General features: G+C 41.4%; 3 protein-coding genes across 3 annotated transcripts; 2 read left to right on the top strand and 1 right to left on the bottom strand.

The window, feature by feature from the left end:
• The first annotated feature begins 3129 nt into the window (after nt 1-3129).
• On the top strand, nt 3130-6603 carry LOC145876345 (stonustoxin subunit beta-like). The gene is made up of 3 exons (XM_082972135.1): nt 3130-3299; nt 4705-4751; nt 5360-6603. Exons 2-3 carry the CDS (start codon nt 4730-4732, stop codon nt 5881-5883), a joined length of 546 nt encoding a protein of 181 aa, XP_082828261.1. The 5' UTR covers nt 3130-3299; nt 4705-4729; the 3' UTR covers nt 5884-6603.
• Nucleotides 6604-40077: 33474 nt separating this feature from the next.
• LOC145876361 (uncharacterized) lies at nt 40078-48417 on the bottom strand. Its single transcript, XM_082972148.1, has 2 exons — nt 47815-48417; nt 40078-43099 (listed from the first exon to the last, which is right to left on the bottom strand). The coding sequence occupies exons 1-2, from the start codon at nt 48188-48190 to the stop codon at nt 42297-42299; spliced, it is 1179 nt and encodes a 392-aa protein (XP_082828274.1). The 5' UTR covers nt 48191-48417; the 3' UTR covers nt 40078-42296.
• A 4962-nt stretch (nt 48418-53379) lies between these two features.
• Nucleotides 53380-64381, top strand: LOC145876351 (uncharacterized). The gene is made up of 2 exons (XM_082972140.1): nt 53380-53904; nt 61560-64381. Exons 1-2 carry the CDS (start codon nt 53607-53609, stop codon nt 62360-62362), a joined length of 1101 nt encoding a protein of 366 aa, XP_082828266.1. The 5' UTR covers nt 53380-53606; the 3' UTR covers nt 62363-64381.
• Nucleotides 64382-72089: the final 7708 nt, after the last annotated feature.

Here is a 72089-nt window from a genome sequence, read left to right as displayed (position 1 = left end):
CTGCCCGTCCAGCATCACTACTCTGGACGGCTCTGACTTAGAATACGTGGACAACTACAAATACCTAGGTGTCTGGTTAGACTGTAAACTCTCCTTCCAGACTCACATTAAGCATCTCCAATCCAAAAGTAAATCTAGAATCGGATTCCTATATCGCAACATAGCATCCTTCACTCATGCTGCCAAACATACCCTCGTAAAACTGACCATCCTACCAATCCTCGACTTCGGCGATGTCATTTACAAAATAGCTTCCAATACCCTACTCAACAAGCTGGATGCAGTCTATCACAGTGCCATCCGTTTTGTCACCAAAGCCCCATATACTACCCACCACTGCGACCTGTACGCTCTCGTTGGCTGGCCCTCGCTTCATACTCGTCGCCAAACCCACTGGCTCCAGGTCATCTACAAGTCTCTGCTAGGTAAAACACCGCCTGGTCTCAGCTCACTGGTCACCATAGCAGCACCCACATGTAGCACGTGCTCCAGCAGGTATATCTCACTGGTCACCCCCAAAGCCAATTCCTCCTTTGGTCATCTTTCCTTCCAGTTCTCTGCTGCCAATGACTGGAACAAACTGCAAAAATCTCTGATGCTGGAGACTCATATCTCCCTCACTAGCTTTAAGCACCAGCTGTCAGAGCAGCACACAGATCACTGCACCTGTACATAGCCCATCTGTAAACAGCCCATCAAATCTACCTACCTCATCCCCATACTGTATTTATTTATTTATCTTGCTCCTTTGCACCCCAGTATTCAGTGTTTAATTGCTATATTGTAATTACTTCGCCACCATGGCCTATTTATTGCCTTAACTTACCTCATTTGCACTCACTGTATATAGACATTATGTTTTCTTTTGTTCTACTGTATTATTGACTGTATGTTTTGTTTATTCCATGTGTAACTCTGTGTTGTTGTATGTGTCAAATTGCTATGCTTTATCTTGGCCAGGTCGTAGTTGAAAATGAGAACTTGTTCTCAACTAGCCTACCTGGTTAAATAAAGGTGAAATAAAGGTGAAATAAATAAATAAAAATAAGTGAATTGGTCAGAAAACATATGACTTCTTCAAATAGAGGGACTAGATCCATAAAGTGCTTTCATTTCTAAACGGTGAAACAGATATGTATTAAAATAACCTCAAATAAAAGGTGACATTATATACTGTCACCTCATATGAAACATTTGATCTGAAATCCAAAATATTGGAGTATAGAGCCACATTTAAAATGTTATCTTCACTGTCAAAATAGATATGGTGTGGACTGTATACTCAATACAATCTAAATCTGATACCTCACTGTCTGTCTTTTGACTGATACTGCTTTTAAACTGGTCTGGTCAGTCTACTCAAATATTTGTACTATACATTTTCTCTCTACAAGTAATATTATGATCATTTATAATAATGAAACATCCATTTATGAATATATATGGCAGGTTTCAGGACACTGATATATCTGAATATGTTGAAAAAATATACTGCCACTATTTTCACCACCAAAGAATAGCAGTGTGATTTTAGTATGATTTGACTCTTTGCAGGCTGTCAGGCTGTCTAGTCACAGAGGAAGGCTGTGCTTCTCTGGTCTCAGCTCTGAGGTCAAACCCAACACATTATTTGTAAACGGGTAACAGCGTAAACAGAGAAAGCTAAACGTATCATTTTAATACAACCTGTCTGTTATTGTATTTCTTCTGTGTTGGCAGACTCACTGGCTGTAAACTCAGAAACACATCCTGTAAAGTGTTGGCCTCAGTTCTCAGTTCAAACCCCTCACACATGAGAGAGCTGGACCTGAGTAACAATGACCTGAAGGATTCAGGAGTGGAGCTGCTCTCTGCTGGACTGGAGGATCCCCACTGTAAACTGGAGACTCTGAGGTCAGTATTCCTGTAGTTGGTCAACAAGTGATAACTGTTCACCAGATCCACATGTGTTTACCAGACACACATAGTCCACACCATATGTGTTTGGACAGTGAAGCTTACAGTTTTCAAGTTGATTCTATACTCCAGCAATTTAGATCTGAGATAAAACATTTTATATTAGGTGACAGTACAGAATGTCACCTTTTATTTGAGGTTAATGGTGAGAGGTTAGCATGTTTTGTTGTAGCCTCTGTTATTGGTAATGGTGAGAGGTTAGCATGTTTTGTTGTATCCTCTGTTATTTGTAATGGTGAGAGGTTAGCATGTTTTGTTGTAGCCTCTGTTATTGGTAATGGTGAGAGATTAGCATGTTTTGTTGTAGCCTCTGATATTGGTAATGGTGAGAGGTTAGCATGTTTTGTTGTAGCCTCTGTTATTGGTAATGGTGAGAGGTTAGTATGTTTTGTTGTAGCCTCTGTAACTCTCTCACTCATTATTTTTCATTATTTTTCATGATCTTTCTCAATCATGGCAGTCACAGGCTTGATGTTGCCATTGCAGTCAAAGAATATGGGACCAAATACTAAACTTTTGACTACTTTAATACACTATAAGTGAATTGGTCTGAATACTTATGACTTCTTCAAAAAAGGGGACTAGATACATAAAGTGCTTTCATTTCTAAATGGTGAAACAGATATGTATGAAAATACCCTCAAATAAAATGTTACATTATATACTGTCACCTCATATGAAACATTTGATCTGAAATCCAAAATGTTGGAGTTTAGAGCCACATTTAAAATGTTATCTTCACTGTCAAAATAGATATGGTGTGGACTGTATACTCAATACAATCTAAATCTGATAAATCTATCTTCACAATAAATCTAAATCTAAATTCACAATAAAACAAAAAAAAATGTTAATAGAATTAAATAGGTGTTTCAGATAGTTAAATGGGATGGAATGTCTATTGAAATTGATATATAGTCTGTCTTTTGACTGATACTGCTTTTAAACTGGTCTGGTCAGTCTACTCAAATATTCATACTATACATGTTTTTATCTGCAGGCAAAACGTTGATAATTTGTCATTTCTAATAATGAAACATCCATTTACGAATAGATATGGAAGGTTTCAGGACACTGATGTATCTGAAAATGTAGAAACAAATATACTGCCACTATTTTCACCACCAAAGAATAGCAGTTTGATTTTAATATGATTTGACTCTTTGCAGGCTGTCAGGCTGTGGAGTCACAGAGGAAGGCTGTGCTTCTCTGGTCTCAGCTCTGAGGTCAAACCCCTCACACCTGCGAGAGCTGGACCTGAGCTACAATCACCCAGGAGACTCAGGAGTCAGACTGCTCTCTGCTGGACTGGAGGATCCACACTGCAGACTGGAGAAACTCAAGTATGTAGAGGGTTTATGTCAATGTTCATTCCAAAATGGCAGTCAGACGTCCTTTACCCTCCTCTTGTCGTGTCCCGTGTATATATATATATATATATATAGTTACATATTTTCTTCGCATATCTTTTTATATATTTTTTTCTAAAAACTCAATGTCAAAACACTCTGCAACCAATTAAAGAAAATATATAAAATATATATATTATTTACCTCAACTCTGAAATCCACAACAGAAGCCAGAGGTTAGCCAGAGGTTGGCCAGTTTACGTTGGAGTTGGCGGTCATCAGCTATCCCTTAGCTCGAAAAGCTATCGCCAGTTTTGTACAGCGCGACTCAGACCAGAGCATACCGAACTACAAAAATCTCTGAAACTGGAAACACTTATCTCCCTCACTAGCTTTAAGCACCATCTGTCAGAGCAGCTCACAGATCACTGCACCTGTACATAGCCAATCTATAATTTAGCCCAAACAACTACCTCTTCCCCTACTGTATTTATTTATTTTGTTCAATGTTCATATCAGACATGTTTGACTTATCAGGATAGTTAAGACAAACATTCTTTCCACCACATGGACAAAGTTATATGCTGACTGTGTGTGTCCAGTGTGTCCAGTGTGTCCAGTGTGTGTCCAGTGTGTGTTTGTGTGTGTCCAATGTGTGTTTGTGTGTGTCCAGTGTGTGTTTGTGTGTGTCCAGTGTGTGTGTGTGTGTTCAGTGTGTGTGTCCAGTGTGTTTGTGTGTGTGTCCAGTGTGTGTGTCCAGTGTGTTTGTGTGTGTGTCCAGTGTGTGTGGGTGTCTAGTGTGTGTCCTGTGTGTGTCCAGTGTCCACACACACACACACACACACACAGGAAACACTTGCTGTACACACTGGACACACACACACACTTGAGACACACACACTAGACACACACACACTGGACATACACTGGACACACACACATACTGGAGACACTTACTGGACACACACACACTGGACACACACACACTGGACACACACACACACAGTGGACACACACACACAGGACACACACACACACACACACGCAAACACACTGGACACACACACACAAACACACACACACACTGGACACACACACACAAACACGCTGGACACACACACACACACTGGACACACACACACACACTGGACACACACACACACACACACACTGGACACACACACACACACTGGACACACACGCACACAGTGGACACACACACACACACACACACACACACAACCATTCTTACCAACGCTTAAAGTGTGAATGTGTGTGTGTGTGTGTGTGTGTGTGTGTGTGTGTGTGTGTGTGTGTGTGTGTGTGTGTGTGTGTGTGTGTGTGTGTGAGTTCAGGTGTATCCCTCAATGACTGTCTGTTCTTCTGCTTACCGCTACAGTGTGGAACATGGTGGAGAGAACAGAATGAAACCTGGACTTAGAAAATGTGAGTGTTGACTGCTGTGAAGAATATGACTAAGAATAAGTCTTAATTCAAGTTAAGTCAAAGACCACCATCATTACTGACTTGGTCATATTAAATATCATCTGTAGTTCTACAGAAGCACAAATCAGGGACACCAACGTTTACAAAGAGTTGATATGACAATGTGTGTGTGTGTGTGTGTGTGTGTGTGTGTGTGTGTGTTCACTGTTTGTGTGTGTGTGTGTGGTGTGTTTGTCTTACATAAGAAATGTGTGTTTGTGTTCATGTATGCATACAGGTGTGTGTGTGTGTGTGTGTGTGTGTCTGTGTGTGTGTGTGTGTGTGTGTGTGTGTGTGTGTGTGTGTGTGTGTGTGTGTGTGTGTGTGTGTGTGTGTGTGTGTGTGTGTGTGTGTGTGTGTGTGTGTGTGTGTGTGTGTGTGTGTGTGAATAAGTGTGTTTTATATTACCATACAGTATAACATATGATCATTCAACAAGTCTCAAGTTACCTTAACTTCTCCTTTTGATACCTAGAAACATCTACATTAAATGAATTAGTGAAAAGTGAGTTAATATTCTAATGTGAATGATGATGATTTCTAATATTGTGTCTGGTTTCATCCATCAGATGTCTGTGATCTCACACTGGACCTAAACACAGTAGACAGACACCTCTCTCTGTCTGAGGAGAACAGAAAGGTGACATGTAGGGGAGAGGAGCAGCCGTATCCTGATCACCCAGAGAGATTTGACTACTGTAGACAGGTGCTGTGTAGAGAGAGTCTGACTGGGCGCTGTTACTGGGAGGTAGAGTGGAGTGGGAGATGGGCTGGTATAGGAGTGACATATAAAGGAATCAACAGGAGAGGATGGGGTGATGACTGTTGGCTTGGACACAATGACAAGTCCTGGAGTCTGTCCTGCTCTGACAACAGTTACATTGCCTGGCACAATAATAATCCCACTACCATAGACGTCCCCTCCTCCAGCTCCCACAGAGTAGGAGTGTATCTGGACTGGTCAGCCGGCACTCTGTCCTTCTATAGAGCCTCCTCTGACACACTGACCCACCTGATCACATTCACCTCCGCATTCATTGAGCCCCTCTATCCAGGGTTTTGGGTTGATTACGACTCCTCAGTGTCCCTGTAAATAATAACCTGACACACACACACACACACACACACACACACACACACTGGACACACACACACACACACTGGACAAACACACTTTCACATACACACAGGACAAACACACTTGACACACACACCAGACACAGACACACACTGGACACTCACTGTACACACACAGGACAAACACACTTGACACACACACCAGACACACACACACACAGGGCACACACACAGGACACACACACAGGACACACACACGCATACTCGTCTCCCTATATTTGTGAGGACCTTGACACAGGACCTTCAAATGAGGACCATCAAACAGACATTCCAGCACTATATATTTTACTGTTTGTGTTTGTACCACAGGAGGTTGGTGGGACCTTATTTAGGGAGGACAGGCTTGTAGTGGCTGGAGTGGAATAAGTGGAATGGTATCAAACACGTGGTTTCCATGTGTTCCATTTCATTCACTCTGTTCCAGACATTATTATGAGCCGTCCTCCCCTCAGCAGCCTCCTCTGGTATGTACTTTCCTGTTTTAGATGTATACTCTGTTTAAACATTTAAACTCTTACAATAACACTGTTAAAATACCAATGTGAACATTTCTTGTCTTTTATGTTGGAAAAATAAATTGTACAGTTATATGTGGACATACGCTCCATAGTTGTACAAGTATACATGGATATATTGTACTTTTCATAATAAAACATACATGAAACAAGAAAAAGCATGTTAATTGTGGAAACAATTTTGTTATTGATTTTACATTGCTTCTCCCTGTCTCATGTTGACGTTTGTCATGAATCTTGACCTGGAGGCAGAACTGTGGGATTTCCTCTAGATATGTCAGCTGCAAAGTCAGAATTGGCTGTGGAAAATAATGTTGTTTTATGGTCTTAATTTAAGGGAAGGATTAGCAGTGTGGTTGAGGTTAGGATTAAAATCGGATTGTATTACTTTGTACCTGTGCCAGTTAGGGAATACTTTGCTGAACTGCCTCCAGGGCAAGATTCATGACAATAAATGCCAGCCTGCCTCCAGGGCAAGATTCATACCAATAAATGCCAACCTGCCTCCAAGGCAAGATTCATGACAATAAATGCCAACCTGCCTCCAGGTCAAGATTCATGACAATAAATGCCAACCTGCCTCCCAGTCGTCCCCTCCTTATCTTTACAAGGCTGCAGAACATGCAAGCTAGTGATGTGGGGGTTCTCTCATAACCCTCAGTCCCCAGGTGGGTAGATGGCAGGTTGAATAAAGATAAGCTAGTGATGTGGGGGTTCTCTCATAACCCTCAGTCCCCAGGTGGGTAGATGGCAGGTTGAATAAAGAGAAGCTAGTGATGTGGGGGTTCTCTCATAACCCTCAGTCCCCAGGTGGGTAGATGGCAGGTTGAATAAAGAGAAGCTATGATGTGGGGGTTCTCTCATAACCCTCAGTCCTCAGGTGGGTAGATGGCAGGTTGAATAAAGAGAAGCTAGTGATGTGGGGGTTCTCTCATAACCCTCAGTCCCCAGGTGGGTAGATGGCAGGTTGAATAAAGAGAAGCTAGTGATGTGGGGGTTCTCTCATAACCCTCAGTCCCCAGGTGGGTAGATGGCAGGTTGAATAAAGAGAAGCTAGTGATGTGGGGGTTCTCTCATAACCCTCAGTCCCCAGGTGGGTAGATGGCAGGTTGAATAAATAGAAAACAATAGGCTACATAAAACAATCCATAAATGTATAATTATTATGTAATTTCCACAAAACATTAAGGACACCTTTCTTTCCATGACAAACTGACCAGGCATAACTCAATATTAGGAAGGTATCCTTAATATTTTGTCCACTCAGTGGCTCTGACCCTTTACGTAACAGTCAATCCTCTTTACCAGGAAACCTTCCTTAAATTTCCCCAAATGTTTCCACACTGCTGCTCTCTCACAGCTGCTCCAGGGCCTCTTGGGTTGAGGAGTCATTCTCTTCTGACCTGATCACAGCTGCTCCAGGGCCTCTTGGGTTGAGGAGTCATTCTCTTCTAACCTGATCACAGCTGCTCCAGGACCTCTTGGGTTGAGGAGTCATTCTCTTCTAACCTGATCACAGCTACTCCAGGGCCTCTTGGGTTGAGGAGTCATTCTCTTCTAACCTGATCACAGCTGCTCCAGGACCTCTTGGGTTGAGGAGTCATTCTCTTCTAACCTGATCACAGCTGCTCCAGGGCCTCTTGGGTTGAGGAGTCATTCTCTTCTAACCTGATCACAAACAAAGACAAGATTCAAACAAATAAACAAGATGATCCAACATAATCAGGGACAGGGGGTATAGGGAAGGTAGGGGAGAGGAGGGTATAGGGAAGGTAGAGGAGAGGAGGGGGTATAGGGAAGGTAGGGGAGAGGAGGGGGTATAGGGAAGGTAGGGGAGAGGAGGGGGTATAGGGAAGGTAGGGGAGAGGAGGGGGGTATAGGGAAGGTGGGGGAGAGGAGGGGGTATAGGGAAGGTAGGGGAGAGGAGGGGGTATAAGGAAGGTAGGGGAGAGGAGGGGGTATAGGGAAGGTAGGGGAGAGGAGGGGGTATAGGGAAGGTAGGGGAGAGGAGGGGGTATAGGGAAGGTAGGGGAGAGGAGGGGGTATAGGGAAGGTAGGGGAGAGGAGGGGGTATAGGGAAGATAGGGGAGAGGAGGGGGTATAGGGAAGATAGGGGAGAGGAGGGGGTATAGGGAAGGTAGGGGAGAGGAGGGGGTATAGGGAAGGTAGGGGAGAGGAGGAGGATATAGGGAAGGTTGGGGAGAGGAGGGGGTATAAGGAAGGTAGGGGAGAGGAGGGGGGTATAGGGAAGGTAGGGGAGAGGGGGGGCATAGGGAAGGTAGGGGAGAGGAGGTGGGCATAGGGAAGGTAGGGGAGAGGAGGGGGTATAGGGAAGGTAGGGGAGAGGAGGGGGGTATAGGGAAGGTAGGGGAGAGGAGGGGGGGTATAGGGAAGGTAGGGGAGAGGAGGGGGGGTATAGGGAAGGTAGGGGAGAGGAGGGGGTATAGGGAAGGTAGGGAGAGGAAGGGGGGTATAACGAAGGTAGGGGAAAGGAGGGGGTATAGGGAAGGTAGGGGAGAGGAGGGGGTATAGGGAAGGTAGGGGAGAGTAGGGGTATAGGGAAGGTAGGGGAGAGGAGGGGGTATAGGGAAGGTAGGTGAGAGGAGGGGGGTATAGGGAAGGTAGGGGAGAGGAGGGGGTATACTGAAGGTAGGGGAGAGGAGGGGGTATAGGGAAGGTAGGGGAGAGGAGGGGGTATAGGGAAGGTAGGGGAGAGGAGGGGGTATAGGGAAGGTAGGGGAGAGGAGGGGGGTATAGGGAAGGTAGGGGAGAGGAGGGGGGTATAGGGAAGGTAGGGGAGAGGAGGGGGTATAGGGAAGGTAGGGGAGAGGAGGGGGGTATAGGGAAGGTAGGGGAGAGCAGGGGGGTATAGGGAAGGTAGGGGTGAAGAGGGGGTATAGGGAAGGTAGGGGAGAGGAGGGGGTATAGGGAAGGTAGGGGAGAGGAGGGGGTATAGGGAAGTTAGGGGAGAGGAGGGGGGTATAGGGAAGGTAGGGGAGAGGAGGGGGTATAGGGAAGGTAGGGGAGAGGAGATGAAAAGGAAAGACTTCGTGTCAGGTAAGGAGCAGGTATGATCTAGGATCAGGTCCCCCCTCTCCATGTAATCTGATTCATTATGATCTAGGATCAGGTCCCCCCTCTCCATGTAATCTGATTCATTTAGATATAGGATCAGGTCCCCCCCTCTCCATGTTATGTGATTCATTATGATATAGGATCAGGTCCCCCTCTCCATGTAATCTGATTCATTATGATCTAGGATCCGGTCCCTCCTCTCCATGTAATCTGATTCATTATGATATAGGATCAGGTCCCCCCTCTCAATGTAATCTGATTCTGTATGATATAGGATCAGGTCCCCCCTCTCCATGTAATCTGATTCATTATAATCTAGGATCAGGTCCCCCCTCTCCATGTAATCTGATTCATTATGATCTAGGATCAGGTCCCCCCTCTCCATGTAATCTGATTCATTATGATCTAGGATCAGGTCCCCTCTCTCCATGTAATGTGATTCATTATGATCTAGTATCAGGTCCCCCTCTCCATGTAATCTGATTCATTATGATCTAGGATCAGGTCCCCCCTCTCCATGTAATCTGATTCATTATAATCTAGGATAAAGTCCCCCCTCTCCATGTAATCCAAATCATTATGATCTAGGATCAGGTCCCCCCTCTCCATGTAATCTGATTCATTATGATATAGGATCAGGTCCCCCCTCTCCATGTAATCTGATTCATTATGATATAGGATCAGGTCCCCCCTGTCCATATAATCTGAGTCATTATGATATAGGATCAGGTCCCCCCTCTCCATGTAATCTGATTCATTATGATCTAGGATCAGGTCCCCCCTCTCCATGTAATCTGATTCATTTAGATATAGGATCAGGTCCCCCCCTCTCCATGTTATGTGATTCATTATGATATAGGATCAGGTCCCCCTCTCCATGTAATCTGATTCATTATGATCTAGGATCCGGTCCCTCCTCTCCATGTAATCTGATTCATTATGATATAGGATCAGGTCCCCCCTCTCAATGTAATCTGATTCTGTATGATATAGGATCAGGTCCCCCCTCTCCATGTAATCTGATTCATTATAATCTAGGATCAGGTCCCCCCTCTCCATGTAATCTGATTCATTATGATCTAGGATCAGGTCCCCCCTCTCCATGTAATCTGATTCATTATGATCTAGGATCAGGTCCCCTCTCTCCATGTAATGTGATTCATTATGATCTAGTATCAGGTCCCCCTCTCCATGTAATCTGATTCATTATGATCTAGGATCAGGTCCCCCCTCTCCATGTAATCTGATTCATTATAATCTAGGATAAAGTCCCCCCTCTCCATGTAATCCAAATCATTATGATCTAGGATCAGGTCCCCCCTCTCCATGTAATCTGATTCATTATGATCTAGGATCAGGTCCCCCCTCTCCATGTAATCTGATTCATTATGATCTAGGATCAGGTCCCCCCTCTCCATGTAATCTGATTCATTATGATATAGGATCAGGTCCCCCCTGTCCATATAATCTGAGTCATTATGATATAGGATCAGGTCCCCCCTCTCCATGTAATCTGATTCATTATGATATAGGATCAGGTCCCCCTCTCCATGTAATCTTATTCATTATAATCTAGGATCAGGTTCCCCCCTCCATGTAATCTGATTCATTATGATCTAGGATCAGGTCCCCCCCTCTCCATGTAATCTGATTCATTATGATCTAGGATCAGGTCCCCCCTGTCCATGTAATCTGATTCATTATGATCTAGGATCAGGTCCCCCTCTCTCCATGTAATCTGATTCATTATGATCTAGGATCAGGTCCCCCCTCTCCATGTAACCTGATTCATTATGATCTAGGATCAGGTCCCCCTCTCCATGTAATCTGATTCATTATGATCTAGGATTAGGTCCCACCCTCACAAAGTAATCTGATTCATTATGATATAGGATCAGGTCCCCCCTCTCCATGTAAACTGATTCATTATGATCTAGGATCAGGTCCCCCCTCTCCATGTAATCTGATTCATTATGATCTAGGATCAGGTCCCCCCTCTCCATGTAATCTGATTCATTATGATATAGGATCAGGTCCGCCCCTCCATGTAATCTGATTCATTATGATCTAGGATCAGGTCCCCCCTCTCCATGTAATCTGATTCATTATGATCTAGGATCAGGTCCTCACTCTCCATGTAATCTGATTCATTATAATCTAGGATCTTTTTATTTATATAGGTAGATTGGATGGGCTTTTTACAGATCTACAATGTACAGCTGCAGCGATCGGTTAGCTGCTCAGATAGCTGATGTTTAAAGTTAGTGAGGGAGCAATAAGTCTCCGGCTTCAGCGATTTTTGCAATTCATTCCAATCATTGGCAGCAGAGAACTGGAAGGGAAGGAGGCCAAAGGAGGTGTTGGCTTTGGGGATGACCAGTGAGATGTATCTGCTGGAGAGCGTGCTACGGGTGGGTGTTGTTATTGTGACCAGTGAGCTGAGTTAAAACCTCTTACATCTAGACGTTCCGCTAGCGGAACACCTGCTCCAATATCCAATGATAGGCGTGGCGCGAATTACAAATTCCTCAAAAATACAAAAACTTAAATTTTTCAAACATATGACTATTTCACAGCATTTTAAAGACAAGACTCTCCTTTATCTAACCACACTGTCCGATTTCAAAAAGGCTTTACAGCGAAAGCAAAACATTAGATTATGTCAGCAGAGTGCCAAGCCAGAAATAATCAGACACCCATTTTTCAAGCTAGCATATAATGTCACAAAAACCCAGAAGACAGCTAAATGCAGCACTAACCTTTGATGATGTTCATCAGATGACACACCTAGGACATTATGTTATACAATACATGCATGTTTTGTTCAATCAAGTTCATATTTATATCAAAAAACAGCTTTTTACATTAGCATGTGACGTTCAGAACTAGCATACCCCCCGCAAACTTCCGGGGAATTTGCTAACAATTTACTAAATTACTCACGATAAACGTTCACAAAAAGCATAACAATTATTTTAAGAATTATAGATACAGAACTCCTCTATGCACTCGATATGTCCGATTTTAAAATAGCTTTTTGGTGAAAGCACATTTTGCAATATTCTAAGTACATAGCCCAACCATCACGGGCTAGCTATTTAGACACCCGGCAAGTTTAGCACTCACCAATATCAGATTTACTATTATAAAAGTTTGATTACCTTTTGTTGTCTTCGTCAGAATGCACTCCCAGGACTGCTACTTCAATAACAAATGTTGGTTTGGTCCAAAATAATTCATCGTTATATCCGAATAGCGGCGTTTTGTTCGTGCATCAAAGACGCTATCCGAATGGTAAATAAGGGTCGTGCGCATGGCGCAATTCGTGACAAAAAAAATCTAAATATTCCATTAGCGTACTTCGAAGCATGTCAACCGCTGTTTAAAATCCATTTTTATGCCATTTTTCTCGTAAAAAAGCGATAATATTCTGACTGGGAATGTCCATTTAGCTAAACAGAGGAAAGAAAACAAAGCTTTCGGTCGACGCGGGCACAAGCCTGAGTCTCACAGTACTGTAACCAGCCACTACCCAAACGCGCTACTTTGTTTCAGCCAGAGCCTGCAAAGCCACGATTCAGCGTTTTGCCGCCTTCTGAGAACCTATGGCAGCCGTAGGAAGTATCACGGGACAGCTAAGATCCTCACTCTTCAATAAACAGAGACAAGAAGAACGACACCTTGTCAGACAGGCCATTTCCTGCATGAAATCTTGTCAGGTTTTTGCCTGCCAAATGAGTTCTGTTATACTCACAGACACCATTCAAACAGTTTTAGAAACTTTAGGGTGTTTTCTATCCATGTGTAATAAGTATATGCATATTCTAGTTACTGGGTAGGAGTGGTAACCAGATTAAATCGGGTACGTTTTTTATCCAGCCGTGTCAATACTGCCCCCTATCCTAAACAGGTTAAACTACTCAGTCTGCCCCCCAGAGGGTGTAAGATTCTGGTTGAATGAAGCAGACGGAGAGCCAGCCTACAATTGGTCAGAATGTTTATTTACGAGAGCTCTGAATATCATACAATGTACACAGCCTTTTATACCTGACATTTGGTCACATCATATGTCATACCCCTTACAAATGCCCCTCCTCTTCTTTAACACTGTCAATGCTTATATACAAGTCTTCTCCATCTCATACATTGCTTATCATATCCTGCCCCATGTTACATAATCTACTGCAAGCCTAAAGGTTTCTCCCCTCCCTGGGTGGGGAGACCTTCTTCCAGTTATCAGTTTCACAGTGGTCACAAGTTGTCTGCTGTCTGGTTGCTTACATTACTAAATCATTAACCTCTATGGGCTAGGTGGGACGCTAGCGTGCCACCCGTGGTGCACTCCATCAACAGCAGGTGTATTTCAAGAGCGGCAAATTTGAATCCAAATAAATGTCAAAATTAAAATTTTTCAAAAATACAACTATTTTACACCATTTGAAAGATAAACATCTCCTTAATCTAACCACGTTTTACGATTTCAAAAAGGTTTTACGGCGAAAGCATAAATTTAGAGTATGTTAGGACAGTACATTTACAAGAGTTGTGTGTAATGTTTTGTCAAGTCAAAGACAGGGTCACCAAAACCATAAAACCAGCTAAAATGATGCACTAACCTTTTACAATCTCCATCAGATGACACTCCTAGGACATTATGTTAGACAATGCATGCATTTTTAGTTCTATCAAGTTCATATTTATATCCAAAAACAGCGTTTTACTATGGCATTGATGTTGAGGAAATCGTTTCCCTCCAATAACCGGCAGTCAAGTCAGCGTCACAAATTAAATCATTAAAATTAGAAAACATTGGTAAAATATTATATTGTCATTTAAAGAATTATAGATTTACATCTCTTGAACGCAATCAACTTGCCAGATTTAAAAATAACCTTACTGGGAAATCACACTTTGCAATAATCTGAGCACTGCGCCCAGAAAAATACGCGTTGCGATACAGACTAGACGTCATGTTGGGGAGATCTAAAATCGAAAATACTATGTAAATAATCCATTACCTTTGATTCTCTTCATCAGATGTCACTTCCAGGTATCACAGGTCCATAACGAATGTAGTTTTGTTCAAAAAAGCTCATCATTTATGTCCAAAAATCTCCGTCTTGTTAGCACATGATCTAAGCCAGCCGGACTTCTCGTCATGAACGAGGGGAAAAAATATATTTCCGTTCGTTCAAACATGTCAAACGTTGTACAGCATAAATCATTAGGGCCTTTTTTAACCAGAACATGAATAATATTCAAGGTGGACGAATGCATACTCTTTTATAACGTATTGGAACGAGGGTACCCAACATGAACTCGCGCGCCAGGTGTCTAATGGAACATCATCGTTCCATGGCTCTTGTTCGGTCAGATCTCCCTCCAGAAGACTCAAAACACTTTGTAAAGGCTGGTGACATCTAGTGGAAGCAATAGGAAGTGCCAAAATATTCCTAAACCCCTGTGTTTTTCAATGGGATAGGTTTAAAGTCAATACAACACATCAGGTATCCACTTCCTGTCAGAAAATGTCTCAGGGTTTTGCCTGCCAAATGAGTTCTGTTATACTCACAGACACCATTCAAACAGTTTTAGAAACTTTAGAGTGTTTTCTATCCATATATAATAAGTATATGCATATTCTAGTTACTGGGTAGGATTAGTAACCAGATTAAATCGGGTACATTTTTTTTATCCAGACGTGCAAATGCTGCCCCCTAGCCCTAACAGGTTAAGCTTCAACTTTTCCGACACACACACATTAGTACATTCATCTTATAATCACTCGGTTATACCTTTTCAGGGTGAAATCATTTAGTCAAACCTTTAATCATATTATTTCCATTACAATCCACCCTATTGGCTAAATATTTCACATACACTATAACACATCTATTTTTATTGGATTCAGAAATGTCACACAAAATCAAACTAGATCAAAGAAAACGAATACATGTATTTTCATTACATACTTATCAATGACTGTTCTAAGCCTATGTCCATTCATAACTCTTCGGATTAGGATTTTTGCTATGACCTTCATTTAGAGAAACAGTGTTCCCAAACATTAAAGATGGTCTCGTCTAACATGGGCTCCTCGTAATTGAATGAATCCTCCACCAGGCTCGGCGGTAGGTAATTGTCATCCCACTGGTCTGAACTTTGAATCGGTCCATATCTCACCATCTGCTCCGTCATCGATCTCTCCAGAGCCCTGGAAATGAGACCTCTCGCACAAGGGACCAAACAACAACCACATAATATCAACACAGTCATACAGGTGAAAGCAGCCCACAACACAGTGATTACAACCTTTTTCCATTTTCCAAACGTACTATCAAACCATCCCGTGAGTGCCGTGTCCACCCCGGAATTTTCTGCTAACTCCTGAGCTAAATTGTTTAGACCGGCCAGGGCCTTGGTCACTGATCCATCTGGAGCTGTGTTCTTAGGGATGAAAGTACAGCATTCAGATCCGAACATCACACACACACCACCCTTTTCAGCCAGAAGCATATCCAAAGCTATTCTATTCTGCAATACCATCAAAGTGGTCGCAGCTGCCTGTTCTGCTAACCCTTGAATTGCCTCTCTGGTATAGTTGATGAAACGCTGTTGGTTATAATAAATGTAATTTATCCAATCCACATTTTTATTGAGAGTCGACCACCAAAAAAGACTTGATTCCAATCCAGCCCATATCTGATTCCTAGCTTTAAACCCATCAGGCACCCCCCTTGGAACCCCAATGCTATCAATGTAAATTCTATCATCAAAGGACCCTGATGGAGCACTCCTCCCCTCTCTTTCACCTGGCACTAGGTCTTTGTGTTGTATAAGGGTGAAGGGCATGCCTAACTGTACCAATGCACAAATACCAGTCCAATTTGCAGGCAGGTTTGGCCACAGCTTCATACCTCCACACAACCACCAGACATCCGCTCTCGGCCTTTTTATCTTACTAAAGTCCTCGGAACTCAACCACCCAGTCAGGTCCCTCATTGTCTCGTCAGTTGTAACATTCTCTGTCCTATTGCATGTTCTTACTTCCCCTACGTTCCATCCGTGTGTGTTGTGTCGAGCCACACAATAATAGTCTCCTCCTGCGACTGTGAAAGGGGGAAGTCTGGATCTAATGGGCACATAGGATACAGATAATGCAGATCAGTGCAACTGTCTGGCTTCCTTGCCTTCATGAACAGCTTTACCATTCAGGCCATTCCCCTTGGTAAATTAATTCCATCGAGTAGAAAGGGGATGGTTGTCAACTGAAGTTTGGCTGTTGCGCAGGCATAACCTTCTTCTTTAGCTACTGATCTAGCTGTATACTGAATCCATTCCAGCCATAGGTTGGAATCCCCAAACCAAGTCTCCACCTCAATCACTTCCTTAAGATCTTTTGTCTGAACTATCCTCACCGGTCCTTGGCTCTGGATGACTACACGGGTAATGTCCGTTTTATCAGGGGTACTACTGGTATTCTGGCTGGTGGTAGAACTATCTCCTGTCCTAACCTCTACTACTCGGAATGGTACCGCAGTGTCGACAATGGTCTGGTCAAGGCCAACATACCATAACCCTAAATCCTCTTTCTTTATGCTTTTAATGGTCATTCCTATCTTCAAGCAATACTTCCCTTGCTCTGGATTGCAGTCAAAAACCCTGGCCTTCATTATACTCCATCTGTTTCTATATATATATCTATATCCCAACTACCCTAATCGTGTCCACCCAGTAAGTTGGGACCGCTTCTTCCCATTTAATATACTTATCTATTATAAAAAAAATGTTTTTTTTAAGTAGTTTGTTATCCAATAGGCTACAAAGTTTTTCCGAACCTGCTATACTATCCCCCTGTTGACACATGGCTCTGCCCTTGTGTCAATCTTGCCGCATCTCTAAACAATGACTTAGGTAGTATTGGTAACTTATCATGATACCAAATACCGTCCTTATATAAATTGCTCCTAACTTCTCCCATTTTGAAATCCCTTTCACTGGTGCTCTAGACTGACAATTTTAATATAGCTTTGTCTATGTTTACTTCCAATTTTAAGAACTGCTGTGTCGACGGCTGCGGTTTAAGACCTGCCTTTTTCGTTTCCGCATCTGCTTTTCTGTTGTTGCCACGATTCAGATTTTTGCCGCCTTCTGAGAGCCTATGGGAGCCGTAGGAAGTGTCACGTTATAGCAGAGATCCTCAGTCTTCAATAAACAGAGGCAAGATGAACGACACCTTGTCAGACAGGCCACTTCCTGCATGAAATCTTCTCAGGTTTTTGCCTGCCATATGAGTTCTGTTATACTCACAGACACCATTCAAACAGTTTTAGAAACTTTAGGGTGTTTTCTATCCAAAGCCAATAATTATATGCATATTCTAGTTACTGGGCAGGAGTAGTAACCAGATTAAATCGGGTACATTTTTTATCCAGCCGTGTCAATACTGCCCCCTAGCCCTAACAGGTTAAATTACTTTAGAGAGTATACAGACCTTCATACCCACTCTCAGACCACCATAGTATGGTCCCAAGTCATGGGAGCTTGCCTGAGGTATTTTGGGATGTTTGAAAAAAATCCCTTCCCTTCCCTACTTAAGAGAGTCATAGTTACTCACACATTTTACCCGAGTTCATTGATGGCTCATCATGTCTATATTTTGGGATGGTTCTTAACAAAGGGGTGTACATTTGGTTTTTATATTTCATGTTTAATATTCATGTAAGATTTAGTAATCATAATTATTTATGCAACCAACTGACAATTTTTGGTACAATTTATATTGACATTGCTGCCCTGCTTTTAGAATATCAGGGTTCATTCTCAGATGTGCCAACCCAAATGTACTAGAGCATGACATTGGGGACTGGGCCCCGTTCCAACAACATGCCTATCTAGTGAACCCTGAAAAGAGAGAGAAGCTCCGCAGTGAGGTGGAAAGTTACTATGGATATTGCAGGAGTTTCCTCTTGAAATCAGACATGTCCGTGGTAAGGACAACTTGGTTTCTGATTGTCTCAAGGGTGGGCAGTCAAAAAGATTTGTGTTTTGTCAGTGCATTACAATTTATTTTGACTGCACGATTTTCCGTATTGGAGATGAGTTTTGTTTGGGTTCCAAGGGGATGAGAGTTCTAGAAGCTAGTGGTATTTAGAAAGATGAGAATTCTAGAAGCTAGTGAGTTTTAGGATTCTATAGTAAGAAAAATTATTTTTTTTAAATTAGATTGTATATTATTATTTAGAAATGTGTTTTTCTTGTTTTTAATTGTTGACACTTCTCGCTCGTTAGCACGTATAGCCCGTTAGCACGTTTAGCTCGTTAGCCCGTCTAGCTCGTTAGCCCGTCTAGCTAGTTAGCCCGTCTAGCTCGTAAGCACGTCTAGCTCGTTAGCATGTATAGCCCTTTTAGCCCGTCTAGCACGTCTAGCTCCGTCAGCACGTCTAGCTCCGTCAGCACGTCTAGCTCGTCTAGCTCGTTAGCACGTAGGACGCACTGATTGGTGTCACCTCGTTAGTCAGTATGTGTTACACCTGTGCTGGCTTGTCCATCTCGTTAGTGGGAAGGTGTTTCACCTGAGCTGGTCCAGGTTCTATTTAAGAGTGTCTGGCCCAGTGCTCCAGTTGTCTTGATACATGTGGAGAGTCAACACCTTTAGTTGCTCCACCTTTTTGGTTTACTTCCTGTCTTTAAGTTTGGTGTGGGTTTTTCTTTTGTTTTCCTCTTCTTGGGCAGATTTAGGTGGTCTCATGGTGGGTGTCTTTTAGGTCCCAGTTGTTGTTACTAGTCAACTTCCAGTGGACACCCCCATAGTGTCTTTCAGAGCCCCTCCTAAAAAACAAGTTATATTTTGGGTTGGATATTGCATCATATTGTTGATATTTTAATCAATGGCATTTCCTTACAATGCTCATTAGTCTTTCAGTTGTTATTATTGTTTTTTATCCTCATATTTGTGTACTAAATATTTCTGATTATTTTCATAGTTTTTTCCTGTGAAGCCATTGTGTTGCATCCATGTCTGAAATGTGCTGTATAAATAAAGCTTGATTTGATTTGAACATATTGCGAAACAAATGAACCCAATGACCGACCAATCAACAGACTCTTGGTCCCTCTTAGTATCCCCCTTGTCCCTTTCCCAATGTCATGAACTAGACCAGGTACTGTTACAGCTGGTCTCTCCTCCTCAATGCCATGAACTAGACCAGGTACTGTTACAGCTGCTCTCTCCTCCTCAATGTCATGAACTAGACCAGGTACTGTGTTACAGCTGCTCTCTCCTCCTCAATGTCATGAACTAGACCAGGTACTGTGTTACAGCTGCTCTCTCAATGCCATGAACTAGACCAGGTACTGTGTTACAGCTGCTCTCTCCTCCTCAATGTCATGAACTAGACCAGGTACTGTGTTACAGCTGCTCTCTCAATGTCATGAACTAGACCAGGTACTGTGTTACAACTGCTCTCTCCTCCTCAATGACATGAACTAGACCAGGTACTGTGTTACAGCTGCTCTCTCAATGCCATGAACTAGACCAGGTACTGTGTTACAGCTGCTCTCTCCTCCTCAATGTCATGAACTAGACCAGGTACTGTGTTACAGCTGCTCTCTCCTCCAAAGTGAAGGGGTCTGAATACTTAACGAATGCATTGTAAACCGCTGGCAGAGTTTTCTACCATTGGCAGTTTTGTACACAGTCATGTGATACGTGGTATAGAAAAGTCCAATCTTAGGAGAGTACATGGGAGGCACTATATCTGCAGGTGTCTATCTGGTCAAAACCACTGATACAGGAGCCCCTCCACCCTCTGGTGGGATGGATCATGTCTACAGAGAAACCTAGATTCAAATACTTAGATGTGTGTGTATTGGGTATATGTTGTGAAATAGTTAAATATTACTTGTTAGATATTACTGCACCGTCTGAGATAGAAACACAAGCATTTCACTACACCTGCAATAATATCAGCTAAACACGTGTATGTGACCAATAAAATGTGATTTTGATTTGAAATAAATGTCCTATTTATCAAAGGTGCTTTTGGCTGGTGTCAAAATGACTTCAAAGGATTTGAATTTGTTAAAAGTCCATTTTGATACAGAAACACTAAACCATGATTTAGATTTATTAAGAACAAGTTGATTGACAAAGTCATGAAGAATTGAATAAACCACATTTTGGCTATGATAAAAGATATGCCTCTGGGGTCAAAATGATCCATGTCAGAAGTATGGTTCAATGCAAATATGTAGTGGGTGTAAAGTTTGTTTCAATTTCTCACTCATTAAACACGAATCAATCAACACATGCTTCTCTTTGAACGACTTAACCAATCACCGCACAGTATGATACGGCGGTAAAATGCATCCAATTATAATTCAGTATGTATTCACATATGAATATTACATCCCCCTTCTTTTAAACAAAATACAAATGTTTTACATATTCTAAGCTTTTCTTTTGGATACATGCTCTGTAGTTTGAACTCAAGGTAAGTAACCATTTATATTGCATAATACACCAACTGAATCAACATAGACTCTGAAACAATGATCCAACTTTTCAAACAAGGGATTCTCAGCAACTCAGCTTTCACTGTAGAAATGACATCTTAACATTTCAAACAAATACAATACCAAAGCATGTCAAGTGAACTTTCAATAACAAGTTTACAGTCTGGAACTCTTTTAGGGCAGCGATCCACCTACACCCTTTGACATTTCACAGGTCGAGGACAGCTCTGGGCTTGACCTCTCTTCCTGACCTTGTGCGATATGATGTTGAGCATGCTTCTGGGTCAGTCAACAGCTCTTGTGGTGTTGCAGGTAAGTGTGGTGTATGTTGTGCTGTGTGTGTGTTTAGTCCATCACGTTCTCTTTCAGGGGAACAGTTCATCTCATCAGTGTGTTGTTCTTTTGTGTTCAGTAAGTGACGACGATTGCGGCGGTACACCGCTCCTTCTGCTGTGCGGACGTGATATGAACGTTCAGTGTCAGCTGGCTGGATGACGACTGCTGGTTTCCAGAGGCCATGCTCCTGGATTCTAACTGACTCTCCGTCGATCAGTGGTGGCAGTGGTCTAGCTGACCTGTCGTAGTATCGCTTTTGTTGTTGTTGTCTCTGTGCATGTTTTTCATGCATTTCCTTGTAGCTGACGACCTCAGGTTGCAGCTGCTGGTTGGTGCTGGGAAGGGTTGAGCGAAGTCTGCGGCTCATCAACAGCTGGGCTGGTGATTTGAAGTTGTCAACTGGAGTGTTGCGGTATTCAAGGAGACTGAGGTAGGGGTCTCTCTTGTCTGCTTTTGCTTTGTCCATGAGTGATTTAGAAATCTGCACAGATTTTTCAGCAAGGCCATTACTTTGAGGGTAATGTGGGCTTGTGGTGACATGTGTAAACTCCCATGCTTTTGTGAAGGATTCAAACTCATTTGATTTGTAACAGGGCCCATTGTCAGATATTAAAGTCTCTACAATGCCATGCCTGGCAAAGGCTGCTTTCAGCTTGTGTATCACAGCTGCAGATGTGGTGCTGTGAAGCTTGTCGAGTTCGAAGTATCTGCTGTAGTAGTCCACTGTTACGATGTAGTCCTCGTTGTTCCAGGTGAACAGATCGGTTGCCACGACCTGCCAGGGTCGGTCTGGGATACAGTGAGGTAACATTGGCTCTTTGGTGTTTGAGGGGCGTCTTTCAAGACAGATGGTGCATCTACCAACAATGTCCTCTATTTGTTTGCACATTCCAGGCCAAAACAAAATGTCCCGTGCTCTCTGTTTGCACTTTTCCATGCCCATGTGTCCAGCATGGATCTTTGTCAAAATCTCTTCTCTGAGACTGGTAGGAATAATGATTTTCTCTCCTTTGAAAATGATTCCGTTGATCTGTGATAGTTCATCACGATGGTTCCAGAATTCTGAGACGCTCTGAGGGCATTTTCTCCTCTCCTCAGGCCATCCATCCTGTATGACTTTCCTCAGCTGTGTGAGTTGTGAGTCCTTGTCTGTTTCTGCTTGGATCTCCTTCAGTTTTGTGTCACTAACTGGTAAGTTGCTGTACACAGTGTGCACTTGCATGTCCATGCCCTCACTGAGGCTGCTGTCCTTGTAGGTCAGAAACTTCCTGGAGAGTGTGTCTGCGACAGGGATGTCTTTGCCTGGACGGTGAGTGATTGTGAAGTCGTATTTTTGTAGTTGTAGGATCATTCTCTGTAGCCTTGGCGGGGCTGCAGCTAGTGGTTTCCTCATGATTGACTCAAGGGGCTTGTGGTCGGATTCCACAATGACTTGTCGTCCATATACGTACTGATGGAAACGTTTACATCCGAACAGAATGGCATAGAGCTCCTTTTCGATTTGAGCGTAGTTGATTTCACAGTCTGTGAGAGATTTGGAAGCGTAGCCGATGGGCTTTCCTTCTTGCAGTAGCACTGCACCTAGTCCATACTTCGACGCGTCCACTTGGAGTCTGAGCTCTTTGTTGGGGTCGTAGTAGGCAAGGATTGGTCCTGGTTCTCTCGTGATCAAGTCTTTCAAATTCTGGAAAGCAATGTCGTGTTGCTTGTCCCAGAGAAACTCACTGGACTGCTTTAGCAGTTGACGAAGGGGTGCATTAGCATTGGAGAGGCTGGGTGCGAACTTGGCTAAGAAGTTGACCATGCCAAGCATTGTTTCCAGCTCTGCACGGTTCTTTGGTGGCTCCATTTCTTTTATGGCTGAGATCTTCTGTGGATCTGGCTTGGTTCCATTCGCTGTGAGAAGATGTCCGAAGTAGCTGACCTCTGTAGCGCTGACTGTGCTCTTCTCTGGGTTGAGCCGGACTCCTCTCTCACGGGACCTTTGCAGCATCGCGCGGAGGTTTCGGTCGTGCTCCTCTTTGGTTCGACCATAAACAAGGATGTCGTCCACAATTGCCACAACTCCGTCGAGGCCTTCATACACTTCGTCGATCTTTCGCTGAAACTCGTCTTGGGCTGAGATAATCCCAAAAGGCAGGCGACGGAACCTGTAGCGTCCAAACGGTGTGTTGAATGTTGTGAGCTTAGATGACTCTTCTGTGAGCTTGATAGCCCAGTAGCCTGATCTAGCGTCCATGACACTGAAGTAGTGTGCTCCCGCTAGCTTGTGCGTGATACCATCTAGCGTCGGTAAAGGGTAATGGGGCCGTTTGATAGCCTTGTTCAAGTCTCTTGGGTCGAGGCATACTCGGAGCTTGCCTGTGCGTGGTTTCTCCACCACCACTAACGCGTTTACCCAGTCAGTCGGTTCTGTAACCTTGGTGACTATGTCAGATTGCTCCATGCTCTCCAACTCTTTCTTCAGACGGGCACGGAGAGCAAGGGGAATCTTTCTCGGTGGGTAGACCACAGGGGTTGCGTCTGGGTCAAGGTGAATGGTACATTCTCCTGGGAATAATCCTATTCCTGTAAAGACATCAGCAAACTCCTCCAGTACATTTCCTGTCTCTACTGGTGCTGTTACTGATAAAACTAGCTTGATGAGGTCCATGTCTAAACATGCTTTAAGACCTAGCACTGCAGGTGCTCTAGTGTCAACAACGTAAAAGTCCAACATCATGTCACTTTCCTTGTATTTGCATTTGAAAGTGCATGTGCCTTTTACTGGGAGCTGTTCACCACCATAACCAGTCAGTCTGAGCATGGTGGGCTGTAGCTTGCACTCAGATGTCAAGCTGCGGTACTTATTCAGAGGAATGTTTACTTGTGCACCAGTGTCTAGTTTGAACTTTAGCTTTGTGCCTTGTGTTCCAATCTCAATGTCAGCAAAGGCTTGCTCTGTCTCTGATATGTGACTTTTTTGTGTCACTGAATCAATAAACAGTTCATCAGCGTTTGACTCTTTGATTGACATTTCATCTTCACTCACTGTGTGTACTGTTTTTCCACGGTAAGCTCTGCACACTTTTGCAAAGTGATTCCATTTACCACATTTAGTACACTGTTTGCCTTTAGCTGGGCAATTTCCTTGTTCGCCATGCACTTTGTATCCACAATATCCACATGTTTTGAGTCTGTGTCGCTCTGTTTTGGAGTCATGTCTCTCTCCGTTCTGAAACGCTCTCTCTGGGCACCGGAGGTGTGCTTTGATGTCTGCCTGACTGCGTGCACAGCTTGTTCACGTGATGCGCTCGTGCTGCGGCGCGAAATGCTTTTCATCTGAGCCTGTGCGATGAGATCTGGCTATGTCGATAGCTTTGTCCAGCGTTAGCTCAGACCCAACATTCAAAAGTTTCTCTCTCACTCGCGGTGAGTGTATTCCAAATACAATACGGTCCCTGACCATCTCATCCTTGTTTGCATAATCACAGTCTTTCACAAGCAGACGCAGCTCAGTCACAAACTGTTCAAAAGACTCGCTAGCTCCCTGTACTTTCTCATGGAATTTGTACCTAGCGAAAATTGTATTAGTCTTCGGCACAACATATGCTTCAAAACGATCGTAGTATGTTTTCAGTACCTTTGATTCAGCCTCGGTAAGTGTCCATGTGTTGTAAATATCTAGAGAGGTTAATATAATCTTAAACTTTTCTGAAATAAATGAAAAATAAACGTTTGGTTCCTCAACTGCGTTGCCCAGTCCAGTCAGCAGATGGCGATGTGCGTCTTTTAGGTTCAGGCGATGCTGCCAGTGTGACGTATAATCTAGTGGACGGGACGCTCCTTCAACAACAACAGCTAGTCAGACACCTCGGTAGCTTTCTAGCAAACATAGCTACAACATTCACGCTCTTTACACTGTTTTGGTGTATATTAGTCGCTGTGTATTAAACACACTTCTGTCGTATGTACTTGTTGGTCCATTTAATGATATATTTACGTTGTTTGTCAGCTAGCTGGTTTGCTAAGTTAGCTTAGAACTAAGCTAGTCGCTAATGCTAGCTAGTGAACATCCCCGACCATGAGTTCACTAAGCTACTCTCCTCCTACAGTAAAACAAGAAGTAGAGGATGAGGCTGTTACAGTGAAAGAAGAAGAGAAAGACGTTACAGTGAAAGAAGAGGAAGACGCGTTCAGAGTGAAAGAGGAGGAGGATGTTACTGTAAAAGAAGAGGAGGAAGAGGAAGAGGAGGATTCAGTTTATGGAGTGAAAGAGGAGGAGGGGGAGATGACTGTCACATTGGAGGAAGAAGAGGAGGTTGGAGATCTGTTTAACACCAGTAAGTACCGTCTCTGCAGTCGAACCAATATGCAGTAAAGGGGTTCTACACTTTAATGTTGTTCTGTAGGAATGGCTGAAGCTTCACTGTAACGTGTAAAACATCAAGACTGGACCATCAACAAAACGTTAACAATTGATCAAATGCATCCAATGACAATGCCTGAAATACTGTAGTCCTCAATATCTCCTATTAGATTAGCCCAATATGTTCTCTTAAAGGGGCAATCAGCAGTTGTTACATCCATTTTGGGACTTATACATTAATGATATGTACCCATCTGTTTCTTGAATAAATCACTTATAAATGCCTCATGAGCTTAGTTCAACTGTCGAACCCCCATCAGAACCCAAAATATAAGCTTCTTTTACTCCAATGTTTGTCAGTAAATATAAACAAACACTGTATATCCTCAAAACATGGTTAAAACTAGAATGTTGATATCATGGATGGTTACATTTCTCCAGCCCCATCCCTCAGCTTTTTACTGAAACGGGCAGGGAGGACGCTTTGTTATTGTTTCTGCTGCTGATTGCTGCCCCCGTTACTCCTCAAGGTCCAAGGACTGTATGTTATTTTCAGAGGTAGACTGGCTCTGGCAGCTAAAATAGTCAAATATTCCATCTAAATGTGAATCGATTCTCAATTGCGATACGTTTCTAGAAACATAAATTGCTGTAGTTTCATATCACATCAAAATAATTTCACACAATACTTAAATATCACATCAAAATAATTTCACATAATACTTTCCGGACTAGTCTCCCAGTCCCTGCTGCTGAAAAACATCCCCACAGCATGATGCTGCCACCACCATGCTTCACCGTAGGGATGGTGCCAGGTTTCCTCCAGATGTGACTCTTGGCAGTCAGGCCAATGAGTTCAATCTTGGTTTCATCAAGTCAGAGAATCTTGTTTCTCATGGTCTTAGAGTCTTAAGGTGCCTTTTGTCAAACTCCAAGAGGGCTGTCATATGCTTTATACTGAGGAGTGGCTTCTGTCTGGCCACTCTACCATAAAGGTCTGATTGGTGGAGTGCTGCAGAGATTGTTGTCCTTCTGGAAGGTTCTCCCATCTCCACAGAGGAACTCTGGAGCTCTGTCAGAGTGACCATCAGGTTTGTGGTCACCTCCCTGACCGAGGCCCTTCTCCCCCAATTGCTCAGTTTGGCCTGGTGACCAGCTCTAGGAAGAGTATTCCATTTAAGAATGATGGAGGTCACTGTGTTCTTGGGGACCTTCAATGCTGCAGAATTTGTTTTTGGTACCCTTCCCCAGATCTGTGCCTCGACACAAGCTTGTCCTGGAGCTCTACGGACAGTTCCTTCGACCTCATGGCTTGGTTTTTGCTCTGACATGCACTGTCAACTCTGGGACGTTATATAGACAGGTGTGTGCCTTCCAAATCATATCCAATCAATTGAATTTACCACAGGTGGACTCCGAACAACTTGTAGATACATCTCAAGGATGATTAATGGAAACAAGATGCACCTGAAAGCAATTTCGAGTCTCATAGCAAAGGGTCTGAATACTTCAGTAAATAAGGTATTTCTGTTTTTTACCTGTTTTCACTTTGTCATTATGGGCTATTGATGACACCCCTCTGAAACAAGATAGCCTAACCATCAGAAAAACCTCTTCCTTAGCCTACTCCTCCCGCTGCTGCTGGCCTTCGTACATTCTGATGTTCTGCTCCTAAAGTTTCTGGTAATAGGCTACACCAGCAGTCGTTATGCTCCTATAGTTTCTGGTAATAGGCTACACCAGCAGTCGTTAAGCTATAGTTTCTGGTAATAGTCTACACCAGCAGTCGTTATGCTCCTATAGTTTCTGGTAATAGTCTACACCAGCAGTCGTTATGCTCCTATAGTTTCTGGTAATAGGCTACACCAGCAGTCGTTATGCTCCTATAGTTTCTGGTAATAGGCTACACCAGCAGTCGTTATCATCAAATCAAATTTATTTATATAGCCCTTTGTACATCAGCTGAAATCTCAAAGTGCTGTACAGAAACCCAGCCTAAAACCCCAAACAGCAAGCAATGCATGTGAAAGAAGCACGGTGGCTAGGAAAAACTCCCTAGGAAAAACTCCCTAGAAAGGCCAAAAACCTAGGAAGAAACCTAGAGAGGAACCAGGCTATGAGGGGTGGCCAGTCCTCTTCTGGCTGTGCCGGGTGGATATTATAACAGAACATGGTCAAGATGTTAAAATGTTCATAAATGACCAGCATGGTCAAATAATAATAATCATAGTAGTTGTCGAGGGTGCAACAAGCACGTCCGGTGAACAGGTCAGGGTTCCATAGCCGCAGGCAGAACAGTTGAAACTGGAGCAGCAGCATGGCCAGGTGGACTGGGGACAGCAAGGAGTCATCATGCCAGGTAGTCCTGAGGCATGGTCCTAGGGCTCAGGTCCTCCGAGAGAAAGAAAGAAAGAGAGAAAGAGAGAATTAGAGAGAGCATATTTACATTCACACAGGACACCGGATAAGACAAGAGAATACTCCAGATGTAACAGACTGACCCTAGCCCCCCGACACATAAACTACTGCAGCATAAGTACTGGAGGCTGAGACAGGAGGGATCAGAAGACACTGTGGCCCCATCCGATGATACCCCCGGACAGGGCCAAACAGGCAGGATATAACCCCACCCACTTTGCCAAAGCACAGCCCCCACACCACTAGAGGGATGTCTACAACCACCAACTTACCGTCCGAAGACAAGGCCGAGTATAGCCCACAAAGCTCCTATAGTTTCTGGTAATAGGCTACACCAGCAGTTGTTATGCTCCTATAGTTTCTGGTAATAGACTACACCAGCAGTCGTTATGCTCCTATAGTTTCTGGTAATAGGCTACACCAGCAGTCGTTATGCTCCTATAGTTTCTGGTAATAGACTACAGTCGTTATGCTCCTATAGTTTCTGGTAATAGACTACACCAGCAGTTGTTATGCTCCTATAGTTTCTGGTAATAGACTACACCAGCAGTCGTTATGCTCCTATAGTTTCTGGTAATATACTACACCAGCAGTCGTTATGCTCCTATAGTTTCTGGTAATAGGCTACACCAGCAGTCGTTATGCTCCTATAGTTTCTGGTAATAGGCTACACCAGCAGTCGTTATGCTCCTATAGTTTCTGGTAATAGACTACAGTCGTTATGCTCCTATAGTTTCTGGTAATAGACTACACCAGCAGTCGTTATGCTCCTATAGTTTCTGGTAATAGGCTACACCAGCAGTCGTTATGCTCCTATAGTTTCTGGTAATAGACTACACCAGCAGTCGTTATGCTCCTATAGTTTCTGGTAATAGGCTACACCAGCAGTCGTTATGCTCCTATAGTTTCTGGTAATAGACTACAGTCATTATGCTCCTATAGTTTCTGGTAATAGACTACACCAGCAGTTGTTATGCTCCAATAGTTTCTGGTAATAGACTACACCAGCAGTCGTTATGCTCCTATAGTTTCTGGTAATAGACTACACCAGCAGTCGTTGTGCTCCAATAGTTTCTGGTAATAGGCTACACCAGCAGTCGTTATGCTCCTATAGTTTCTGGTAATAGGCTACACCAGCAGTCGTTATGCTCCTATAGTTTCTGGTAATAGACTACACCAGCAGTCGTTATGCTCCTATAGTTTCTGGTAATAGGCTACACCAGCAGTCGTTATGCTCCTATAGTTTCTGGTAATAGACTACAGTCGTTATGCTCCTATAGTTTCTGGTAATAGACTACACCAGCAGTCGTTATGCTCCTATAGTTTCTGGTAATAGGCTACACCAGCAGTCGTTATGCTCCTATAGTTTCTGGTAATAGGCTACACCAGCAGTCGTTATGCTCCTATAGTTTCTGGTAATAGACTACACCAGCAGTCGTTATGCTCCTATAGTTTCTGGTAATAGGCTACACCAGCAGTCGTTATGCTCCTATAGTTTCTGGTAATAGACTACAGTCGTTATGCTCCTATAGTTTCTGGTAATAGACTACACCAGCAGTCGTTATGCTCCTATAGTTTCTGGTAATAGGCTACACCAGCAGTCGTTATGCTCCTATAGTTTCTGGTAATAGACTACACCAGCAGTCGTTGTGCTCCAATAGTTTCTGGTAATAGGCTACACCAGCAGTCGTTATGCTCCTATAGTTTCTGGTAATAGACTACACCAGCAGTCGTTATGCTCCTATAGTTTCTGGTAATAGGCTACACCAGCAGTCAGCAACCTTTTCCATTTGGTGCCAATTTATCTGACCATTTCTACTGATCTGGTGCCAGTTATGATTTTCATATTTTCATTTTCGTGGAACAGTTTCATTTTAATTCCTAATAGTATCTCAAAATCATTGTCTGTGATTAATCTACATTCTATCTAAATCTAAATATAAATTATACAAATCTAAAAGTAACTTTTATTGCCAACTATGTAAAAATAGCCAACAAATAAAAACATTGCAGACTGCAGGTAGAAAATATCCTGATCAAAATAAATACCTTATAAATCACATTGGCTGCACATGGCCTGTCTACAATGATTTTGAAACATTGTATCTACTATCAACTGGGTAGCCTGAAACTGAAGAAGGCAAGCTTGCAACATTGTATAAAATATTCTGGGCCCACAGAGTTTCCTGCACCAGTGAGTTTGGGACAGACACAGCTGTAGGCTATTAGACTAATCCTACTTCTATATGGGTAACCAGGTAGACTAGTCCTACTTCTATATGTGTAATCAGGTAGACTAGTCCTACTTCTATATGGGTAACCAGGTAGACTAGTCCTACTTCTATATGTGTAACCAGGTAGACTAGTCCTACTTCTATATGGGTAACCAGGTAGACTAGTCCTACTTCTATATGTGTAACCAGGTAGACTAGTCCTACTTCTATATGTGTAACCAGGTAGACTAGTCCTACTTCTATATGTGTAACCAGGTAGACTAATCCTACTTCTATATGGGTAATTAGGTAGACTAGTCCTACTTCTATATGTGTAACCAGGTAGACTAGTCCTACTTCTATATGTGTAACCAGGTAGACTAGTCCTACTTCTATATGTGTAACCAGGTAGACTAGTCCTACTTCTATATGTGTAACCAGGTAGACTAGTCCTACTTCTATATGTGTAACCAGGTAGACTAGTCCTACTTCTATATGTGTAACCAGGTAGACTAGTCCTACTTCTAGATGGGTAACCAGGTAGACTAGTCCTACTTCTATATGTGTAACCAGGTAGACTAGTCCTACTTCTATATGGGTAACCAGGTAGACTAGTCCTACTTCTATATGGGTAACCAGGTAGACTAGTCCTACTTCTATATGTGTAACCAGGTAGACTAGTCCTACTTCTATATGTGTAACCAGGTAGACTAGTCCTACTTCTATATGTGTAACCAGGTAGACTAGTCCTACTTCTATATGTGTAACCAGGTAGACTAGTCCTACTTCTATATGTGTAACCAGGTAGACTAGTCCTACTTCTATATGTGTAACCAGGTAGACTAGTCCTACTTCTAGATGGGTAACCAGGTAGACTAGTCCTACTTCTATATGTGTAACCAGGTAGACTAGTCCTACTTCTATATGTGTAACCAGGTAGACTAGTCCTACTTCTATATGGGTAACCAGGTAGACTAGTCCTACTTCTATATGTGTAACCAGGTAGACTAGTCCTACTTCTATATGTGTAACCAGGTAGACTAGTCCTACTTCTATATGTGTAACCAGGTAGACTAGTCCTACTTCTATATGTGTAACCAGGTAGACTAGTCCTACTTCTATATGGGTAACCAGGTAGACTAGTCCTACTTCTATATGTGTAACCAGGTAGACTAGTCCTACTTCTATATGTGTAACCAGGTAGACTAGTCCTACTTCTACTTCTATATGGGTAACCAGGTAGACTAGTCCTACTTCTATATGTGTAACCAGGTAGACTAGTCCTACTTCTATATGTGTAACCAGGTAGACTAGTCCTACTTCTATATGTGTAACCAGGTAGACTAGTCCTACTTCTATATGGGTAACCAGGTAGACTAGTCCTACTTCTATATGTGTAACCAGGTAGACTAGTCCTACTTCTATATGTGTAACCAGGTAGACTAGTCCTACTTCTATATGTGTAACCAGGTAGACTAGTCCTACTTCTATATGTGTAACCAGGTAGACTAGTCCTACTTCTATATGTGTAACCAGGTAGACTAGTCCTACTTCTATATGGGTAACCAGGTAGACTAGTCCTACTTCTATATGTGTAACCAGGTAGACTAGTCCTACTTCTATATGTGTAACCAGGTAGACTAGTCCTACTTCTATATGTGTAACCAGGTAGACTAGTCCTACTTCTATATGTGTAACCAGGTAGACTAGTCCTACTTCTATATGTGTAATCAGGTGTGCGTCCTTACTCAACATTGACAGGAGTGTTTCAAACAAAAGACAATTAATAAATTGACAACTGAAGCATCTTGCGGGGTCAGGTCTGGGTGGTCTGCCAGGGGGCGTTTCATTTAGTATCTGTTTGGGTCAGTTGAGGAATGATTGTATTTCCCCATAGTATGTTGTACCGATGTTGACCAACTGAAAGGGAGTGTAACTTTATGACTATAATTACTGTTCCCTGAAGGAGGGAAACGAGGTACAACACCTGTTTAGCCCCACCTGTTCCTGGCTCGGTGAAGAGCGATATTAAATTGAATATGACCTAAGGCTCGTATTTCTGTGTGTTATTATATTATAATTAAGTCTATGATTTGATCTTTGATAGAGCAGTCTGACTGAGTGGTGGTAGGCAGCAGCAGGCTCGTAAGCATTCATTTAAACATTCATTCAAACTTTACTGCGTTTGCCAGCAGCTCTTAGCAATGCTTGAAGCACAGCTCTGTTTATGACTTCAAGCCTGTCAACTCCCAAGATTAGGCTGGCAATACTAAAGTGCCTATAAGAACATCCAATAGTCAAAGGTATATGAAATACAAATGGTATGGAGAGAAATAGTCCTATAATTCCTATAATAACTACAACCTAAAACTTCTTACCTGGGAATATTGAAGACTCATGTTAAAAGGAACCACCAGTTTTCATATGTTCTCATGTTCTGAGCAAGGAACTTAAACGTTAGCTTTTTTACATGGCACATATTGCACTTTTACTTTCTTCTCCAACACTGTGTTTTTGCATTATTTAAACCAAATTGAACATGTTTCATTATTTATTTAAACCAAATGGAACATGTTTCATTATTTATTTGAGACTAAATTGATTTTATTGATGTATTATATTAAGTTCAAATAAATGTGTTCATTCAGTATTGTTGTAATTGTCATTATTACAAATATATATTTAAAATCTGCCGATTTAATCGGTATGTTTTTTGGGGGGGGTCATCCAATAATTGGTATCGGCGTTGAAAAATCATAATCGGTCGACCTCTACTATGTTATTGTTTGTTAAACACTTAGTGTACAAACCCTCATTGTCAGGCTGATGTTAAAGCTAGCCAAGGAGCATTTTACTGGTTGAAGTGTTTTTTAAGTATAAAGCAGTTGATTTGCGACAATAACACAAACATATTAAGCAGGAGATTCAAACGAGCCTTACAATTCTAATCCAAAAGTAATGTGAAATGCACTCATAAGCAACCTGTAAATGGAGGCTATTTTTGCTGTCAGCCTCTGAGAACTCCCCTGGGTTTTCCCCCACGGTGGTGAATTAGTGAATAGACACAGAGCTTAATGTGAGTTTCCTTGAGTAGCACTCCTGATCTTGTCCTGATATGCGCTGTAATATTCAGAATACATTGTGAAAAACTAAAATCTTTGCGCACTATTTTTTGCTCCAGGCAGATATACTACATCCATAACTAGTGGTTTCCTCATTAGCAGATATACTACATCCATAACTAGTGGTTTCCTCATTAGCAGATATACTACATCCATAACTAGTGGTTTCATCATTACCAGATATACTACATCCATAACTAGCGGTTTCCTCATTAGCAGATATACTACATCCATAACTAGTGGTTTCATCATTACCAGATATACTACATCCATAACTAGTGGTTTCCTCATTACCAGATATACTACATCCATAACTAGTGGTTTCCTCATGACCAGATATACTACATCCATAACTAGTGGTTTCCTCATTACCAGATATACTACATCCATAACTAGTGGTTTCCTCATTAGCAGATATACTACATCCATAACTAGTGGTTTCCTCATTAGCAGATATACTATATCCATAACTAGTGGTTTCCTCATTACCAGATATACTACATCCATAACTAGTGGTTTCCTCATTACCAGATATACTACATCCATAACTAGTGGTTTCCTCATTAGCAGATATACTACATCCATAACTAATGGTTTCCTCATTAGCAGATATACTACATCCATAACTAGTGGTTTCCTCATTAGCAGATATACTACATCCATAACTAGTGGTTTCCTCATTACCAGATATACTACATCCATAACTAGTGGTTTCCTCATTACCAGATATATTACATCCATAACTAGTGTTTTCCTCATTAGCAGATATACTACATCCATAACTAGTGGTTTCCTCATTAGCAGATATACTACATCCATAACTAGTGGTTTCCTCATTAGCAGATATACTACATCCATAACTAGTGGTTTCCTCATTACCAGATATACTACATCCATAACTAGTGGTTTCCACATTACCAGATATACTACATCCATAACTAGTGGTTTCCTCATGACCAGATATACTACATCCATAACTAGTGGGTTCCTCATTACCAGATATACTACATCCATAACTAGTGGTTTCCTCATTACCAGATATACTACATCCATAACTAGTGGTTTCCTCATTAGCAGATATACTACATCCATAACTAGTGGTTTCCTCATTAGCAGATATACTACATCCATAACTAGTGGTTTCGTCATTACCAGATATACTACATCCATAACTAGTGGCTTCCTAATTAGCAGGGAGGAGTTTCTACAATCAGATTGTGTGTGCATCGCCCTCAATCATCGATGTTACTACTAATGTGAAAACAATACAAAATATGACTATTCTTGCTCATTTTGTGGGCCTTTAATCATCTGTCTGACTTTGTTGTTCACGCAGGAGAGAGACGTGACTATCGTGGATCCTCTGGGGAGCCTCAACAACCTCTTGATGCTGAAGAGGCAGAGAAGAGTCTCTCCACATTAGGACACCTCAATAAACACCTGCAGACATCCACAGGGAAGAGAACTCACTGCTGCTCTGACTGTGGGAAGAGATTCACCTCCCCATCAGGCATTAAAATTCATCAGAGAATCCACACAGGAGAGAAATCTTTTAGCTGTACTCAATGTGGGAAGAGTTTTACTCAATCAACCAGCCTGATATCACACCAGAGAACACACACAGGAGAGAAACCTTATAACTGTGCTCAATGTGGGAAGAGTTTTACTAGGTCAACTGGCCTGATATCACACCAGAGAACACACACAGGAGAGAAACCTTATAACTGTGCTCAATGTGGGAAGAGTTTTACTAGGTCAACTGGCCTGATATCACACCAGAGAACACACACAGGAGAGAAACCTTATAGCTGTGATGAATGTGGGAAGAGTTTTGTTACATCTAACAGTCTGACTAAACACCAGAGAACACACACAGGAGAGAAACCTTATAGATGTGATGAATGTGGGAAGAGTTATGTTAAATCTAGCAGTCTGACTAAACACCAGAGAACACACACAGGAGAGACATCTTATAGCTGTGATGAATGTGGGAAGAGTTTTGTTACATCTAACAGTCTGACTAAACACCAGAGAACACACACAGGAGAGAAATCTTATAGATGTGATGAATGTGGGAAGAGTTATGTTACATCTAGCTGTCTGACTAAACACCGGAGAACACACACAGGAGAGAAATCTTATAGCTGTGCTCAATGTGGGAAGAGCTTTAATGAGAAAAGCTGTCTGACTAAACACCAGAGAACACACACAGGAGAGAAGCCTTTTAGCTGTAATCAATGTGGGAAGAGTTTTACTCAGTCAACCAGCCTGATGTCACACCAGAGAAAACACACACAGGAGAGAAATCTTATAGCTGTGCTCAATGTGGGAAGAGTTTTACTATGTCTAACAAGCGGACTTCACACCGTATAACACATATAACACAGAAACCTCAGCTGTGATCAGTGTGACCAGAGATAATCTGATAAAATACCTCAATCAATGAAATGATGTCACAATGTAGAACCCTAAATGTTTGTCCCCTGTTCTATTGATTTCAACATGATATGGATATTAGCCTCAGGGGGAAAATCCAGGCTCTGAATTGAAAGAGTTACTATTTATGAGATTTAACAAAAAGTGACTAACAAAAAAAGAGTTGTGTTACACTTACCACGTTGGTGACCCACTGGAATCAAAATGTAGCTAGCTGTTTTCTACAAATTATTAAGAAGTTAGTTTTCCGTATTGGATATGAGTTTTGTTTGGGTTCATTCCAAGGGGACGAGAGTTCTAGAAGCTCGTGGTAATTATTATTTTTTTAATTGTTTTTAATTGTTGACAGCCAGTGGACACCATGTTTATATTGGTGAAGGTGAAGCATTGTAGTGGATGGAAGTTGTTTTCTGTTGGTGGTGAGCACGTAAAGTGGAGTTTTTAGAAAAGCCTCTGAGTGTGTATTCCTAAGTGGGGGGCACCTTGGAGGTGTAAACAGGGCTGAGTCAGCTATCTGTGTGAACTGGATGAAAACTAGAATCTTTGTTTACTATTTAAGACTGTTTATGATATAGTATAAGCTAGTAAGGTGCACCTGTAATTATTTTAAACCTGTAATTGTTTTAAACCTGTAATTATTTTACACCTGTACCCCATTTTAGAAGTATTGAAAGATATAAATGTATGAGTTGCAAAATCCTAGGAACTAACCTTGACATAGAAATGTGAAAAATGAAAATATTCCTGTAGGTTAAAATATTAATTGATTATTAATATTAGTTATGTTTGAGAATAGCATTGTGTGACAGGCTGACTTGAAAGATTTTACTCAACATTTTACTGCTTGGCAATACTGTGTTTGGATTCTGAAGGGCATTTATACAAATGAGGTAGTCTAGACACTGTATTAATACCATTATGCATTTGAATCCCATCTACAGCTACCATCTAAGATATTCATTTCCCTCCACAAGGGGGCGGACATGTAACGTTTCCAAAATGGGATATTGTTGTACATGTAACGTTTCCAAAATGGGATAGTATTGTCCATGTAACGTTTCCAAAATGGGACAGTATTGTACATGTAACGTTTCCAAAATGGGATAGTATTGTACATGTAACTTTTCCAAAATGGGATAGTATTGTACAAGTAACGTTTCCAAAATGGGATAGTATTGTCCATGTAACGTTTCCAAAATGGGATAGTATTGTCCATGTAATGTTTCCAAAATGGGATAGTATTGTACATGTAACGTTTCCAAAATGGGATAGTATTGTCCATATAACGTTATGCCCCCTTGTGAGTATAGAATTGCATGCTGTAGCAGCCTATATAAAGAGGAAGACCTCCATTGACGATTCAGTTCGTTGTAACATCTCGTCTGGACAGGTCACCGTCCTAAGTTAGTTAGTTAGTTAGTTAGTTAACAAAGCTAACGTTAGCTAGTTCATTATCACAAAAGTGAGAACTGCTCTTGATTGGAAACTTACGTTAATGAGTGTAAAGCCATGTTGGCTTTATGGAAACGATATAGAATATATGGGAAAGAATATAGTTGAGGAAATAATCCAAACCTAGTTGTGCATAGTTAGGACATAACGTTAGCTAGCTAGCTAACGGTACTGTACTGTAGCTCATACAACGCCGACGGTCAAACCCGGCTTTCTAATATTTACGTTCATTAACTATCGTAACGTTATGGAAGATATTCACAGAAAACCATCATTGTCTTCGTTATTCATTATTAGTATGTTATATTATTATAATAAATGATTTCGAGACATATTCAGAGCCAAACATCAACCCAACTTAAACTTTTTAACTGTTGTCGCATCCAAACTTGTCACCATCGTTTTCAGTTGTAATTGCGAAGTTCCCGGAAGAAGTCCAGCAACAACGGAGGTTCCTCGATGAACCCACCTTCTAACAAGTTCTTTGAAGAACCTTTTGGGGCTGTTTTTCATTGACCAAGAACCCTACGGTTCTTAGGGGATCTGAGAACAACTCCAGTTGAACCCTTCATTTTTAGAGTGTAGTCGGCTCTATTTACTCTCAGATTCAAACATGATGATTAGTATCAACGATCAAGTCAGCTGCTGCTGCTCCAAAACAGTATGAGGTGAGACGGTGAACTGGGCAGTCAGCTGCTGCTGCTCCAATACAGTATGAGGTGAGACGGTGAACTGATGTTGAACTGGGCAGTCAGCTGCTGCTGCTCCAATACAGTATGAGGTGAGACGGTGAACTGATGTTGAACCGGGCAGTCAGCTGCTGCTGCTCCAATACAGTATGAGGTGAGACGGTGAACTGATGTTGAACCGGGCAGTCAGCCGCTGCTGCTCCAATACAGTATGAGGTGAGACGGTGAACTGATGTTGAACCGGGCAGTCAGCTGCTGCTGCTCCAATACAGTATGAGGTGAGACGGTGAACTGATGTTGAACCGGGCAGTCAGCTGCTGCTGCTCCAATACAGTATGAGGTGAGACGGTGAACTGGGCAGTCAGCTGCTGCTGCTCCAATACAGTATGAGGTGAGACGGTGAACTGATGTTGAACTGGGCAGTCAGCTGCTGCTGCTCCAATACAGTATGAGGTGAGACGGTGAACTGATGTTGAATCATAATGATTAAGTTAATTAAAATGAATTTGTGAAACTGTTAAAAAAATTGTATATTCAATATTTTACGCTATTGTTATCATATAGAAACATGATGGAATATTGTACATCATATTAGCATCAACATACATTATTGTTTCATTCAATTTCACATAATAAGGATATTTAATATTTTCAAGTTCAGAAGTCAGAACTCATCACCTGCTATGTAAAAGAGACAGAAGAATGCACAATGGTCAATGCTATCTGGGATCCTTGGGACATCCCTACCCTAACCCCTAACCTTAACCCCTACCTTAACCATTTTAAATGTCAACTTCAACGGGCTAGGGACGTCCCAAGGATGTATCTCTACCTGAAAATACATGATCTAAGTGATTGATAGTTGGTATTCAGCAGTCATAAAGCCTTATTTACTTTAATGAACTACTAAAATAGTGATTTTGTCAGACAGCATAGACAGCAGCTCTACACTTTATTGACTGACTGATCCATTCATCCTTCCATCCCTCCTCAGCCCTCCTCTCCTCTGAAGACCCAGTGAGGGTGGAGCTCAGTCAGAGAGCTGTTGAGGGACTGGTTAGGAAGAACACTTCTACAGCCAGAGAGGTGAGAGGTCACACATGGTTTAGATGGTAAATATTTATGTCCCCTTAGCGGTTCATCACGTCAGCTAAAGGGAATATGTTCCATCGTCTATGTTTATTTACATTAGTGCAAATTGTCCACTGATATTGGTGTAATTTCTCACCCCTTTTGGCTGTATGAAAGTTCATTTCCCCTCAGACACACATTTGTTCTTTGATATTATGAAGGTCATTTGTGTCAACTGTACTTTTCCCCTCATTCACCCCATCTCTTTACATTGCTTATGCATATTCAGTGGCCTGACTGCATCCAGACTATGTCAAATTTTTGTGTTTGCTAAAATTGCAGCAAGATTTGTGTGTATTAGGTATTTGTTGTGAAATTGTTAGATATTAATTGTTAGATATTACTGCACTGTGGGAACTAGAAGGACAAGCATTTCACTACACCTGCAATAACATCTGCTGAACACCTGTATGTGACCAACAACATTTGATTTATTATGAAGGTCATTTGTGTCAAATTTACTTTTCCCCTCATTCACCCCACCTCTTTACATTGCTTATGCATATTCAGTGGTCTGACTGTGTCAAAGTTCCATCCCGGTAGATCTGAACCTAATGCAGCTTGGAGTGATCAGATGACAGAAGTCACATTTAGGTGCCAGGTGTAACTGAGGCCATAGATGCTCCATATACATTACATTGAGTGTTTTATATAATATAACTAAATGTGTTTCTGTGTTGCAGGGGCAGTCAGAAATGGAACAGCAAGGCCACAGAACATGACATAAGCAGAGCTGTGGGAGACCACCTCAAGCCCCTGGTAGAGCCGGGGGTGGTGTTTACCACTCCACCACGCCTTCAGCAGGCTGGAAAAGTGGGATTGATACAGTTTTTCATACTAAGGTGGACCAATAGTTTGTTGATTGGTCGGTCATTGGGTTAATTTGTTTTACAATATGTTCAAATCAAATCAAGCTTTATTTATACAGCACATGTCAGACATGGATGCAACACAATGGCTTCACAGGAAAAAACTATGAAAATAATCAGAAATATTTTGTACACAAATATGAGGATAAAAAACAATAATAACAACTGAAAGACTAATGAGCATTGTAAGGAAATGCCATTGATTAAAATATCAACAATATGATACAATATCCAACCCAAAATATAACTTGTTTTTTAGGAGGGGCTCTGAAAGACACTATGGGGGTGTCCACTGGAAGTTGACTAGTAACAACAACTGGGACCTAAAAGACACCCACCATGAGACCCACTAAATCTGCCCAAGAAGAGGAAAACAAAAGAAAAACCCACACCAAACTTAAAGACAGGAAGCAAACCAAAAAAGGTGGCGCAACTAAAGGTGTTGACTCTCCACATGTATCAAGACAACTGGAGCACTGGGCCAGACACTCTTAAATAGAACCTGGACCAGCTCAGGTGAAACACCTTCCCACTAACGAGATGGACAAGCCAGCACAGGTGTAACACATACTGACTAACGAGGTGACACCAATCAGTGCGTCCTACGTGCTACATTCCAAACCTCAAAACATAAATGGAAAAACCAAAGACGGTAACAACTTAAGAGAATGCTTACCAACAACAGAAAAAAACTTCCAATTCACATTATAATCAACTACAATGCTTCACCAATATAAACATGGTGTCCACTGGCTGTCAACAATTCAAGACAATATATATACACTTCTAGAACTCTAGTCTTCCTAAAACTCACTAGCTTCTAGAACTCTAGTCTTCCTAAAACTCACTAGCTTCTAGAACTCTCGTCTTCCTAAAACTCACTAGCTTCTAGAACTCTCGTCCCCTTGGAACGAGTCCAAACAAAACTCATCTCCAATACGGAAAAACATGCAGTCATAATAAATTGTGATCCATGGCAACACACTGGCTAAACACAAAACACAAATCTTTTTGACTGCCCACCCTTGAGACAATCAGCAACCAAGTTGTCCTTACCACGGACATGTCTGATTTCAAGAGGAAACTCCTGCAATATCCATAGTAACTTTCCACCTCACTGCAGAGCTTCTCTCTCTTCTCAGGGTTCACTACATAGGCATGTTGTTGGATCGGGGCCCAGTCCCCAATGTCATGCTCTAGTACATTTGGGTTGGCACATCTGAGAATGAACCCTGATATTATAAAAGCAGGGTAACAATGTCAATATAATAGTCAGTTGGTTACATAAATAATTATTACTAAATGTTACATGAAATGTAAATATGAAATATTTGGTTGCATAGTCTTATTTTCAACAGCTTTTCAATTACATGTTGCTAGGTGGGATATCCCCAATGTCAAAACACAATTTTAACATGTCCAAATCTAAACATAAAATGTGCTATATACACAAACATCTGCCACAATAATCATATTACTTGTATTATTTAAAACAAGCAGCTTATAAACTGCACAAGCACCAGAAACGCTGTTGTTTTGACAAGTAACAATAAATCACTGATATCCATTAGGGGTGAAATCAGGTTGAATCTGCTCTTCAAACTAACACAACAAAACAAAAAACACATGGAAATGGAGATATATTTTACCTCACTGGTTAGAGGACAACCTGCAGAAGACAGTCAGCTACATTTTGGAGTGATGCATTTAAATTTAGGGGTCGCTAAACAAAGGAACACAACACTTATTTGTCATAACTCATAGATATCATGTTGAAATCAATTGTGCCGAGATGAGGTTGCACCTCCTGTTAAAACTAACAGCTCAAAAACCACACAGAATCTGGGAATAATGTGTACATCCCTGGTTAGAGGACAACTTGTAGAAAACAGCTAGCTACATTTTGAAGTGATGCATTTTGATTCCAGTGGGTCAGCAACATGGTAAGTGTAACACAGCTCTTTTTGTGTTAGTCACTTTTAGTTAAATCTCATAAATAGTACTCTTCCATTTCAGAGACTGGATTTTCCCCCTGAGGCTAATATCCATATCATGTTGAAATCAATAGAACAGGGGACAAACGTTTAGGATTCTACATTGTGACATCATTAAAATACTCCTACTACAATGTTAAACATTCTACATTGTGACATTAATTCATTGATATCATGAAACAACTCCTTCATGTATTTTCTGATGTTTGATCAGAGATCTTTTATCAGAGTATCTCTTGTCACATTGACCACAGTTAAGGTTTCTCTCCTGTGTGTGTTCTCTTGTGTTGAGTCAGATGTCCAGATTGACCAAAACTCTTCCCACATTGATCACACCTATAAGGTTTCTCTCCTGTGTGTATTCTCTGGTGTAGAGTCAGAGAGCCAGATCGACCAAAACTCTTCCCACATTGATCACACCTATAAGGTTTCTCTCCTGTGTGTATTCTCTGGTGTAGAGTCAGAGAGCCAGATTGACTAAAACTCTTCCCACATTGATCACAGCTATAAGATTTCTCTCCTGTGTGTATTCTCTGGTGTAGAGTCAGAGAGCCAGATTGACTAAAACTCTTCCCACATTGATCACAGCTATAAGATTTCTCTCCTGTGTGTGTTCTCTGGTGTAGAGTCAGACTGCGAGATGCAGCAAAACTCTTCCCACATTGACCACAGATATAAGATTTCTCTCCTGTGTGTATTCTCTGGTGTGATACCAGATGGCCAGATTGACCAAAACACTTCCCACATTGATCACACCTATAAGGTTTCTCTCCTGTGTGTGTTCTCTGGTGTTGAGTCAGAGAGTCAGATCGACCAAAACTCTTCCCACATTGATCACAGCTATAAGGTTTCTCTCCTGTGTGTGTTCTCTGATGAATTTTAATGCCTGATGAGGTGAATCTCTTCCCACAGTCAGAGCAGCAGTGAGTTCTCTTCCCTGTGGATGTCTGCAGGTGTTTATTGAGGTGTTCTGATCTGGAGAGACTCTTCTCTGCCTCGTCAGCATCATGATGTTGTTGAGGCTCCCCAAAGGATCCACGATAGTTAAGTATCTCTCCTGTGTGAACAACAAAGTCAGACAGATGATTAAAGGCCCACAACAGTAGAAATCCACTGTAAAAGGTGATGCCAACAGTGGAGCCATGATGTTGTACAACAATTGACGTCTGTAATGAATGTTAAAATTGTTGGACAAATGTCTTAAAATGAGCAAGAATAGTCATATTTTGTCTTGTTTTCACATTAGTAGTGAAATCGATGATTCTAGGCTAGAAATAAGTTATTCATGTTGTTGAAACTCGAAGCAGTGTGCCAGACGACTTTTGGTCTCCAATATAGGCCCCTTTCTGTGTTTGCTAAAATTGCGGCACGAGGGCAATTTGATTGCAGAAACTCCTCCCTGCTAATGAGGAAACCGATAGTTATGGATGTAGTATATCTGGTAATGAGGAACCCACTAGTTATGGATGTAGTATATCTGGTAATGAGGAAACCACTAGTTATGGATGTAGTATATCTGGTAATGAGGAAACCACTAGTTATGGATGTAGTATATCTGGTAATGAGGAAACCACTAGTTATGGATGTAGTATATCTGGTAATGAGGAACCCACTAGTTATGGATGTAGTATATCTGGTAATGAGGAAACCACTAGTTATGGATGTACTATATCTGGTAATGAGGAAACCACTAGTTATGGATGTAGTATATCTGGTAATGAGGAAACCACTAGTTATGGATGTACTATATCTGGTAATGAGGAAACCACTAGTTATGGATGTAGTATATCTGCTAATGAGGAAACCACTAGTTATGGATGTAGTATATCTGGTAATGAGGAAACCACTAGTTATGGATGTAGTATATCTGGTAATGAGGAAACTACTAGTTATGGATGTAGTATATCTGGTAATGAGGAAATCACTAGTTATGGATGTAGTATATCTGGTAATGAGGAAACCACTAGTTATGGATGTAGTATATCTGGTAATGAGGAAACCACTAGTTATGGATGTAGTATATCTGCTAATGAGGAAACCACTAGTTATGGATGTAGTATATCTGGTAATGAGGAAACCACTAGTTATGGATGTAGTATATCTGCTAATGAGGAAACCACTAGTTATGGATGTAGTATATCTGCTAATGAGGAAACCACTAGTTATGGATGTAGTATATCTGGTCATGAGGAAACCACTAGTTATGGATGTAGTATATCTGGTAATGAGGAAACCATTAGTTATGGATGTAGTATATCTGGTAATGAGGAAACCACTAGTTATGGATGTAGTATATCTGGTAATGAGGAAACCATTAGTTATGGATGTAGTATATCTGGTAATGAGGAAACCACTAGTTATGGATGTAGTATATCTGCTAATGAGGAAACCACTAGTTATGGATGTAGTATATCTGCCTGGAGCAAAAAATGGTGAGCAAAGATTTTCGTTTTCACAATGTATTCTGAATATTACAGCACTAGATCAGGAGTGCTACTCAAGGAAACTCACATTAAGCTCTGTGTCTATTCACTAATTCACCACCGTGGGGGAAACTCAGGGGAGTTCTCATAGGCTGACAGCAAAAATAGCCTCCATTTACAGGTTGATTATGAGTGCATTTCACACTACTTTGGATTATAACTGTAAGGCTCGTTTGAATGTCCTGTTTAATATAATATAATAGTCTTCCCTGTGGCTCAGTTGGTAGAGCATGGTGTTTGCAACGCCAGGGTTGTGGGTTCGATTCCCACTGAAGGCCAGTACAAAAATAAAAAAATGTATGAAATGTATGCATTCACTACTTTAAGTCGCTCTAGATAAGAGCGTCTGCTAAATGACTAAAATGTAAAAAAATAATGTTTGTGTTATTGTTGCAAATCAACTGCTTTATACTTAACACTTCAAATGCTATTTGGCTAGCTTTGCCATCAGCCTGACAATGAGGGTTTGTCCACTAAGTGTTTAACATAACTTCACCTAACAATAACATAGACCTACTGTAGGACCCATAACTTCACCTAACAATAACATAGACCTACTGTAGGACCCATAACTTCACCTAACAATAACATAGACCTACTGTAGGACCCATAACTTCACCTAATAACAACATAGACCTACTGTAGGACCCATAACTTCTAACAACAACATAGACCTACTGTAGGACCCATAACTTCACACAACAATAACATAGTCCTACTGTAGGACCCATAACTTCACCTAACAATAACATAGACCTACTGTAGGACCCATAACTTCACCTAACAATAACATAGACCTACTGTAGAGCCCATAACTTCGCCTAACAATAACATAGACCTACTGTAGGATCCATAACTTCACCTAACAATAACATAGACCTACTGTAGGACCCATAACTTCACCTAACAACAACATAGACCTACTGTAGGACCCATAACTTCTAACAACAACATAGACCTACTGTAGGACCCATAACTTCACACAACAATAACATAGTCCTACTGTAGGACCCATAACTTCACCTAACAATAACATAGACCTACTGTAGGATCCATAACTTCGCCTAACAATAACATAGACCTACTGTAGGATCCATAACTTCACCTAACAATAACATAGACCTACTGTAGGACCCATAACTTCACCTAACAATATAGACCTACTGTAGGACCCATAACTTCACCTAACAACAACATAGACCTAATGTAGGACCCATAACTTCTAACAACAACATAGACCTACTGTAGGACCCATAACTTCACCTAACAACATAGACCTACTGTAGGACCCATAACTTCACCTAACAATAACATAGACCTACTGTAGGACCCATAACTTCGCCTAACAATAACATAGACCTACTGTAGGATCCATAACTTCACCTAACAATAACATAGACCTACTGTAGGACCCATAACTTCACCTAACAACAACATAGACCTACTGTAGGACCCATAACTTCACCTAACAACAACATAGACCTACTGTAGGAACCATAACTTCACCTAACAACAACATAGACCTACTGTAGGACCCATAACTTCACCTAACAATAACATAGACCTACTGTAGGACCCATAACTTCACCTAACAACAACATAGACCTACTGTAGGACCCATAACTTCACCTAACAACAACATAGACCTACTGTAGGACCCATAACTTCTAACAACAACATAGACCTACTGTAGGACCCATAACTTCACCTAACAATAACATAGACCTACTGTAGGACCCATAACTTCACCTAACAATAACATAGACCTACTGTAGGACCCATAACTTCACCTAACAACAACATAGACCTACTGTAGGACCCATAACTTCACCTAACAATAACATAGACCTACTGTAGGACCCATAACTTCACCTAACAACAACATAGACCTACTGTAGGAAACATAACTTCACCTAACAACAACATAGACCTACTGTAGGACCCATAACTTCACCTAACAACAACATAGACCTACTGTAGGATTCAGATTCAGATCAATAACCTAAACCACAAGGCCAAATCTACACTGGAGGAGCTTACCAAGATGACATTGAATGTTCCTGAGTGGCCTAGTTACAGTTTGGACTTAAATCATCTTGAAAGTCTATGGCAAGACTTGAAAATGGCTTTCTAGCAATGATCAACAACCAACTTGACAGAACAGGAAGGATTTTAAAAAGAATAATGAATATTCACATGAAGATCAGCCTCCTATTGGATGACATCACGACTTCCCATCAAGCCAACTCCTTGGAGGCCTTACTATGACATCACTCACTCCTTCTAGTTTGCAGTTATATATTTTGCTCAAAACATGTATTTGTTTCCTTTTAGTGTGTTTATACTTCACTGTATTTATCACTTTTCAACAGGAAAAGTTTAAAAAAAATCACTGTAGGACTTCATGGACAATTCCGACAGTACAAAAACATATTTGAGTGTAGAATGCACTTTTAAAAATCACACATTAGTTCAACAACTGCAGAGTTTGTGTCCCTGTTTTATTAGATAGTACTCACTGTATTTACTGGTGTTAATCAGATCAATGTCCCTGTTTTATTAGATAGTACTCACTGTATTTACTGGTGTTAATCAGATCAATGTCCCTGTTTTATTAGATAGTACTCACTGTATTTACTGGTGTTAATCAGATCAATGTCCCTGTTTTATTAGATAGCACTCACTGTATTTACTGGTGTTAATCAGATCAATGTCCCTGTTTTATTAGATAGCACTCACTGTATTTACTGGTGTTAATCAGATCAATGTCCCTGTTTTATTAGATAGTACTCACTGTATTTACTGGTGTTAATCAGATCAATGTCCCTGTTTTATTAGATAGTACTCACTGTATTTACTGGTGTTAATCAGATCAATGTCCCTGTTTTATTAGATAGTACTCACTGTATTTACTGGTGTTAATCAGATCAATGTCCCTGTTTTATTAGATAGCACTCACTGTATTTACTGGTGTTAATCAGATCAATGTCCCTGTTTTATTAGATAGTACTCACTGTATTTACTGGTGTTAATCAGATCAATGTCCCTGTTTTATTAGATAGTACTCACTGTATTTACTGGTGTTAATCAGATCAATGTCCCTGTTTTATTAGATAGTACTCACTGTATTTACTGGTGTTAATCAGATCAATGTCCCTGTTTTATAAGATAGTACTCACTGTATTTACTGGTGTTAACCAGATCAATGTCCCTGTTTTATTAGATAGTACTCACTGTATTTACTGGTGTTAACCAGATCAATGTCCCTGTTTTATTAGATAGTACTCACTGTATTTACTGGTGTTAATCAGTTCTCCAGTCTTCTCTTCTTCGTCCTCCTCTAATGTGACAGTAATCTCCCCCTCTTCATCCTTCGTTCCAAAAACGTCTTCATCTTCTTTCACTTCATCCTCCACTCCAAAAACGGCATCTTCCTCCTTTTCTTTCACAGTAACATCCCCCTCATCTTTCACTCTGAAGGTGTCTTTCTCTGTAACGTCTTTCTCTTCTTCTTTCACTGTAACAGCCTCACCCTCTACTTCTTGTTTTACTGTGACATCCTCCTCTTCCTTCTCCTCTTTCACGACAACGTTCTGCCACACTCCCTCTTTCTCCGTCCAGCAGACTTCTTCTTTAACAGGAGGAGAGTAGCTTAGTGAACTCATGGTCGGGGATAATAGCGAGTTAGCATTAGCGACTAGACTAGTGCTAACTTAACCAGCCAGCTAGTTGACTTACAACGTAAATATGAAATTAAATGGGGTAGCTAGTTGTTTACACATAAGTATGTTTAAAGCAAAATGGCAAATACAACACGAAATTGTCTAAAGAACTTGAATGTTCCGACTTTGTCGGCTAGCGAGCTACCGAGGTGGCTGCAGTTGTTGAAGAAGCGTTCCGTCCACTAGATTATACGTCACACTAGAAACATCGCCTGAAAGACACATATCGCCATCTGCTGTCTGGAGGGAGGAAACGCAGTTGAGGAGGGAAAACTATTTTTATTCTTCATTGAATTATAATATTATAAAGCAGTTCAGGGAAACGTTTTTTTCTCTCCATTAAATATGAATATTATATCAACACGTATAAAGAGCAACAAGTGTTGTTTGATTAGTTCAGATTTTAATGAGAATTTAAAACAAACTCTACATCTACTCCACATCTGTATTTCTGATTCAGTCAAATAACTAGATATCAAAATAAGCACCTAGTTATTGATACCCTTGATAAAGATGAGCTAAAATGACTGTATGAAATAAATAAATTAACTTTACCCACTACCAGGATATTTTAGTCCAAAACCTGGTTACCTCTCTGCTAGGAGGCTGAAACTTGGCCATAAGTGGATCTTCCAGCAAGACACATCAACATCCACAAAGAAATGGTTAATTGGGCACAAAAATCAACATTTTCAATGGCCATCTCAGTCTTCGGACTTGAACTCCATTGAAAACCTGTGGTTTGAATTGAACAGGGCAGTCCATAAGCGCAGACTAAATAAATCAAGGACATGGAGAGATTCTGTATGGAGGAAGGGTCTAAGATCCCACCCAATGTGTTCTCTAATCTCATTAAACATTTCAGTGTCGTTATCCTCCCAAGGGGAGGGTGCTGGAGTATTGAAAACATGGGTGGCAGTAATTCAGACCCCTACCTTTTGAGAATTACATGTTCAACTAAATCTCTTTCTCTGAGCAATTGTTTCAGCATACAATAATATAATTCACCCTTTTTTTTACATAGAAGTATTTGAATTCTTTATTTTATAGAGTTGTTTTTGCTCATCTTTATCAAGGGTGTCAACAATTTTGTCCCCCACTGTACCTCCATACTGCTGCTACATGGTGTAACAATACATCATGCAGATGTATATAATGAACAGACTAGGTCTATACTGCTCCTACATGGTGTAACAATACATCATGTAGATGTATATAATGAACAGACTAGGTCTATACTGGTCCTACATGGTGTAACAATACATCATGTAGATGTATATAATGAACAGATTAGGTCTATACTGCTCCTACATGGTGTAACAATACATCATGTAGATGTATATAATGAACAGACTAGGTCTATACTGCTCCTACACGGTGTAACAATACATCATGTAGATGTATATAATCAACAGACTAGGTCTATACTGCTCCTACACGGTGTAACAATACATCATGTAGATGTATATAATGAACAGATTAGGTCTATACTGCTCCTACATGGTGTAACAATACATCATGTAGATGTATACAATGAACAGACTAGGTCTATACTGCTCCTACATGGTGTAACAATACATCATGTAGATGTATATAATGAACAGACTAGGTCTATACTGCTCCTACATGGTGTAACAATACATCATGTAGATGTATATAATGAACAGACTAGGTCTATACTGCTCCTACATGGTGTAACAATACATCATGTAGATGTATACAATGAACAGACTAGGTCTATACTGCTCCTACATGGTGTAACAATACATCATGTAGATGTATATAATGAACAGACTAGGTCTATACTGCTGCTACATGGTGTAACAATACATCATGTAGATGTATATAATGAACAGACTAGGTCTATACTGCTCCTACATGGTGTAACAATACATCATGTAGATGTATATAATGAACAGACTAGGTCTATACTGCTCCTACATGGTGTAACAATACATCATGTAGATGTATATAATTAACAGACTAGGTCTATACTGCTCCTACATGGTGTAACAATACATCATGTAGATGTATATAATGAACAGACTAGGTCTATACTGCTCCTACATGGTGTAACAATACATCATGTAGATGTATATAATGAACAGACTAGGTCTATACTGCTGCTACATGGTGTAACAATACATCATGTACATGTATATAATGAACAGATTAGGTCTATACTGCTCCTACATGGTGTAACAATACATCATGTAGATGTATATAATGAACAGACTAGGTCTATACTGCTCCTACATGGTGTAACAATACATCATGTAGATGTATATAATGAACAGACTAGGTCTATACTGCTCCTGCATGGTGTAACAATACATCATGTAGATGTATATAATGAACAGACTAGGTCTATACTGCTCCTACATGGTGTAACAATACATCATGTAGATGTATATAATGAACAGATTAGGTCTATACTGCTCCTACATGGTGTAACAATACATCATGTAGATGTATATAATGAACAGACTAGGTCTATACTGCTCCTACATGGTGTAACAATACATCATGTAGATGTATATAATGAACAGACTAGGTCTATACTGCTCCTACATGGTGTAACAATACATCATGTAGATGTATATAATGAACAGATTAGGTCTATACTGCTCCTACATGGTGTAACAATACATCATGTAGATGTATATAATGAACCGCCTAGGTCTATACTGCTCCTACATGGTGTAACAATACATCATGTAGATGTATATAATGAACAGACTAGGTCTATACTGCTCCTACACGGTGTAACAATACATCATGTAGATATATATAATGAACAGACTAGGTCTATACTGCTCCTACATGGTGTAACAATACATCATGTAGATGTATATAATGAACAGATTAGGTCTATACTGCTCCTACATGGTGTAACAATACATCATGTAGATGTATATAATGAACAGACTAGGTCTATACTGCTCCTACATGGTGTAACAATACATCATGTAGATGTATATAATGAACAGACTAGGTCTATACTGCTCCTACATGGTGTAATAATACATCATGTAGATGTATAATAATGAACAGACTAGGTCTATACTGCTCCTACACGGTGTAACAATACATCATGTAGATATATATAATGAACAGACTAGGTCTATACTGCTCCTACATGGTGTAACAATACATCATGTAGATGTATATAATGAACAGACTAGGTCTATACTGCTCCTACATGGTGTAACAATACATCATGTAGATGTATATAATGAACAGACTAGGTCTATACTGCTCCTACATGGTGTAACAATACATCATGTAGATATATATAATGAACGGACTAGGTCTATACTGCTCCTACAGGGTGTAACAATACATCATGTAGATGTATATAATGAACAGACTAGGTCTATACTGCTCCTACATGGTGTAACAAAAGGTTGGAGTCACTTAGAAATGTTCTTGTTTTTGAAAGAAAAACACTTTTTTTGTCCATTAAAATAACATCAAATTGATCAGAAATACAGTGTAGACATTGTTAATGTTGTAAATGACTATTGTAGCTGGAAACAGCTGATTGTTTATGGAATATCTACATAGGCGAACAGAGGCCCATTATCAGCAACCATCACTCCTGTGTTCCAATGGCACGTTGTGTTAGCTAATCCAAGTTTATCATTTTAAAAGGCTAATTGATCATTAGAAAACCCTTTTGCAATTATGTTAGCACAGCTGAAAACTGTTGTGCTGATTAAAGAAGCAATAAAACTGTCCTTATTTAAGCTAGTTGAGTATCTGGAGCATCAGCATTTGTGGGTTCGATTACAGGCTCAAAATGGCCAGAAACAAATAACTTTCTTCTGAAAATCATTAGTCTATTATTTTTTCTGAGAAATGAAGGCTATTCCATGTGAGAAATTGCCAAGAAACTGAAGATCTCGTACAATGTTGTGTACTACTCCCTTCACAGAACAGTGCAAACTGGCTCTAACCAGAATAGGAGGCCCCAGTGCACAACTGAGCAAGAGGACAAGTACATTAGTGTCTAATTTGAGAAACAGACGCCTTACAAGTTTTCAACTGGAAGCTTTATCAAATAGTACCTGCAAAACACCAGTCTAAACGTCAACAGTAAAGACCGTTTAAAAAAAGAAAAGATTAAGATGGGCAAACTAACACAGACATTGGGCAGAGGAAGATTGGAAAAAAGTGTTATGGACAGACGAATCTAAGTTTGAGGTGTTCGGATCACAAACAAGAACATTCGTGAGTTCCAGAAAAAATGAAAAGATGCTGGAGGAGTGCTTGACGCCTTCTGTCAAGCATGGTGGAGGCAATGTGATGGTCTGGGGTGCTTTGGTGGTGGTAAAGTGGGAGATTTATACAGGGTAAAAGGGATCTTGAAGAAGGAAGGCTATCACTCCATTTTGCAAAGCCATGCCATACCCTGTGGACGGCGCTTAATTGGAGCCAACTTCCTCCTACACCAGGACAATGACCCAAAGCACAGCTCCATTTAGGGAAGAAGCATTCAGCTGGTATTCTGTCTATAATGGAGTGGTCAGCACAGTCACCGGATCTCAACCCTATTGAGCTGTTGTGGGGGCAGCTTGACCGTATGATACGTAAGAAGTGCCCATCAATCCAATCCAATTTGTGGGAGGTGCTTCAGGAAACATGGGTTAGGGTTTGGCAGGGGTTTGGCCGTCATTGTAAATAAGAATTTGTCCTTAGCTGGCTTGCCTGTTTAAATAAAGGTTAAATACATTTTTTTTTAAATGTAACTTCATTACACCGTTACACTGGCATACAAACTCGGTAGCATAGAGTTGATAATACATATGACGTTGGGAAATAGTGCATTGTGGGTAGTTTAGAAGATTTCCCGAAATAAGTTAATCAATTTGTAATAATGCAAAAACATAACTGTTTGTACTTATAGGTAACCATATCGTGACTACAACTAGGCTACTAAGTCTTTAACCACACTGTGTTGTTACACTGGCGAGTAAAAACTCATGCTTCCTACACTTTAACTTTTTGTCTGACAATAAAATAATCATTTTACTCAACTGCGTTACCCACTCCAGTCAGCAGATGGCGGTGTGGGAATTTAAGGTAATGCTGTTGGTGTGACGTATAATGTAGTGGACGGAACGCTTCTTTCAACAGCAACAACAGTTAGTCAGACACCACGGTAGCTTGCTAGACAAAATAGCCGAACAATAAAGCTCTTTAGATGCTTTAGTGTATATTAGCCACTGTGTTTTAAACCCACTTCTGTCGTCTAGTTAGTTATCCGATTTAATTTCATATTTACGGTGTTGTTGTTATTAGTCAGCTAGCGGGCTGGTTAAGTTAGCATTAGCCTAGCTAGCTAACATCTCCGACCATGCGTTCACTAAGCTACTCTCCTCCTGCTAAAGAAGATGAGGTCTGCTGGACGGAGAAAGAAGCTCTCGTCAAAGAGGAGGAGGAAGAGGAGGCTGTTACAATACAAAACCAAGTAGAGGGTGAGGCTGTTACCGTGAAAGAAGAAGAGAAAGACGTTACAGAGAAAGAAGAGGAAGACGTGTTAAGAGTGAAGGAGGAGGAAGATGCAGTTTTTGGAGTGAAGAAGGAAGGAGAGATTACTGTCACATTGAAAGATGAAGATGAAGAGGAGGAGATAGGAGATCTGATTAACACCAGTAAGTACCGCCTTCAATTAGTTTTTAACTTTGGATATTCGGAGTTGGCTCGTCAATACCTCTTCAACGGAGGGCCCTGGGATGATGACTGATATGTCTAGAATCAGACGACGTAGAGACAAGCTACCCCTTGTTTTCTCCGTTCCGTTTCCAAAAAGTGACTTAACATATATATTTGAGGAGGGTCTATCTGCTGACCGCAGACTGGGGGGCCACGGCATGTAGTGTTTTTAATGTAGTGATGTTTTACTACACACCGTGACCCCCAATAGAGCCATGTGAGAGTTGGGTTGGCTACACCAAACATTATGGATATACTGACAAGATGTCTCTCCGTCCTGACAAGGGGAGTCGTTGTCCACAAAGCTGCACTGTGGGTTGTCTATCTCCCACCTATCCTGTCTTTGGATTGGTGGATACATCTTATTATTGTAATCTATTGTTTATATTCTATGAGGGTTGTTGTCGTCAACCGCTTGTATTCAATGGAGAGAGATGCTAAGCTACTAGCATGAATATGCATAGAGATCTGGAGAACTCCTATAGTGTTTTTATCAAAGTTGTCGGTATGTCACGTGTCCACGTAACAACTTAATCATTACGAAACTTCTGTTAGATCAAGTAAACCTCACGTAGCAAATAAGCCATTCATTTTGTTGTTGACCAAATTCAACACTTTCCACATTGGGTTGATAATTGTTTCCACTTGGATACAACCTACTGTAGCCTACTGGCATGACCTAGAGAGGTACAACCTACTGTAACCTACTGGCATGACCTAGAGAGTTACAACATACTGTAGCCTACTGGCATGACCTAGAGAGACCCAACCTACTGGAGCCTACTGGCATGACCTAGAGAGTTACAACCTACTGGCATGACCTAGAGAGGTACAACCTACTGTAACCTACTGGCATGACCTAGAGAGATACAACCTACTGTAACCTACTGGCATGACCTAGAGAGATACAACCTACTGTAACCTACTGGCATGACCTAGAGAGATACAACCTACTGGCATGACCTAGAGAGATACAACCTACTGTAACCTACTGGCATGACCTAGAGAGATACAACCTACTGGAGCCTACTGGCATGACCTAGAGAGTTACAACCTACTGGCATGACCTAGAGAGATACAACCTACTGTAACCTACTGGCATGACCTAGAGAGTTACAACCTACTGTAACCTACTGGCATGACCTAGAGAGATACAACCTACTGGCATGACCTAGAGAGTTACAACCTACTGTAACCTACTGGCATGACCTAGAGAGATACAACCTACTGTAACCTACTGGCATGACCTAGAGAGTTACAACCTACTGTATCCTACTGGCATGACCTAGAGAGATACAACCTACTGGCATGACCTAGAGAGATACAACCTACTGTAACCTACTGGCATGACCTAGAGAGATACAACCTACTGTAGCCTACTGGCATGACCTAGAGAGATACAACCTACTGTAGCCTACTGGCATGACCTACAGAGATACAACCTACTGTAACCTACTGGCATGACCTAGAGAGATACAACCTACTGGCATGACCTAGAGAGTTACAACCTACTGTAACCTACTGGCATGACCTAGAGAGTTACAACCTACTGTAACCTACTGGCATGACCTAGAGAGTTACAACTTACTGTAGCCTACTGGCATGACCTAGAGAGATACAACCTACTGTAGCCTACTGGCATGACCTAGAGAGATACAACCTACTGTAGCCTACTGGCATGATCTAGAGAGATACAACCTACTGTAACCTACTGGCATGACCTAGAGAGATACAACCTACTGACATGACCTAGAGAGATACAACCTACTGGCATGACCTACAGAGATACAACCTACTGTAGCCTATTGGCATGACCTAGAGAGTTACAACCTACTGTAACCTACTGGCATGACCTAGAGAGATACAACCTACTGGCATGACCTAGAGAGATACAACCTACTGGCATGACCTAGACAGTTACAACCTACTGTAACCTACTGGCATGATCTAGAGAGGTACAACCTACTGTAACCTACTGGCATGATCTAGAGAGGTACAACCTACTGTAACCTACTGGCATGACCTAGAGAGGTACAACCTACTGTAACCTACTGGCATGACCTAGAGAGGTACAACCTACTGTAACCTACTGGCATGACCTAGAGAGATACAACCTACTGTAACCTACTGGCATGACCTAGAGAGATACAACCTACTGTAACCTACTGGCATGACCTAGAGAGGTTCAACCTACTGTAACCTACTGGCATGACCTAGAGAGTTACAACCTACTGTAACCTACTGGCATGACCTAGAGAGATACAACCTACTGTAACCTACTGGCATGACCTAGAGAGGTTCAACCTACTGTAACCTACTGGCATGACCTAGAGAGATACAACCTACTGTAGCCTACTGGCATGACCTAGAGAGTTACAACCTACTGTAACCTACTGGCATGACCTAGAGAGATACAACCTACTGTAACCTACTGGCATGACCTAGAGAGATACAACCTACTGTATTCTTTCTACCAATTGATTGGTTGAAATTTTATGACGTGTATTTGTTCATATAGACACACCCCATGTGTTTAATAAAATCAACTGTATGTGCAGAACTTGAATTGAACTGATGCTTCAAGCATTTGATTAAATAATTAACACAAACAAATTACTTGAGGAAGCCAGAGGTCAATATAACCAGAAGAAAATAACCAATTCCCCACCTGCTGCTGGCCTTCGTTAATTCTGACGTTATGCTCCTGAAGTTTCCGGTAAAATAGGCAAACTTTTTCCATTTCCGTTTGAAGTGCCAATTTATCTTACCATTTCTACCGATCTGCGTGCCAGTTATGAACGAGTTACAACACCTGTTTGGCTCCTCCACTTCCTGGGTCGGTGAAGTGAGGTATTACATTTAAGGATTAAATCATTTAACCTCTATGGGCTAGGTGGGACGCTACGTAACAGCCACTGGCAGCCTGTGGCGCGATTTTCAAAACCTTAAAAATCCTATTACTTCAATTTCTCAAACAAATGACTATTTTACAGCTATTTAAAGACAAGACTCTCGTTAATCTAACCACACTGTCCGATTTCAAAAAGGCTTTACAACGAAAGCAAAACATTAGATTATGTCAGCAGAGTACCAAGCCAGAAATAATCAGACACCCATTTTTCAAGCCAGCATATAATGTCACCAAAACCCAGAAGACAGCTAAATGCAGCACTCACCTTTGATGATCGTCATCAGATGACAACCCTAGGACATTATGTTATACAATACATGCATGTTTTGTTCAATCAAGTTCATATTTATATCAAAAACCAGCTTTTTACATTAGCATGTGACGTTCAGAACTAGCATACCCCCCGCAAACTTCCGGGGAATTCGCTAACATTTTACTAAATTACTCACGATAAACGTTCACAAAAAGCATAACAATTATTTTAATAATTATAGATACAGACCTCCTCTATGCACGCGAAATGTCCGATTTTAAAATAGCTTTTTGGTGAAAGCACATTTTGCAATATTCTAAGTACATAGCCCAGGCATCACGGGCTCGCTATTTAGACACCCGGCAAGTTTAGCACTCACCATAATCATATTTACTATTATAAAAGTTTGATTACCTTTTGTTGTCTTCGTCAGAATGCACACCCAGGACTGCTACTTCAATAACAAATGTTGGTTTGGTCCAAAATAATCCATCGTTATATCCGAATAGCGGCGTTTTGTTCGTGCGTTCCAGACACTATCCGAAATAGTAAAGAAGTGTCGCGCGCATGGCGCAATTCGTGACAATAAAATTCTAAATATTCCATTACCGTACTTCGAAGCATGTCAACCGCTGTTTAAAATCAATTTTTACGCCATTTTTCTCGTAGAAAAGCGATAATATTCCGACAGGGAATCTCCTTTTCGGCAAACAGAGGAAAAAATCCCAAAGGCGGGGGCGGTCGGGTCACGCGCATAAGCCCAGTGTCCCTTGATCGGCCACTTGAGAAAGGCGATAATGTGTTTCAGCCTGGGGCTGGAATGACGACATTCTGTTTTTTCCCGGGCTCTGAGCGCCTATGGACGACGTGGGAAGTGTCACGTTAGAGCAGAGATCCTTAGTAAATGATAGAGATGGAAAAGAAGTTCAAGAAATGGTCAGACAGGCCACTTCCTGTAAAGGAATCTCTCAGGTTTTGACCTGCCATTTGAGTTCTGTTATACTCACAGACACCATTCAAACAGTTTTAGAAAATTTAGGGTGTTTTCTATCCATATGTAATAAGTATATGCATATTCTAGTTACTGGGTAGGAGTGGTAACCAGATTAAATCGGGTATGTTTTTTATCCAGCCGTGTCAATACTGCCCCCTAGCCCTAACAGGTTAAGGAATATATCCGAGTCTCACGCTCATCACCTGTGGAATGCGGGGCTTCCAGCGAGGTGTGGATTTAATAGTATGTTGTACCTAGTTTCCCTCCTTCAGGGAACAGTAATTATAGTCACAAATCAAATCAAATGTATTTCTTACATCAGCTGATATCACAAAGTGCTGTACAGAAACCCAGCCTAAAACCTCAAACAGCAAGCAATGCAGGTGTAGAAGCACGGTGGCTAGCAAAAACTCCAGAGAAAGGCCAAAACCTAGGAAGAAACCTAGAGAGGAACCAGGCTATGAGGGGTGGCCAGTCCTCTTCTGGCTGTGCCGGGTGGAGATTATAACAGCACATGGCCAAGATGTTCAAATGTTCATAAATGACCAGCATGGTCAAATAATAATAATCATAGTAGTTGTCGAGGGTGCAACAAGTCAGTAACACAAGAGTAAGTGTCAGTTGGCTTTTTCATAGCCGATCTTTGAGAGTATCTCTACCGCTCCTGCTCTCTAGAGTGTTGAAAACAACAGGTCTTTGACAGGTAGCACCTCCGGTGAACAGGTCAGGGTTCCATAGCTGCAGGCAGAATAGTTTGAACTGGAGCAGCAGCACGGCCAGGTGAACTGGGGACAGCAAGGAGTCATCAAGCCAGGTAGTCCTGAGGCATGGTCCTAGGGCTCAGGTCCTCTGAGAATTAGAGAGAGCATATTTAAATTCACACAGGACACCGGAAAAGACAAGAGAAATACTCCAGATGTGACAGACTGACCCTAGCCCCCCGACACATAAACTACTGCAGCATAAATACTGGAGGCTGAGACAGGAGGGGTCAGGAGACACTGTGGCCCCATCTGATGAAACCCCCGGACAGGGCCAAACAGGTAGGATATTACCCCACCCACTTTGCCAAAGCGCAGCCTCCACACCACTGGAGGGATATCTCCAACCACCAACATACCATCCCGGGACAAGGCCGAGTATAGCCCACAAAGATCTCCGCCACGGCACAGCCCAAGGGGGGGCGCCAACCCAGACAGGAAGACAACGTCAGTGACTCAACCCACTCAAGTGACGCACCCCTCCCATGGACGGCATGGAAGAACACCAGTAAGCCAGTGGATTTAATAGTATGTTGTACCTAGTTTCCCTCCTTCAGGGAACAGTAGTTATAGTCATAACGTGTGGATTTAATAGTATGTTGTACCTAGTTTCCCTCCTTCAGGGAACAGTAGTTATAGTCATAACGTTATGCTTGTCATATGATGAACTTTAACTTAAATACTGGATCTTGCTGTCGGACAGTTGTTTTGTATATTCAGATCTCCGAAATGCTCTCTAACTACGTAACATTTAGTGTCTCCTTATGTTACGCTGGGAAAACAGTTTTCATGGGCACAGAAATCCTAAATCATTTCAGTTTACTAAATCCAATGGTTCTAACCGAGAGTCACCTTAACTTTATTGACAACTCCCAAATGGATACTGTCATTAATGCGGTTCTTCAATAATTACACATAATACTTAATACTGTAGCTGTTTAGTTACAGTCACATGTTCAACTATCATCAGCTGATCCAGGAAATCATTTTCTGCATGCCAGTCAAACGTAGTTCTTCATTCATTACACCGGTAAAGACAGTTATGCCGTGCTCCACGTTGGATCCAACATCCCAAACAAATCGATATTTATAATGTGTTATTGTCTACTTGATTTACAGTAGGGTCTCGTTAGTCCGTTTGGAAACGGAGATACTTAGCTCATAATGTGTAGAGAACTGTTCCTTGATGGATAGGCTATTGTACAACACACAGAGCTATTTTCCTTTATTCAGGACATTTAGAATGACAACACATTACAGAGTAGCCTAGTGGGATTATTCACAAAATTATCTGGTGATCAGGTTATGAATTGTCATGACAAAGACATTTTAGTCTCCTTGTTTCACCTAAAATATTAAATGATTTATAGTCCTAGGTCTATGTTGTTGTTAGGTGAAGTTATGGGTCCTACAGTAGGTCTATGTTATTGTTAGGTGAGATTATAGACCATTTTGGCATACACTTAGTGGACAAAACCTCATTGTCAGGCTGATGTCAGGCTGATGGAAAACTAGCCAATGAGCATTTTACTGGTTGAAGTCGTTTTTAAATATAAAGTAGTACATTTTCGACAATAACACAAACATTATATTAAATCAGGACATTCAAACGAGCCTTACAATTATAATCCAAAGTAGTGTCAAATGATAATAATAATAATCATAATCAACCTGGAAACGGAGGCTTTATTTGCTGTCAGCCTATGAGAACTCCCCTGAGTTTTCCCCACGGTGGTGAAGTAGTGAATAGACACAGAGCTTAATGTGAGTTTCCTTGAGTAGCACTCCTGATCTAGTGCTGTAATATTCAGAATACATTGTGAAAACTAATCTTTGCTCACCATTTTTTAAATAGATATATTTTTTTCACCCCTTTTTTCTCCCAAATTGGTACTTACAGTCTTGTCTCATCGCTGCAACTCCCATACGGACTCTGGAGAGGCGAAGGTCGAGAGCCATGCGTCCTCCGAAACACAACCCAACCTAGCCGCGCTGCTTCTTGACACAATGCCCATCCAACCCGGAAGCCAGCAGCACCAATGTGTCGGAGGAAACACCGTACACCTGGCGACCTGGTCAGTGTGCACTGCGCCCGGCCCGCCACATGAGTTGCTAGTGCGCGATGAGACAAGGATATCCCTGCCGGCCAAACCCTCCCCTAACCCGGACGACGGTGGGCCAATTGTGCGTCACCCCATGGGCCTCCCGGTCGTGGCCGGCTGCAACAGAGCTTGGACTCGAACACAGAATCTCTAATGGCACAGCTTAGGCCACTTGCTCACCATTTTTTCTCCAGGCAGATATACTACATCCATAACTAGCGGTTTCTGCATTAGCAGGGAGGTGTTTCTGCAATCAAATTGTGTGCACATCGCCCTTGTCGCAATTTTAGCAAACACAGAAAGGTGCCTATATTTGAGAACAAAAGTCGCCTGGCACACTGCTTAGGAGTTCAACACCTTTTACTTATTTCTAGTTACTACTAATGTGAAAACAAGACTAAATATGACTATTGTTGCTCACTTGACTGTCTTAAGACAATTGTCAAGTAATTTTAACATTCATTACAGATGTCAATTGTTGTACAGTATCATGGCTACGCTGTTGGCATCACCTTTTTCAGTGGAGTTCTGCTGTTGTGAGCCTTTAACTATCTGTCTGACTTGTTCACACAGGAGAGAGACGTGACTATCATGGATCCTCTGGGGAGTCTCAACATCATGATGCTAACGAGTCAGAGAAGAGCCTGTCCAGATTCTGTCACCTCAAGAAACACCAGCAGAGACCGACAGGGAAGAAATCTATCTGGTGCTCTGATTGTGGAAAACATTGCAAATCTTCATCAGAACTTAAAATACACCAGCGAACACACACAGGAGAGAAATCTCACCACTGTTTTGATTGTGGGAAGAGTTACTTAAGATTAAAAGCACTAAAAGTACACCTGAGAATTCACACTGGAGAGAAACCTTACAGCTGTGATCAATGTGGGAAGAGTTTTACTACATTTAGCTATCTGACTATACACCAGAGAACACATACAGGAGAGAAACCGTACAGCTGTACTGAATGTGGGAAGAGTTTTACTCAGTCAAGCAACCTGTTATCACACCAGAGGATACACACAGGAGAGAAATCTTTTAGTTGTAATCAATGTGTGAAAAGTTTTATTTCATCTAGTTATCTGACTGTACACCAGAGAACACACACAGGAGAGAAACCTTATAGCTGTGATCAATGTGGGAAGACTTATATTTCGTCTTGCCATCTGACTAGACACCAGCGAATACACACAGGAGAGAAACCTTATAGCTGTAATCAATGTGGGAAGAGTTTTACTCGGTCAGACAACCTGATATTACACCAGAGAACACACACAGGAGAGAAACCTTATAGCTGTGATCAATGTGGGAAGAGTTTTACTACATCTGGCTCTCTGACTCTACACCAGAGAACACACACAGGAGAGAAATCATAGCTGTGATCAGTGTGACAAGAGATTCTCCGATAAGACATCTGATCAAACATCAGAAAATACATGAAGGAGTTGTTTCATGATATCAATGAAATCTCACAATGTAGAATGTTTAACATTGTAGAAGGAGTATTTTAATAATGTCACAATGTAGAACCCTAAACGTTTGTCCCCTGTTCTATTGATTTCAACATGATATGGATATTAGCCTCAGGGGGGAAATCCAGGCTCTGAAATGGAAGAGTTACTATTTATGAGATTTAATAAAAAGTGACTAACAAAAAAAGAGTTGTGTTACACTTACCATGTTGGTGACCCACTGGAATCAAAATGTATCTGGCTGTTTTCTACAAATTGTCCTCTAACCAGTGATGTACACATTATTCCCAGATTCTGTGTGGTTTTTGAGCTGTTCGTTTTAACAGGACATGCAACCTCATCTCCCTCCTGTCGTACAATTGATTTCAACATGATATCGATGAGTTATGACATAAGTGTTGTGTTCCTTTGTTTACCGACCCCTAAATTTAACTGCATCACTTCAAAATGTAGCTGACTGTCTTCTGCAGGTTGTCCTCTAACCAGTGAGGTGAAAGATATCTCCATTTCCAAGTGTTTTTTTTTTTGTTGTGTTAGTTTCAGGAGCAGATTCAACCTGATTTCCCCCCAAATGGATATTAGATTTGTGTTTAGCTAGTGCGTTGCTATGGATCTTTATTTATTTTGACTGCACGTTTTTCCGTATTGGAGATACATTTTGTTTGGGCTCGTTCCAAGGGGACAAGAGTTCTAGAAGCTAGTGAGTTTTAGGAAGACGAGAGTTCTAGAATCTAGTGGGATTTAGGAAGACGAGTGTTCTAGAAGCTAGTGAGTTTTAGGAAGACGAGAGTTCTAGAAGCTAGTGAGTTTTAGGAAGACGAGAGTTCTAGAAGCTAGTGAGTTTTAGGAAGAGGAGAGTTCTAGAAGCTAGTGAGTTTTAGGAAGAGGAGAGTTCTAGAAGCTAGTGAGTTTTAGGAAGAGGAGAGTTCTAGAAGCTAGTGGGATTTAGGAAGACGAGAGTTCTAGAATCTAGTGAGTTTTAGGAAGATGAGTGTTCTAGAAGCTAGTGAGTTTTAGGATTCTATAGAAAGAAAAAGGAGAAACAAATAATCCTATTGTATATTATTATTTAGAAATAAGTTTTTTTTCTTGTTTTTAATTGTTGACAGCCAGTAGACACCATGTTTATATTGGTGAAGGTGAAGCATTGTAGTTGATTATAATGTGAAATGGAAGTTGTTTTCTGTTGGTGGTGAGCAAACTTTTCCAACAAAAATATAGGATATATTTGTTGTCTTAAAGGGGAAGGTGTTACAGGCTTTGGTTTTTCCATTTATGTTTTGAGGTTGGACTTTAGCACGTCTAGCTCGTTAGCTCGTCTAGCTCGTTAGCCCGTCTAGCTCGTTAGCACGTAGGACGCACTGATTGGTGTCACCTCGTTAGTCAGTATGTGTTACACCTGTGCTGGCTTGTCCATCTCGTTAGTGGGAAGGTGTTTCACCTGAGCTGGTCCAGGTTCTATTTAAGAGTGTCTGGCCCAGTGCTCCAGTTGTCTTGATACATGTGGAGAGTCAACACCTTTAGTTGCTCCACCTTTTTGGTTTGCTTCCTGTCTTTAAGTTTGGTGTGGGATTTTCTTTTGTTTTCCTCTTCTTGGGCAGATTTAGTGGGTCTCATGGTGGGTGTCTTTTAGGTCCCAGTTGTTGTTACTAGTCAACTTTCAGTGGACACCCCCATAGTGTCTTTCAGAGCCCCTCCTAAAAAACAAGTTATATTTTGGGTTGGATGTTGCATCATATTGTTGATATTTTAATCAATGGCATTTCCTTACAATGCTCATTAGTCTTTCAGTTGTTAGTCTTCTGTTTTTTATCCTCATATTTGTGTACTAAATGTTTATTTTCATAGTTTTTTCCTGTGAAGCCATTGTGTTGCATCCATGTCTGACATGTGCTGTATAAATAAAGCTTGATTTGATTTGAACACATTGTAAAACAAATTTACCCAATGACTGACCAATCAACAAACTATTGGTCCACCTTAGTATGAAAAACCGTATCAATCACTCTTTTCCAGCCTGCTGAAGGCGTGGTGGAGTGGTAAACACCACCCCCGGCTCTACCAGGGGCTTGAGGTGGTCTCCCACAGCTCTGCTTATGTCATGTTCTGTGGACTTGCTGTTCCATTTCTTGACTGCCCCTGCAACACAGAAACACATTTAGTCATATTATATAAAACACTCAAAGTAATGGATATGGAGCATCTAGGGCCTCAGTTACACCTGGCACCTAAATGTGACTTCTGATCACTCCAAGCTGCATTAGGTTCAGATCTACCAGGATGGGCTTTTGACATAGTCTGGATGCAGTCCGGCCATTGAATATGCATAAGCAATGTAAAGAGATGGGGTGAATGAGGGGAAAAGTACATTTTACACAAATGACCTTCATAAATCAAATGTTGTTGGTCACATACAGGTGTTCAGCAGATGTTATTGCGGGTGTAGCGAAATGCTTGTCCACAACAAATACCTAATACACACAAATCTAAGTAAAGGAATGGAATTAGGAATATATAAATATATGGATAAACAATGTCAGAGCAGCATAGACTGAGATACAGTTTATACATAGAGATGAGAAATGGAAGATATGTAAACATTATTAAAGGGACATAATTAAAGTGACTAGTGTTCCATTTATTAAAGTGGCCAATGATGTCAAGTCTATATGTAGGCTGCAGCCTCTCTGTGCTATTTAACAGTCTGATGGCCTTGAGATAGAAGCTGTTTTTCAGTCTTTCGGTCCCAGCTTTGATGCATCTGTACTGATATCGCCTTCTGAATGATAGCAGGGTGAACAGGCAGTGGCTCAGGTGGCTCGGGTAATAACAAAAAACATGTATGTATGCCTGAGGGGAAATTCACTTTCATACAGCCAAAAGGGGTGAGAAATTACACCGATATCAGTGGACAATTTGCACTAATGTAAATAAATATAGATGATGGAACATATTCCCTTTTGCTGATGTGATGAACCGCTAAGGGGACATAAATATTTACCATCTAAACCATGTGTGACCTCTCACCTCTCTGGCTGTAGAAGTGTTCTTCCTAACCAGTCCCTCAACAGCACTCTGACTGAGCTCCACCCTCACTGGGTCTTCAGAGGAGAGGAAGGCTGAGGAGGGATGGAAGGATGAATGGATCAGTCAGTCAATAAAGTGTAGAGCTGCTGTCTATGCTGTCTGACAAAATCACAATTTTAGTAGTTCGTTAAAGTAAATAAGGCTTTATGACTGCTGAATACCAACTATCAATCACTTAGATCATGTATTTTCAGGTAGAGATACATCCTTGGGACGTCCATAGCCCGTTGAAGTTGACATTTTAAATGGTTAAGGTAGAGGTTAAGGTTAGGGTTTAGGGTAGGGATGTCCCAAGGATCCCAGATAGCATTGACCATTGTGCATTCTTCTGTCTATTTTACATAGCAGGTGATGGGTTCTGACTTCTGAACTTGAAAATATTAAATATCCTTATTATGTGAAATTGAATGAAACAATAATGTATGTTGATGGTCATATAATGTACAATATTCCATGATGTTTCTATATGATAACAATAGAGTAATATATTTAATATGATGTACAATATTCCATGATGTTTCTATATGATAACAATAGAGTAATATATTTAATATATTCCATCATGTTTCTATCTGATAACAATAGCCTAATATATTTAATATGATGTACAATATTCCATGATGTTTCTATATGATAACAATAGAGTAATATATTTAATATGATGTACAATATTCCATGATGTTTCTATATGATAACAATAGAGTAATATATTTAATATGATGTACAATATTCCATCATGTTTCTATATGATAACAATAGAGTAATATATTTAATATGATGTACAATATTCCATGATGTTTCTATATGATAACAATAGAGTCAAATATTTAATATGATGTACAATATTCTATGATGTTTCTATATGATAACAATAGAGTCAAATATTTAATATGACATATACTCTTTTTTAACAGTTTCACTAATTCATCTGAATTAACTTAATCATTATGACACACCCCTCTCTATTGTCATTGGTTGCACTAATTGCACTGTTTGTCTACATAACCTGGTTCAAGTATTGATGACATCACCCTGAAGAAGACACAGTGATGCTGAAACGTTGGTAAATACCCAATAAATTACTGGGAGTTTATATATGGAGTGTGGGATTCTCTTTATTTTGATAGTTTATTCGCCGTTAGTCAGGACCTCCTCGCAAACTATTTTTCTGGGTGTGCGCCAGCTCATGTTTTTAAGGGTAGGTAACAACACATCCGCCATGCTGATCTTCAACACAGGGGCCCCTCAGGGGTGCGTGCTCAGCCCCCTCCTGTAGTCCCTGTTCACTCATGACTGCACGACCAGGCACGACTCCAACACCATTATTAAGTTTGCCGATGCCACAACAGTGGTAGGCCTGATCACCAACAACGATGAGACAGCCTATAGGGAGGAGGTCAGAGACCTGGCCGGGTGGTGCCAGGACAACAACCTCTCCCTCAACGTGATCAAGACAAAGGAGATGATTGTGGACTACAGGAAAAGGACGACCGCGCACGCCCCCATTCTCATCGACGGGGCTGTAGTGGAGCAGGTTGAGAGCTTCAAGTTCCTTGGTGTCCACATCACTAACAAACTATCATGGTCCAAGCACACCAAGATAATCGTGAAGAGGGCACGACAAAACCTATTCCTCCTCAAGAGACTGAAAAGATTTAGCATGGGTCCTCAGATCCTCAAAAGCTTCTACAGCTGCACCATCGAGAGCATCCTGACTGGTTGCATCTCTGCCTGGTATGGCAACTGCTCTGCCTCCGACCGCAAGGCACTACAGAGGGTAGTGCGTACAGCCCAGTACATCACTGGGGCCAAGCTCCCTGCCATCCAAGACCTCTTTACCAGGCGGTGTCAGAGGAAGCCCCCCCCCCCCCCCACTCTCTGTTATCATCTATGCATAGTCACTTTAATAACTCTACCTACATGTACATATTCACCGTCTCACCTCATACTGTATTGGAGCAGCAGCAGCTGACTGCCCGGTTCAACATCAGTTCACCGTCTCACCTCATACTGTATTGGAGCAGCAGCAGCTGACTGCCCAGTTCAACATCAGTTCACCGTCTCACCTCATACTGTATTGGAGCAGCAGCAGCTGACTGCCCAGTTCAACATCAGTTCACCGTCTCACCTCATACTGTATTGGAGCAGCAGCAGCTGACTGCCCAGTTCAACATCAGTTCACCGTCTCACCTCATACTGTATTGGAGCAGCAGCAGCTGACTGCCCGGTTCAACATCAGTTCACCGTCTCACCTCATACTGTATTGGAGCAGCAGCAGCTGACTGCCCGGTTCAACATCAGTTCACCGTCTCACCTCATACTGTATTGGAGCAGCAGCAGCTGACTGCCCAGTTCAACATCAGTTCACCGTCTCACCTCATACTGTATTGGAGCAGCTGACTGCCCGGTTCAACATCAGTTCACCGTCTCACCTCATACTGTATTGGAGCAGCAGCAGCTGACTGCCCGGTTCAACATCAGTTCACCGTCTCACCTCATACTGTATTGGAGCAGCAGCAGCTGACTGCCCGGTTCAACATCAGTTCACAGTCTCACCTCATACTGTATTGGAGCAGCAGCAGCTGACTGCCCAGTTCAACATCAGTTCACCGTCTCACCTCATACTGTATTGGAGCAGCAGCAGCTGACTGCCCAGTTCAACATCAGTTCACCGTCTCACCTCATACTGTATTGGAGCAGCAGCAGCTGACTTGATCGTTGATACTAATCATCATGTTTGAATCTGAGAGTAAATAGAGCCGACTACACTCTAAAAATGAAGGGTTCAACTGGAGTTGTTCTCAGATCCCCTAAGAACCGTAGGGTTCTTGGTCAATGAAAAACAGCCCCAAAAGGTTCTTCAAAGAACTTGTTAGAAGGTGGGTTCATCGAGGAACCTCCGTTGTTGCTGGACTTCTTCCGGGAACTTCGCAATTACAACTGAAAACGATGGTGACAAGTTTGGATGCGACAACAGTTAAAAAGGTTACGTTGGGTTGATGTTTGGCTCTGAATATGTCTCGAAATAATGTATTATAATAATATAACATACTAATAATGAATGACAATGATGGTTTTCTGTGAATATCTTCCATAACGTTACGATAGTTAATGAACGTAAATATTAGAAAGCAGGGTTTGACCGTCGGCGTTGTATGAGCTACAGTACAGTACCGTTAGCTAGCTAGCTAACGTTATGTCCTAACTAGGCACAACTAGGTTTGGATTATTTCCTCAACTTTATTCATTCCCATATATTGTATATCGTTTCCATACTGCCAACACGGCTTTACACTCATTAATGTAAGTTTCCAATCTAGAGCAGTTTTCACTTTTGTGATAACGAAGCTAACGTTAGCTAGTTCATTAACTAACTAAGGACGGTGACCTGTCCAGATGAGATGTTACAACGAACTGAATCGTCAATGGAGGTCTTCCTCTTTATATAGCCTGCTACAGCATGCAATACTATTAACTCACAAGGGGGCATAACGTGACATGGACAATACTATCCCATTTTGGAAACGTTACATGTACAATACTATCCCATTTTGGAAACGTTACATGTACAATACTATCCCATTTTGGAAACATTACATGTACAATACTATCCCATTTAGGAAACGTTACATGTACAATACTAACCCATTTTGGAAACGTTACATGTACAATACTATCCCATTTGGGAAACGTTACATGTCCGCCCCCTTGTGGAGGGAAATTAATATCTTGATGGTAGCTGTAGATGGGATTCAAATGCATAATGGTATTAATACAGTGTCTAGACTACCTCATTTGTATAAATGCCCTTCAGAATCCAAACACAGTATTGCCACGCAGCAAAATGTTGAGTATAATCTTTCAAGTCAGCCTGTCACACAATGCTATTCTCAAACATAACTAATCAATTAGTTGTTTTTCAACAATATTTTAACCTGCAGGAATATTTTCACATTTCTATCTCATGGTTAGTTCCTAGGATAATGCAACTCATACATTTTTCATTACTTGTAAAATGGGGTACAGGTTTAAAATAATTACAGGTTTAGAATAAGTACAGGTTTAAAACAAGTTTCCATAAAGCCAACATGGCTTTACTCTCATTAACGTAAGTTTCCAATCTAGAGCAGTTCTCACTTTTGTGATAATGAACTAGCTAACGTTAACTAACTATTACAGGTTTAAATCAAGTATATGTTTAAAATAATTACAGGTGCACCTTACTAGCTTATACTATATCATAAATGGTCTTAACTAGTAAACACAGATTCTAGTTTTCATTCAGTTCACAGATGGCTGGCTGGGCTTTACACCTCCAAGGCGGCGGCGCCCCCCCCCCCCACCCAGGAATACTGAGAATACTCAGAGCCTACTGACTGGGCCCTGTTTACACCCCCACACAGGAATACACACTCAGAGCCTCCTGACTGGGCCCTGTTTACACCTCCACCCAGGAATACACACTCAGAGCCTCCTGACTGGGCCCTGTTTACACCTCCACACAGGAACACACACTCAGAGCCTACTGACTGGGCCCTGTTTACACCTCCACACAGGAATACACACTCAGAGCCTACTGACTGGGCCCTGTTTACACCTCCACACAGGAATACACACTCAGAGCCTCCTGACTGGGCCCTGTTTACACCTCCACACAGGAATACACACTCAGAGCCTCCTGACTGGGCCCTGTTTACACCTCCACACAGGAATACACACTCAGAGCCTCCTGACTGGGCCCTGTTTACACCTCCACACAGGAATACACACTCAGAGCCTACGAGGCTTTTCTAAAAACTCCACTTTACTTCGCTCACCTCTTTTTTTTTTTTTAACTACGTTCGAGATGTGGTATCCACTCAGCTCACTGCCTCTCAGATCAAAGGTGGGACCATCTGCTCCGTTCCTGAAGTGTGGTCTCCCTGAGATCCCAAGTTAGAGGGATCCCTGGTGCACCATTTACCCAGGTCACCAGGAGCGGTCACCAAGTGAAGATTCACATCCCCAAATGTGGTGATTAATTTCTTTAACATCAAATGAGACAAACTTATCACACAAGTCAGAGTTATACTTAAACTAAATCTTTATTAACTTATTAATAAGGGAGCAGGTCAATACAACACGCAAATATAGGGTGAATCAATTGAGTGCTCTACGATAATGATGGCTGGTCGACGAATCACCCCCAGATGACTCGTTGAGAACCACGATACAAAAGTACAAAGGTATTTTAAAGCCAAGATACACCCCTTTCAACCTACATGACAAACAACCGATGAATAGAATGGGTCACAAGCTTAAGATTTGTATGAAAGATGCTTCTAATTCTCAGCAGACAGTATCTGCTGTAAAAACAGTACTCTTTGTGTAGAGACCAGGGTCTGGCCCTGGGGTCATCTCTCCCTGGTACCATATAGAACAGAAACATTAACTCATGTTCTGGAATGCGGTCTCTTTAGGTTTTATCACCCAAAAGACATTGTAAATCTCCTGTCAGTGTTTTCTCCCAGAGGCCCATCCTCAGTAGAACACAGACACAATAGTTATAAAAACCCTCTATTCTGTTGCATAAAACAACCATTTGATGCAATAAAAGTATTATAACAAAGTTGCAGTTTTGCTCTCTGTGTCCACTGAAAGTTGACTAGTAACAACAACTGGGACCTAAAAGACACCCACCATGAGACCCACTAAATCTGCCCAAGAAGAGGAAAACAAAAGAAAAACCCACACCAAACTTAAAGACAGGAAGCAAACCAAAATGGTGGCGCAACTAAAGGTGTTGACTCTCCACATGTATCAAGACAACTGGAGCACTGGGCCAGACACTCTTAAATAGAACCTGGACCAGCTCAGGTGAAACACCTTCCCACTAACGAGATGGACAAGCCAGCACAGGTGTAACACATACTGACTAACGAGGTGACACCAATCAGTGCGTCCTACGTGCTAACGAGCTAGACGGGCTAACGAGCTAGACGGGCTAACGAGCTAGACGTGCTAACGAGCTAGACGGGCTAACGAGCTAGACGTGCTAACGAGCTAGACGTGCTAACGAGCTAGACGTGCAAAAATCCAAACCTCAAAACAAATGGAAAAATCAAAGACTGTAACACCGTAAGAGAACCAAAGACTAACACCTTAAAAGTTTGCTCACTACCAATAGAAAATAACTTCTATTTCACATTATAATCAACTACAATGCTTCACCTTCACCAATATAAACATGGTGTCTACTGGCTGTCAACAATTAAAAACAAGAAAAAAACGTATTTTTCCCCCACTAGCTTCTAGAACTTCTAGAACTCTCGTCCCCTTGGAACGAGCCCGAACAAAACTCATCTTTAATACGGAAAAACGTGCAGTCAAAATAAGATCCATGGCAACTCACTGGCTAAACGCTAAACACAAAACTTTTTGACTGCCCACCCTTGAGACAGTTACAAACCAAATTGTCCTCATCATGGACACAAGCACCAGAAACGCTGTTGTTTTGACAAGTAGCAATAAATCACTGATATCATTTAGGGGGGAAATCAGGTTG

Source organism: Salmo salar, unplaced genomic scaffold (assembly GCF_965601325.2).
Source record: "Salmo salar unplaced genomic scaffold, fSalSal1 ptg000578l, whole genome shotgun sequence".
Lineage (NCBI taxonomy): Eukaryota > Metazoa > Chordata > Actinopteri > Salmoniformes > Salmonidae > Salmo > Salmo salar.
Note: the sequence above shows the minus strand (reverse complement) of the source record. Positions and strands in the feature narration are given on the sequence as shown.

Excerpts from the sequence above, each read along its gene's own strand:
- LOC145876345 (XM_082972135.1), top strand. The coding sequence starts at position 4,730 with ATGAAACCTGGACTTAGAAAAT. Across the intron at positions 4,752-5,359 it reads GAAACCTGGACTTAGAAAAT|ATGTCTGTGATCTCACACTG; the intron begins GTGAGTGTTGAC and ends TTCATCCATCAG.
- LOC145876361 (XM_082972148.1), bottom strand. The coding sequence starts at position 48,190 with ATGAGTTCACTAAGCTACTCTCCTCCTGTTAAAGAAGAAGTCTGCTGG. Across the intron at positions 43,100-47,814 it reads GATTAACACCAGTAAATACA|GAGAGATACTTAACTATCGT; the intron begins GTGAGTACTATC and ends TTGTTCACACAG.
- LOC145876351 (XM_082972140.1), top strand. The coding sequence starts at position 53,607 with ATGCGTTCACTAAGCTACTCTCCTCCTGCTAAAGAAGATGAGGTCTGC. Across the intron at positions 53,905-61,559 it reads AGGAGATCTGATTAACACCA|GAGAGAGACGTGACTATCAT; the intron begins GTAAGTACCGCC and ends TTGTTCACACAG.